Here is a 60,948-nt window from a genome sequence, read left to right on the forward strand (position 1 = left end):
TTTAATAAGTCGGAAAAGAAGAGAACGTACGTATATGTAACTGATGTGACTAGTTGGGCAAAAGAAGTGAAATAGTTTTTAGTTCGTCACAATTAGAGTTTTTGGATTATCACACACTTTTCTCGTGACGTTCTGAGATTAATTTACAGTTAATTTAATAAGTGGTAAAAGAAGAGAACGTACGTATATGTAACTAATGTGACTAGTTGGGCAAAAGAAGTAAAATAGTTTTTAGGTCGTCACAGTTAGAGTTTTTGGATTATCACACACTTTTCTCGTGACGTTCTGAGATTAATTTACAGTTAATTTAATAAGTCGGAAAAGAAGAGAACGTACGTATATGTAACTGATGTGACTAGTTGGGCAAAAGAAGTAAAATAGTTTTTGGATCGTCACAGTTAGAGTTTTTGGATTATCACAGGTTACAGGGTATAAACGTCCCTCTTCTATAAATTTGTAATTTTACATTTACAATAAGATACTTTGACGATTTCTAGTTTATAAAATTTCAGTCTTTCATTAAGACTAAACATCTAAGAAAATTAAAATTTCACTAGTAATATTAGTTCAAGCGTGCAAAAATGTCGCATAATTTTGTAATATATTCAAGAAATTTTATCTTAATTTTAAAATTAAAATTAAAATTTGTTAGAGTTTTTGGATTATCACAGGTTACAAGGTATAAACGCCCCTTCCATAAATTTGTAATTTTACGTTTACAGTAAGATACTTTGACGATTTCTAGTTTATAAAATTTCAGTCGTTTCATTAAGACTAAACATCTAAGAAAATTAAAATTTCACTAGTAATATTGGTTCAAACGTGCAAGAGTGTCGCATAATTTTGTAATATATTCAAGAAATTTTATCTTAATTTTAAAATTAAAATTAAAATTTGTTAGAGTTTTTGGATTATCACAGGTTACAAGGTATAAACGTCTCTTCTATAAATTTGTAATTTTACATTTACAATAAGATACTTTGACGATTTCTAGTTTATAAAGTTTCAGTCGTTTCATTAAGACTAAACATCTAAGAAAATTAAAATTTCACTAGTAATATTAGTTCAAGCGTGCAAAAATGTCGCATAATTTTGTAATATATTCAAGAAATTTTATCTTAATTTTAAAATTAAAATTAAAATTTGTTAGAGTTTTTGGATTATCACAGGTTACAAGGTATAAACGCCCCTTCCATAAATTTGTAATTTTACGTTTACAGTAAGATACTTTGACGATTTCTAGTTTATAAAATTTCAGTCGTTTCATTAAGACTAAACATCTAAGAAAATTAAAATTTCACTAGTAATATTGGTTCAAACGTGCAAGAGTGTCGCATAATTTTGTAATATATTCAAGAAATTTTATCTTAATTTTAAAATTAAAATTAAAATTTGTTAGAGTTTTTGGATTATCACAGGTTACAAGGTATAAACGTCTCTTCTATAAATTTGTAATTTTACATTTACAATAAGATACTTTGACGATTTCTAGTTTATAAAGTTTCAGTCGTTTCATTAAGACTAAACATCTAAGAAAATTAAAATTTCACTAGTAATATGGGTTCAAACGTGCAAGAGTGTCGCATAATTTTGTAATATATTCAAAAAATTTTATCTGATTTTTAAAATGTTAGAAGGAAATTCATCTCTATTTCTAATATCCTTTGGGAAAATAGCTTCATAACGCTTTATGTGACGCATCTTCTATTTTTTCATTATTTGGCTTGGTGCAAAATAAACGGCCATTTGGCGGTATTTGAATAACATTGAACGTCAACCGGATAGTTATATCGAAGTCGCGCTGTTAAACGCATAACCAGCCATTCGTAGCTGATAAATGTCTATCTTATCCTTTTATGGCATCCCGGCAATAACCGAGTTTATGGGTATCGTTTCACCGATATCAAGCAAATGACAAGTATAAATAACAATGGAGACACGTTAGAAGGACAATTAAAACGTCCATTTTTCATTAGATAATGCTAGTTACAGTAGCGTAACTAATTTAAGATCGTAGAATAATATCGACAGAAATAGATCTCACTTTTGAAAACGTCTCAAATTTCAATATCTTAAAAATATCGAATATCGCAATATGTAATATTTACTTATATTTATCTATCTTATTTATTTATCTGTCGATGCAATAAAGTTTTATTTTTAGAACGCGTAATTATCGCAATGCACCATCTTTGATTTTAGATCGTAAGCTCAATTTTCTACCTGATCGTTTCTTTCTTCCTATTAGATACGATTAAGGTGAATCGTTTTGACGAAAGATTCGTGTTTTGTTAAATTAATTACCTAAAATTGATTGCTCGGAATAAGCGGCAATAGCTCCGAAGCATCCGTCGCGGATTAGAAGCTACGAACACGTTTTATAAAGATTATCTTATAAGGACAGTGTACAGAACCAACTTCTCAAGGCATCTTTCTAAATCATCCTCTCAAACGATACTTGTTAGTAAAATTAGAATTAACATCTCTTAATTCTCGATAGAGAAAAATCTGCCGTTGTTATTTACCAAAAATGAAAAGCTGACTTACTTCGAGAATAATAAGATCGGTAAAAATATACCATAAATTGATTAATTACACGCACGGTTTGAGAAATACAGTTGGCCGATTCGCTTCTACCATTTCTACCGATATTTTTCTATAAACATGTAATAACGTAACGGCACGCAGAAAAATTGGATAACGAGAGGTAATTAATTTCCTCCTCGAAATTTCTGTTAATTTCATAATCGTACGATTTGATTCTGCTATATAACCACGTATCATGAAAGCAATTATGAATAGTCGGTGACTGTGCGGTAGTTACATGTTCGGGTCAGCCGCAAAGCCCCTGTGTCGATCGACTGCATCCGCAGATAATCTATAATCCTTCAATTGCTACCGCATTACAATAAATAGGAATATTGTACATATTCATATATTTCCCCCGTATTTCATTTCGCATAAGCGAACCAATATCACACTCAAACTCCGATCCACGATCGACGATTTGCCTCGTTACAAATTACCATCACCGAAACGACATCAAATTCCTTCTTCTCTACGTTTCGTCTTATGGATTATGACTTTTGCCGAATCTTCCAAAAAAAAAAAAAAAAAAAAAAGGAAAAGAAAACGATACGACACTGTCGAGAATATACAACGTATCTAAAAAATTCTGTTTAACTTTGCAACGTTATTATAAGAATCTAGATAAGGATCGAAGAAGGAAACTTTTTCTTGTGTACGTCTTATTTTCTTACGAGTTACGACTTTAATCGACGATTCAAAAAAATAAAATACAATACAAAAATTGTCAGTGACTATAAAATAAAGAACAGAGTCGAATTCCGAACCTTTGCTTCCGTAGATACCTATGTTTTGTCTTCTTAAGAAGCGATTCTTCGTCGGAAATAACACAACGTCTAAAACATTTTGATTACACTACGACCTATATATATTCATATATATATCTACAAACGTATTTATACAGAAGAAGAATAAAAAAAGGGAATTTACTTCCAAATTCCTTCTTTTCAATATTATATATACTTTTCTGGCTCACGACACGCACTACGATCGTCGACCGACGATGCAGCACTTGATGTTATGAAATGGAAACGCACGTAGAACGTATCGAAAAGAATATTAATTATTCCTACAAACCTGGAATCCAAAAATTGGAGATTAAAAAACCGAATACGATTGCGTTATTCCGTTATGAACTGCGATTTCCATCGAAACTTGTCACAAACCATACGACACTTTTTCGAAGGAAGAAACACTTTTTCAAAAAGACTCCTACTCCCTGTTCCAAAATCCTTCTTCTCCGTACTTTATCTTCCTGTGTATCGTGACTCGCGTCAAAAGTTTTCAAAGAACGTTACGACACTCTGTCGAGAATATACAACGTGTTGAGATAATAAAACAAAAAAAGGACAAATCTAACTACATCTGATTTTCTTCCACCACAACCTGCACGACATTCGCAGTGAACAATTTCCAACACTTTGATCGAAAACCTACAACGCACTAGAAGGAATTTAATCGGTCCTAAAAGACGTAGAGGAACCTAAACAAAGAATCGAGAAGCAGGGAAGGAAGGAGAAGGCAGAAGGTAGAAAAGGGAAATCGACTGGTGTCGATCAATCGGGGAAGAGACGTCGTCGAGCGACTGAAAGCGGCTGCCCATTTGCGGTCGCATTCTTAACAGACATCGACCATTAATTCTCGGCAGACGGGAGCCGAGCAGGGACGTCCATAACTCGGTCGGCCGCTTCAAAAATCAGGAAACACTCTGGACGGTTACCCCTTCGTCCCTCGGATATCACGAATCCCACCAGCGCCGGCGTCTCTCCCACTACGTTCTATCGAAGTCACACTCACACAAGCATACCCGACGCCCACGCCGCGACGCGGTAGGCGTGGCCACCTTGTCATTTGTCTCTTCTACTTTTGCCGAGGCGTTAGGGGGATCCCGGGGATGGCGGTCTCTGTTCGTACCTTGACGTATGTACTGCCGCTACACCAGCCTCCACCCGCTTTTCGTATCGTCGTCGTGTTCCTGTTCGTTTTCTGCGTGCCCGTCTTCCTACGACTGGCCTCTCTCATCCTCGTCGTTCCGCGGATCCTCGCTCCACTTCGAACCTCGTCTCCGAGACTTTCTCCCTTTTTCGACCACCGAATCATCCGCTTTGTCATTCGCCGCCTTTATCTTTCTCCTCGTGCCCTTCGCGATCTTCCGCTTCTCCTTCGTTGCTCGCCGTCGATCGCCCATTCGACGTCACCGCTGATCGCGCATTGCGCACCTATCACCCAATGCTTTCAGACTCTATCGAACTTTATGTGCTTGTTCCTGTGGTCTGTCGTTTCGTTCATTTGAATCCTCGGTTTTACGTTCGTCTTTACGGTGTACTGGATAAGTACTCATTTGAAATTTTGCGAACGTTCGCAAGAGGAATTTTCGTACGGCGGACAGTTGTAGCTTTTTCCAGGGTTGTTTGGTATTACGAGGTTTGGATATTTCCTTCCTTTTGTTAGACATATGCTTATTTTCCAGCGAAGCGTTTTTTTTGGAGGATTCTATGTAAGTACGTATATTTCATTTTCACAGTAGGTATCCATTGTTCGTAGTAGTGCGAAAGTAGGTACCGATAAATAACACGAAATTTAATCAATTAGTAATCAATTAGTATACAAAAGCTTAGAATAGATACAATTGCGTATAAATATCTTCCGTAGTCGCTGTACATTTTAGCTGTTGTATTTGATCCAATCGTAGATGTGACATTTTTACTTAAAATCGAACCGTTTGCAAAATTTTTTATTAATTTTCATCCTTAAAACTTGCAGATAGAGTTTCAATTACCACGATTAATATTTTCTCCGTTGAATGTAACTCGCGACTAATATTAGACTAACATTAGATTTTACGTAACTTGTAACGCAAAAATAGATATACTTTCCAATTGTTGTAAGTATTGTAAATTAGATACCTTGATCGTTTTCGTGTTTGGATGACGTTCGTATTAATTTTGAAGGAATTATTTCGACAGTAATGAAATATACCGATGATAAAACAAATAATATCATCGAGCGATACACATTATGTAATAAAGAGTGAAAGATAGCGGAATAAAAGTCGAAATATTTTCCATTGATTTCGCGTGTAATTTTAATGAAATAATTTTCCGCTACAAGTGTATCCAATAAAATTATCAGATACATTTTGTTCCACCAAAATATCTTTCTCTCGTTTCCTTCTGATATCGATTTACCAGTCGTATTAATTAATTAGTAATACCAGAATACGTACGTGATTAATTAATTCCACGCCTTTCAATCGAGGCTTAAGTTATTTTTACGCGCAAGTTAGACGACATGGTCACTCGGCGTTCTCGAAATACGATAAGACAAACGTAGATAAAATATTGTTTGTAAATGGCCGATTCGAACGGTGTATTTCGCTTCTGGAATTTTTCGTAATCTGATTAGATTCTAGACTATTGCAAGGACGACGATTGCTGCTTTTAATCGTGTCAAAGTAATTAATCATCGTCTAGTCCGTATGAAATTTAAAAATTTGTCTTGTAATTAACTCTAAACCGTATAGAGATATTATTTACGCTCGTGTAGTTTCCCGTATCTGTCGATTTAAAGAAATTAAAACGTCATAGTACGCCTACCCGAGATTGAAACAGAACGAATCTGTACGGAAAATTTCGCAGAATGAAAGAGATTGTATGGAAAATTTCGAAATTGTAGTTGCCAAAGTAACAAAGTAGAAAATTTGTTCTGCCCTTTATATGGGACATGGTGGTGATTTTTTCAATGAAATTTGCAGCCAATGTACGACACACCTCCCCGTTTCGCTTGAAACGCCCAGTACAGAGGCAGCCTGAGTCTACGAAGATAGGTATTTGCTTCGACAGATAAGACGACCGATAACTGCATACGCTCGACTCGAATCACGGTATCTCGGCAAAGATTTTCTACGTTATATCTGAATTTTACATCGCGTAAGAGTTAAAGATGGCGGAGGCGGCGAATCAAACGCGATCGTAAGGCCAACGTTATCAATCTCGTGCAAACTATTAAAATCGTATCACCGTACTAAAGAGGGAAATTTTTTTCCTTCGATAGAGAGAAACGATACACGCACGTGTTTTTTCCCTTTCGAGGAAAAGAGCAACTATACGTGCGCATCGTAGAACGTCGGGTTGAGCGTGTCGTTAGAGATTAAAGCAACTCATGACGATCCAAGGCGACAAACGTCAACGGAAAGAAACAAATGATAATCAGAAGGTACGCGAGGTTCGTGAAGCGCGGAAAAGAGGAAAAGAGGGAAAGAGGGAAAGGAAGAGGAGAGAAAGGAATAGAGAAAGGAATAGAGAAATGAATAGAGAAAGGTAGAGGGAAGGACAGAGGGTGCGTGGTGTGCGTGCTGGATCGAGGGAGAGACGAGAGATCGGTGTTCACGTAGGAGGGGCGCACTTGGATGTTGTTGGAGGGGCGCCGTTTGCAAGTGGGGGTAGATGAAGAGAGGTGCGTCGACGATACCGAACATAGGCGAACCGGTGACTGTTTCGGACACGACTCGGACGGAAAAGAGAGGCACAGGCGTGAGAGATCGTGGCAACGAGGAAACGAGACGAAACGTGGCACGATATCGGGTAGGGGTAGCGCGAGCGAGAGAGAAGGCCGTGGGGTCGTCCAATCGAGCAGTGTCGGGGACGAGGTGACAGATACAGGCGTGAGAGATCGTGTAACGAGGCGTGAGAGAGAGAGAAAGAGAGAGAGAAAATACGAAGGAAGATAGCGTTCGACGAGATGGAGAAAGCGAGAAAGGACGAAAACGACGCGGACCAAAGTGGGGAGCGATAGGACGAGGGAGAAAGACGGTGGCCACGGTAACCAGAGGGATGAAACGGGGCACGAAGACACGAGAGATCGTAGCGGTGCGAGCGAGATAGACTTTTGAGGGAGATAACGAAAGCAGAGTGGGAGAGCTGAAGAGAGAAGGAACGGATGGAGGGGAGTAAGAGCGAGCGAGCCAGGGCGAGGCGCAGTCAGACAGTCAGGCAAGCCGCCCGGCAAGCAAGGAAGGCAGACAGGCTAGCAGGCAGCCAGTGCACCAGCCAAGACCACTAGATCCGCTCGGCTTACCGACTTAGAGACTTAAGCCGGCAGGCAGTCCGAAAGGCTCAACCGGCTAAGCCTGGCGGACCCACCTACTACCGACGCGCGGCCACTACACGTTCCATCTACTACGAAAACCGGCTATACTACCGCGACCTGCAGCACCACTCACGCTTTCTTACGCTTCCTTCGTCCGTCTTCCTCCCTCTCTCTTTCTATTACACGCTGTGTCTGTCTGTTGTTCCTTAACGCGTGCCCCGTTAAGGTGAGAAGACCGAGGTAGACGAGCGAGACGAGAGCGTAGCCGGCGCGCCACGTTCAACTCGAGCTGAAAGGTTCCGGTCGTCGATCGTCGCGATGTCACGGCGCGGATCCCGCGCTCAATTTTCCACGCCATCATCGGCGCGAGCTACCGAGTGAACCGCGTGGGTGGAAATCTCTGGTGCGAGTCCCGCTGGCGCGTCAACGATCGCGAGTCCAGTGACCGGTATCGAGATACGTGTTGTCCAAGGTGTTGCTCTGTCCGGCGTTGCCGGTGTCGCGATACTCGGTGGTGATCCTTCCACGACTGGATATACGTACGTACACCAAAGTTCTCCGCTGTGATCGGTTCGAACACGCGGCTGGAAACAGTGCAGTGACGCGGAATTTGTCGTGAGAGTCAGTTTCGCGAGGATTCCTTCTTCGGGCCTGTAAACGTCGAGCTGTCGCTGTTGTTTCATCAAAGTTTCAGTGTCGAGTAAGAGAACAGAGAACAGAGAACCGTGGCCTTTGTACCTGACCAGAGTTGGATTCGCGATTTAGCTGTCGATCGGAAAAGGTAGAATTTATCGAAGATCAGTGACTGTCCACGTTCCTGCGAATCCAACACGCGTTGGCAAGTACCCGCTTAAGGATTTGAACGATCGATGATCGAGCGAACGCTACGCGACACAACAATACGATCACCTGTCAGAGGAATACCCAAGAATCACAGTGCGTGCAATCTATGACGATCGTAGTGCGACCTCTTTAACCTACTTTTCTATTTCGCTATTTCAATCGCGTTTCTCCATCCTTACGTAACTCGTCGTCCATCCGTTGTTGTCCGATCCATCGGTCGCTTCTACCAACTTCTAGCGTCGCAGCACGTGCGTTAACCTGGCTCTTTCTCGTTTTAAACGCAAGATACGATCCATGAGAACGAGCACCTTCTACCGTCGTCCGGCTCCGACATCGTCCTCGACGTTGTTAACCACAGAAACGCGGAAACTTGCTCGTCCAATTCTATCCGACGCGTAGCGACGGAACGCGGATAACGTTCGGACGTCTCCATCTGATCCGCGACGAGCTGTTCAACCGAACCATATGACGAAAACTACCAAGATTAGTCACCAAGCGTTCTCTGTGCAAGCACGATCACTACTCGCGTCACCGATAACCACCATAAATCGCCAAATTGGAATCGAATTCGATTCGTTGGAGCTCTGACGCAGAGGGAGAAATCGTTGGTGCAAACGGATGCCTCCAGCCGACGGCCGTCGCCAGTAAAAGCGTGCACCGAGTGGAATCCATCGCGCGTTCGACTCGAATGCCTGGTTCCTGAGGGCAAATTGGAAACACGAGCCGACTCGACGTGATTTCGCGCGACAAACGGCCTCGCGAGGGCTCGGTTGATCTTGCGTTGCGTTGTACAGATCAGTCAACACGACGTTAACCTTCTACAGCATGGAGCGGGGCAGCGGGGGCGGGGGGAGCCTCGAGCTAGCCGGAGGCGGAGGAGGAGGCGGCGGGAACACGGATCTGTGTCTTCAAGATCTCGTGACGGGATCGACGACCGGCCTGTCGGTCCAGCACCATCAGCACTCTGCCGCCGCCGGTTCCATGGCTGGCCTTCACGGCGATCATCTTCAAGCAACGATGCACCATCACGATCTTCACGGAAACTCGCACCACGACGCCTCCATGTTGCACAATTCCAACCATCAACTGCACGAACCGCTGGAGAAGCTGAAACGTGGTGAGTCGGTCACAATATCGAGGGTCCTTCCGACCCGCGTTCTTCCTTCGCGACGATGAATCTAAGAATCCGATTGGAGGAAATCGGAGAACGAGGGAAATGAGCGATTGTACGGTGTTTTCAAAGTTTTCCAAGTAGACGAAGCTTGGTTCGAGTCTCGAAGGAGGAAAGATTCGATGGAGGTTAATCCAACGTGATACGTGTGATGAAAAAGTGTTGCGAGTGGTGGGATATAGATCGGGCATGTTTATGCGAATTCGTGTTCTCGCCGATAGAAATGGCATCCAAAGAAAGATTCGTTTTACTTACTAAACATCGTAACGAGAACTTTGCACATTTTACGCGTGTTTATATTTCTCGTTTTACTTTGAATATTTTATATATTTCGATATAGGTACTTTTACTTTCGATTTATTTTACGCGTTTAGATACATTTTCTTTTTTTTTTCTCTCTTCGCCTTAAATATTTTATACGTCGTGTATATTCCGTTTATTTTATTCAAACGTAGAAATGTCGTTTTTGTAGGTCTAAATTTCTTAAGAATGCATAAACATCCGCAATCTAGCGATAAGGAAATGTTCTTTATATAGCTGCGAGGATAGCCAGCGGTAATGAGTATTTTTAGATGAAAATTAATTAGGTTATATTACACGATTCAAGTGAAACTAGATCTTGATAGATTTTATTAATTGTTTGATCGATACTGTGCTGTTCTGTGAGTGTTACTGTTGTAAGAGGTTTGGTAACAATGCTTCAAAGTACTCCAATGTTACTTATCGTTCCACTTGAGTGTCTTACAGCTGTATATATTGGTTGATTTCTTCTTTAATTGTACGAAAAATATATCGTGCAAAGACGTTCAGTTTAGAATATCTGAATGAAACATAGAAATTAAAACGTTAACTGTACGATAGTCTCTCGATTGTTGGATGGACAACTGTTTAATTATTCGAAACGAAGGAAGTTCAAACGTGGCAAAAGTTTTATCGCGACATGAAACTTTAATTTCAATCTTCCTGGTAGCAGAGTTTTATTTAAATACTTTAAACTTAAAACTTGCTTATCACGATCCTGGAAATGAATTTTATTTCGTTGGGATTGGAATAATTTTTAGACGTTTATTTTTCGATAAAATATTTAGATATAAAGCGTCTTTGTTCGGGGTTTACACGACATAAAGATAAAATAATAGTTACATTTCTATTCAAATACCTATATCTTTTTGTCTAACAACGGAATTACATTGTCGTACTTTCTGCTCGCTTGAAGTCAAAGATATTCGCAATTATTACAACTGTATTTATTATCAAATATTTATTTGCACCTTGAACCTAAAAAACAAATATCGCTTATCGCGTGACTCGATAACTATACAAAATAATAGTTGTAGCGTGCATCTGAAATTCATCTACCGTACTTATCAATGCGTAGAAAGTAGCAACGTTTACTCGAGGTTGTTGTCCCATTTGTAGGAAAATATTTTTATAACCTGCTTCGTGTAAACTATCTCGATCGCTAATCGCCGGGAAAAGCTTGCTCTTACGCTATACAAGAATTTCCAAATCACACTGTGATAAAAATGTTGTCTTCGCTTATGAAAAAAGAAATTCCAATTGATCGCGTCGAGTTGTTAATAAATAACATAAATACATGCAAATAATTGGATATTAAATGCAGCAATTGCCAAGGAAAATTCGGCCTCGATTAATTAAAATGATGTCGTTTTTAAAATTAGACACAGCAGATAAAATATTGTTAATCTTATCCGTCTTATTCATATATCATCAAATTATCGTTTGCTCCGATTTTTGTAAAACTACTTTTTATAATAAAAGATTAATCTTTCTAGGAATTTGTATAAACTATCTCAAAAAATTTATCTTTTATTTGAAAAGAAGAAGTTCTTCGAAAGAACGATCACGAAGTTATTCGACGAACAGCAAAGAGCAACGCAGTTATAGATCGGCAAACTTAGAAGAATCAAAAGACATAGTCATACGAATATAGAATGTCCAAATCACATGGCACATAACTAATAACCGGATCCTTCGTCGTCCTTTTATCAAACCGAATGACAATTGTATCGATCGAATTGAAATCGTCGTTCTATTTCAACATCAGCGTAGGTCGTTTTAAACACAATTCGTCATTTTTGAACGCGTCAGATTTTCTCTTCAACTCGTTTCAACCGAACGCGTTGTATCTTAAATCGAAGTGGCGTAAATCAAAGAGAGAAGAATCGCAAGGATTAACAGTACGGATTAAATTTGAGTGCAGTGTTCGAGATATATTTTGTACCTACATTTTGTAAGACTCGTCAGAAGTACCTATGTACAATAGCCTTCTTTCGCGTGTCTTGATCGAAGCACCGATACGACGGAAGAACATAGCTTTTTTCTTCGTCGGCTGGTAATATCGGCGATAATCGCTTGTAGCGGGAACTTGACAACTCACGTGATTTTATTATTTGCGATATCATCGACGTTCGAGCGCGAGAAATATAGTCGAGCACCTCCCTGCTCTTAAATCGTCTCACTGCGTCGTTAGCGTTATCGCGTATCTTTTCAGAAAATCGTTTGTCGTAGAAAGTTTGCACGTGCGTTGTAAAGTAAGATTAACGCGTTCACGTTGCTTCGTTTCTGCTTTTCGTCGTTGCATCAGTTCGTTACATCGACGTAACGAGCGAACGTAAAAGCGTGCCGTTAATTTAAAAAATTAGAGAAACGGAATTTGATAGGAGAAACGACAGGATTGATCGACTCGCCGAACGAATTTTATCGATTATATTTGTGACTTTGATGTTTATTTTACGCAACGATAAATTCCCAATTTGTAGGCGAATCACGCGTATAAACGTATCGGACGATTTTTCGACGGTTCCAAGTACCAATACGATTTAAGTCATGTTCCTATGGTAGAAATATCGAGTACACGCTATAAACAATATATGACGTTTCTGTTGCAATCTCGGTGAACATTTTCGAGCGATAAAGCAACATTGTACGTTGATTTTTGTCAAGTGCCAGCGGAGCACAGATAAAATATTAGTACGAATAGCTTTGATAAGCACCGCACCCATCGTGTTATTCCAGCTTTGATACGACATGACGAATGAAATTTCGGCTTCGTTCCTGTGTTAATGCAATGGCCAGAAATTGCCATCGCCTAAAATAGTGTAAAATATCGAAATATACATGGGCCGTTGGGCATACCGTCACCTTCCAAGGGCGTCGTTAATTATTTAAACATCCAGAGATAAACCTTCTTATGTGTACATATCTTATAGAGATAAGAAATTTTAAATTACCATTACTGGATGTCATTAACGCGTTTCAGTGGGTGTTGCTTTGGCTTCTTTTATTAACATCAAAAATATACGATTTTCAAAGAAAACGCTACTACATCGTGCAATACGATCGTTATAGCAGCATACCGTTACATCAGATCGATAGCTACACGCATTCTCCAAATACAGCAGCAAAATTTCTTCTCTACTCGACTTTCGAAACAACGTATCAGGTAAAATCGTATTTCTCGTGATACTTTTCGTAAATCTACGAACACAAAGTTCCCTTCTTATCTTCGTCTCTCAGCCGAGGAAGCTTTCCTTAGGTGGTTCCAAATCATCTAAGCATACGTGGCGTCCTAATTTTTCATAGCGAGAAAAATGAAACACACGAACGATAGTTTGGAGGCCGAGATAAAGAGCGGAGACAAGGGACGCGTGAACAAACATCGAAGACCAAATTCTACCGAGTATATCAGTTGGTATAATCCCTTATAAGCTGTAAGATCCTCGAAAGGGAAGATAATCCAAAACGGAAGAACAATTAAACAAAGAATAGGGAAAAGGGAAAAGAGCGTCACCGTTTTGTCAATCTTGCAAGAATTCAAGCTGCACATAGCAACGAGTCGAGGACGAAGACGATCTCTCAGTGGCGCCACCACCTGTTTTGTGATTCATTAACTCACCGGCTTATCGGGATAAGGCAGACTTATCCGGGGCTCGAACCCGACACTGCGGCTAAACCCGATCTTATTCCAATGGCATCCCACCTATCCCCGTTTCAGTTTCACTCCCAGAGCCGGCAGTTCCCACTTCCAGACCGCAGGTGCTCTCCGTTCCATTCGTTTGCGGAATCGCGATCTTTCCTACGTTTCGCGTACTACTCTCTATCCGTCCGATTGATTTGACGAGAATTCGATACGTTAGAAGGTTGAACGGTCCAGGATCTTCGGATCCGAACGAGCCAAGAGGAGTTATTTTTAAGAGAATTGTTTCGCTTAGTTCATCGAGCTGCTTCGGACGATCGCTCGCTTCGAGGTGGATCGTTGATTCGACGAAGCGCCTTTCGTTTTCGATTTCAGTTAGAAATTTCTTTATCGTCGAGTACAGGTTTACGAAACTGAATGATACCTTGGGTGTAGATTCTACTTGTTCATTGAGTCTCGCATGAAAAATTGCAACTTCGTGAAAATGTTCTTCTCGCGATATTAAATAAGAAATTAGTGGTTGTGAAAGGATTCTTCAATTCCGTTTAATCTGCAGGAATATTATTGGGAAGGTTTTAGTTTCCAAAAAATAATTTCAGTTATTTGATGTCGGAGTCTCGGATGAAAAATTGCAACTTCGTGAAAATGTTCTTCTCGCGATATTAAATAAGAAATTAGTGGTTGTGAAAGGATTCTTCAATTCCGTTTAATCTGCAGGAATATTATTGGGAAGGTTTTAGTTTCCAAAAAATAATTTCAGTTATTTGATGTCGGAGTCTCGGATGAAAAATTGCAACTTCGTGAAAATGTTCTTCTCGCGATATTAAATAAGAAATTAGTGGTTGTGAAAGGATTCTTCAATTCCGTTTAATCTGCAGGAATATTATTGGGAAGGTTTCAGTTTCCAAAAAATAATTTCAGTTATTTGATGTCGGAGTCTCGGATGAAAAATTGCAACTTCGTGAAAATGTTCTTCTCGCGATATTAAATAAGAAATTAGTGGTTGTGAAAGGATTCTTCAATTCCGTTTAATCTGCAGGAATATTATTGGGAAGGTTTCAGTTTCCAAAAAATAATTTCAGTTATTTGATGTCGGAGATAGTGGTATTGTTTAAATGGATAAATGAACTTCATCTTCTACCAGCTTTCGTTATCTCTAACGTTTTCTTCTTTCAAATATCGAACAAACGTGAATCATCTGTCGTTCGATTTATTTTCCAATATCGTCACCCCCGAAAGTAAAGCCGCATTTACATTTCGCTTTCGCCGAAATTCTTATTAACGTGCCATTAATGCAAAACAACGTCAAAGAAGAAAAATCGAATCGACAACCGTCCATACGTGTCCAGCTTGAAAATACGATTTCTTCACGGGCAATTCATAGAAAAAGGACCCTTTTGACAAATCTGTTATCCCTTTCGGTCAATGGCAATATCCCGATATTTTGTCAACAGGCTGGCATACGGTCTGTACCGGGTTTTCGATCGGAATACCCCCGATAGTCATTAACTACCCCTTTGTTGTGGCGATGGCTGCGCGAGATCCGCTGGCAGATGCGCCGAAGTCAACCCTTGTTGCCATCGTCTAATGGTGTTGACAAATTGCTCGGCTAGCCGCTAGGTTTCCCTAGGGAAGCCACGGTAGAACTCTTCCGACCGCAGACTCATTGGCATTTAGACGTGCAATCTTTCAGATCGCTGTGCCACCCGAATAAGACGTATCGTCCACCCTTTAGCCTCCATCACGCACCCTATGAATTGTAACGTGCGCGGAATAATCGCAGAGAATGTTATCGATTAATAACGTGGTTAACTGGTACTACGTTGTCGTTTATCTTTGTACAAAAAAAAACAAAAAAATCGTTTTCTCGAGAAAAACCGACAGATAGTTAATTTCCCAGAAGATACTGTGTACGTACTCGCCTTTCGATATTGAATTGATATTTTGAATTTTTCTATCGATAAACCTACCATACCGTTTCTCCGATTGAAACTCGGTTTTCTCGCGAAGGACAAACGATCAGTCACTTTGGTAAGAAAAACCTCGGTGCCTCGATAAATCGTCGATTTTATAGACGACCGTCTGCGAGAGTAGGAACATTATAGACTCGGCAGAAACAGTTAAGTCGGTCGATGAGCCGAGCTATCAAGCTGATTTTCTGCCTCGATTTTCTCGATCACCGAGGCAATCGTGGCGCTCTTCTAAGCGCGACAGGAACCAAGCCCGTGGGATCAACATAGAAATGAACTGATTTCCTTCCCATTATCTCAGCTGGCGCTGGTGGCACGGTCGGAGGACGCCTACCTCGGAAACAAGGTTTGTATACTCAGTGGGTTTCGATTGAAGTGGGCTGGCTCGGTGTCGGGGATCGTTTCGCCGAGGAAATTTTCTGTGCGTGCCGATGTGTGAGAACCGGGGGAACCCCGAAGCCATCAAACCGCCGCGAAACTTGCGGTCTTTAAGGGTGTAATCCTAGAAGCACCTCAAAATATAGCAGGTCTTTCTACGAAGTTAATTCTAGCCTCTACAAACTGCACCAACGAATGGGATATCTTGCTCTTATTTTGTTATAGAGCTCTGGAGATGCTGTCAAATTAATCGTAGGATACGTGGTCAGGACTGTGATAGGGAGGTTTCGAGAAAGACGAATCTCGGTTTTTAAAAACGTGCCGCATTTATAAAATATTCTGATAACGCTACGTTTTATAAACCAGTATCGTTATATCGGTTTAGGATATTACTACGATCGTATATCGTTTTGTATTTCTGAATTATCTTCTCTAGAATATACGTATAATTATCACGATGTTTTCATAAATAGCTACGAAAGCGAGTAAATAGAACATCGGATTATAACGTATCTCTCTCTCGCTGTTACGCATATGATGAACTACTTTTAATTATATCTTAAAAATCACTACCTTCGTCATTATAGCTATGTATCATTTTATGAGAATATTAATTTGCTTTATGATAATGATATAGACATCCCTTCGAATAAAATTGCTATTTTCGCTAGAAATTAAAATATAAATTTGAATACATCCCTTCTTTATTACGTATATATTTAATACATTCTTTTATATAATTTAATTTTAATTTAATCCTCTCGAGACTATATTTCGTAAGAAGAAATGTCCATCGCTTATATTCCAATTTATTCTTTATCCTAGATAATTTCTTGCATAGAAAAATGAGCTAAGAAGAGAGGAAACGAGCGGATTAGATTCCAATTAATTTTCATGGGAGCTATAGGGGGTTTCCCTCGGTAGCGCCAGGCCGTCTGAAAGGTCTCCCGAAGACATTCTATCCATGAACTTTTCCGAAACGCTTGTGACACGCGTGTTAAACTCGAAAGACACACTGCCTCTCAGATTACTTATCGGTTCCATGTGCTCTCGCTCTTGTGTCAAGTTGAAACTAAACAAATTGCTTGACAAGAGCTACCGAACCCTATCCACGGAATCGCTCGTCCTCGATGCGTCCACCTCCGAACAAACAAACGCGACATTTTCCTTGACACTCGCGCATTCCCGTCACCGCTTTGTTCTCCGAAAGATACGAGTTTCTTCGAAGGACTTGCAAATTAATTTGCAAACAATCGTGCTTTATCCTGGCTCGAGAAGATGCGTTTAGGCACACTAACTCTCTTCGAAGACGTTGTCTTTGTAACGTTAGTTCTTTAATAGTTTAGAATATTTGCTTGACGTCTGTATCTCGCGTTTGCGCCATTGGATTAATACGCTCTGTGGGAAATTAAACAAAGAATAACGAAAAAACATATTGTGATCGATCGTTTGAAAAATACGTACTTTCGACTCTCAATCTATCGTCTTTTTAATAGATCGCTTTTAGAAAATTGTTGGAATTTAATCTTAAAGTTAAGATTAATAATCTGTGCGAGACACAGTGTTTATGTTGAAATAATATTCAGTGTTGTTTATTAAACAGAACTACAGAACCAAATGTATACGAGCGATACAATTAACAACGTATACAACAATTGTTGATTGTTGGCCAGTTACTCTCGGACTAGACTTAGGTAGTGACCCATGATCCCTTACTTTGAACCCCACTCTCTATACAGTAACGAGTATGACCTGTGTAAGTGTCCTGTTCAAATTCCTGTGCAGATAGGTGTTTGTTTAAGGGTACTTATGCCTATGCGTGAAATATCGTTGTATTCCAACAATTAAGAAAGGTAGTACGAAGGTACAATGTTCGAAATGAGTGTTCTTTTTATGGAATATGGTCCATTAACGTTAATAAAAGATTATTTCCATCAATGAGACTTTAGAGTAAAATTAGTAAATTAGTAAAATTCTGTTTACACGAACCTCGTTTGTCGTATGTAGCTGAGCGAGGGTAAAAGAAGTAGCAAATAGCACTATAATATAATCAAGCAACAATTGGCTGTTAATCTCAGAAACAGCGTTGTAAATTCCGTTTTACAACTTTGAAAGACGAAATCCACCACGATATATCGACCAAAATATTACCCATATAAAATCAAACAAAACCCGCAACCACGGATTCAAGACGGTACCTATAACAAAGACGAACATACGAACCGTCATCTCAACGACTTTCTCTAACAGTTGCTTTAAAATAAACAACTCCACCCTAAGGACGACTTATTATACCTAGAGCACCATCATTATCCCCAGTCATTTTTCACACATATGCCGACAAATTTTACACAGAGGTCCCTTCGAAATCTTCGAAAAAGAAAAGGAAAGAAAGAAAAAAAAAAGAAACGAAGCTCCTTAACAACTCACGGGCCAAAAATATCATCGATCGATGTGCGTTTTCGAATATTTATAAACGTGGAGCAGGACTTTAAGGCTCGTACGAGATACTTCGTCCCGGTCGTTGTCCCAATGACGAGCGTACCGGTCGGCTTGACTAATAAACGACTTCCTAAGGAAGCCAAGGATTACGAGATTAGGAGCGAAGACCGTAACGGCAGACTGCGACTTTCTGCCGGAGATGGTGAGGAGCCTGTGGCTCACAGGTGTTCCCGCCACGCTGTCGTACTTCAACCTCCCGACGTTTTTCCACGTCCGAGGGATAGCTGTCTCGGTAATTATCGGCCATGCGACCGTGCTCGTACGTCACTCTAAAATCGCCGCCACACATCTCGCTACGTGACACACTTTGGTTTTTCTCGGCCGTGTTCCCGAGCAGGGACAGGAAATACGTGCGGTCAACTTCTCGGGGAAACGTGTGAACGTCACCGGGTACTTTTGCGAGATACATACCGAAAAATAACGAGTTATAGTTTGTTTATCGCGATATAAAAGCTCCATGGTGCCATAGAAATAACATTTAGATTCTATACAGATTGAAAATGGGGCAGGGGGAGGATTAAAGGGTAATCTGGGGTAGAATTATCGACGAGTTTTTATCAATGAGAGTTATTAATTTTGAGAAATAGAAACGACCGTGTCTTTCATTCTCGATCTTGCTAACGAAATCTACGTTATATTCGTAAGAATGATACTCAAAGGCCAGTGCAAGAATTTCGTGCGAATGACTAATTTCGTGTGACTTTCAAAGGATCCCACAGCTGCACGCTACGGATATTTTAGCGACCCTTGTAACCCTCTTTGTCGCTGAGTTACACCACGACACGGTCCACTAAACACCTACAATTTTTACAGCACATGCCATTTTATTTATGTTCGCGCATTACCTTCTCATTGGCTGATGATTATCCATAAAGTTTGGCGAATCATAAAAATACTTTCGTAACGCGTACTATTCTTCTTGCTTGCCGTTAATCGTAATCGTGGAATTCTTTCGTGGAAAGTTCATTTGAAAATAGTTTATTATCCTATACAGCGAAAGATTCATAATTTATTCTTCAATTCATTCTGCACGCAGAAAATGATCAAAAAGTTGCTAAGAAATGTCGACCAAAATTTAAATTCCGATCGAATCGTTATATAATTATCACTGTTAGCATCGACGAAAGATCGTTCGTCGTTTTGCAAAAGATATTCAATTCAATGAAGATTACTCGTGTTTTTATCAAAAATAGAGAAGTATATTGAATAGGTTTAATCGCACATTTAAGATAACGAAACGATGTACGAGTAGATACAATAGCGATCTAATCGGCGATAAATAGATTTTAGAATGACAAGTGATATAAAGTTTATCTAAATAAATAATTTTTAAACGGTAACCTATGAATAAATTTCTTTCCAATTTCTATCTTCCACGAATAATTATACCACCGAAGCAAAAAAAAAAGAAAAATTAAAGTGCTTTAAGTGATTTAGAAGTTCAAAAAATGCTGAAAACGAAATATAAAAATGATCGTTTAGTTTCCCTTTATCGAGGAAAAAGCCTTGTGAATACCTTTTAACTGGTTGGCTATTAAAACCATTAGATGAATGTGTTAGGAAAGAAAATATTACTGTAATAGTAAATCAACAAGCGGCAAATGTCAGTCCTCGCCAAATATCTCTTGATCGATGCCACGGATATTGGTACAAGCTTTATTGCCGCGCGAGTAAAATTTCCGGGTAATGAAAGCAGCGCTGAAATAACTCTCCATCGATAATTTTATATCGGAGATTACGATGCACCGCCGGAGATTATAATCCCCCGGGTTTTATAACTTCCATGGACTACGTTCGTCGCCAGTGCTGTGTTATGAAATTGAAAAAAAAAACGAAAATTATTTCTGGCACATTTTAGGCGGTTAATTCTATAAGTAAATCTATCCGATAAGAGGAAACATTGATTGCATTATCAGCGAATAAAAGGTAATATTTCATTTCGAATAAAAGAACCAATGCATATATATGTATATGTAAGCTATGGTTTTAACGATATTAAACTCTTCATAGAATTGTTTGATTAATCAAGGAGGTGTAAAATTGGAATAGAAAATTACGCGTACCTATCGACATATGTTAGAATTTAATCTTAAAGCTAAGATTAATATTTTGTGGAAGACACAATGTTTATGTTGAAATAATATTTAGCGATATTTATGAAACAGAACTGCAGAACCAAACGTATATAAGCGAGTGATATGGTATAATTTACAACGTATGCAGATTGTTGACAGTTGGCCAGTTACTCTCAGGCTAGACGTAGGTAGTGACCCATGATCCCTTAAATATTTTGAACCCCACTCTCTATACAGTAACGAGTATGACCTGTGTAAGTGTCCTGTTCAAATGCCTGTGTCGGTGTCTGTGTAAGAGCATTTGTGCCTATGCGTGTAATATCGTTGTATTCCAACGATATAACAAACAAACTTCTTAACGTTAGAAAAGAATACAACTCTATCAAAAATGGCTGAAAGGATGCAACAGGGTTGAAGAATAACCCACATAAAAATATTACAATTTCGATACTTTATTAACTTATCGACTTACACTTATCATCGTGTAAATTATTATTAATTTAATGAAATCAACAAACAGAACTTTGAGCAAATTCTTTCGATATGAAACGAAATCAATGGAGTTTATTCGAGTCGAGAACGTGGCGGTATCACGGGGACGCTGTCTTCTTCGTCGACGCCGACGTCGACGGTCGCATGCACAGTCGTCCCGTAAAATCCGTGCGGATTAGCGATCCACTAATATATCCCGCGGGCGTAAAAACGCGACGAAGCAGCTGAGATATTCGTTTTCGTCGTTCCTCGGCACTTCGCGTTCGTCGCGCCGAGCCAGCCGGTTTGTCTTTGGCATAAAATAACTCGAAGTCACGGGGAAAGTAATAAATTTGTGAGTTACAACTTGTCCACGCAGACCCCTGGTTACCTCTCCTCGTTCGCCTCTCTTGCATTTCTTTATTTCTTGCTCGTCCACCACGATATCTCACCCTCCTCCCATCGACGCGCGATTTTTTCTCCGTGTGAAAACACGTGCGAACCAGGACACGCAACGGGACACCACACTACGAAGCCTTCTTTCTCAGAAAGAAAATTACCGAAAATTTGGGTAAGGTCGAAGGCTCCAGGCTACGTGAATTATCGTGTGAAAATTGAGAAAATTATCGCTCGTTGGTTACGCGTGGAAAAGTTTGGGCAGAAAATCGATCGAAGATCGGCTTGGTTCTAAGTTCAGAAATTGTTGTAGCATTGGAATATAAAGGCGAACGAGTTGATTATCGTTCGGAAATTAAGTCGAATAAACGTTTCTCCTTGGTTGAATTTCAGTTTGGAAATTTTTAGAATTTTAGAGCAAGTGTCTGAATTATCGTACGAAAGCTTGTCGCTTATAGATTTTACTTCGTTGTGGAAATTTTTCTCTCTCGTTGTTTGTGAAAATCTTTGTCCAGGGCTGGGTCGAGTTCGAGTTTGGAAATTTTTGCAATATCGGAACGTGGAAGAATCGGCAAGTGTGTAAATTACAGTATGAAAATTGAAACAATCGTCACTTTTCGCTGGATTGTGGAAATTTCACTTCTTCGTTCTGCGTTTGTGGGATATCGTGGCATAAAATTGTTTCGACATCCCATTGAATCCAAGTTTAGAAATTTTCGAAATATTGGAATATAGAATTATTGTGTGAAAATTACGAAAATTGTAAGAATTATCACGTATCAAAAATTGAGAGAATAAGGAAAATCATCGGGTGAAAATTGCGTGTATTTGTTGTTTATGAGGTATTAAAATTTACTGAAAAGAGGAAAAAAGGTAGTATCGCAAACTGATAAGCCACTGAATATAAATTCCTTTGTTTCGAGTGAATATTTCTTTGGTAACTACATTATAGTGTCATAAATTTGAATATTTTATAGTAGCACGTTCGAAAGAAGAAAAGAAGTTTTCGTACTCCATAAAGTTTTATGGATAGGGTTCACCGAACGAAAAATTGAAGATAGAAATAAATGTTTCCAAATTTTAAGGCGTATAGTACATAATAATATTTAAAGGAACGAAACTTTTTAAATTTATTATTATCGCAAAAACAGTAAACAGATATAACGTTTAATAAGTATCGAATAAAACCGATTATAAAACACAGAAATATCCTAATTATGATTTTTACTACTTTATTTTCCTTCCATTCAGAGATATTTATATTTTATAAGAAGAAGAAAGTTGACAAGAATATTTATTTTGTTGTTCAGAACGATTATATCATTAATCGTAAATTAAACGATATTTGAACGATATTTCTCTAGATTAGGTACAAGATATTTTTAATTTCAATATAAAAGTTTCACGGGAATATCACTTTCCTTGTCGCGTTAAATATAACTTGTAATTTAATATATATCGCAATATTTCGTTAAACTATATTTTCAAATTAAAACCGAAACATTCGCATTTAATATTTTTCATTTCTATATTCTTCTTGAAATTCGCGAGAATCCAGGATCAATATACGATCTTCTTGGTAAACGGACAGAACGAAATATCTACGAGCCACTGACCAATATAGATGTCGATTGTTTGACAGGAAAGGGTAGGATAGTTTTTGGCCACATTTCGCCCTTCGAGGATCTTCCGTTTTCACGTCTCGTGTAACTCTGCCACGAATCCATAGCAACGAACAGTAGAACCGTCAAACGATACGACATGTTAAGCCTCCAAGAACTCTGCAGGAGATCTCGTGGGAACTATATTGGAGAATATATCGAGCAAAATATATAGGAAGGAGTCATAATAGCTCTTTGTCTTGGAACGTCATACGTGACCAAACCGAACATTCTCAACCTTTGTTCGTAACGAACATTCTATCCTACACCGAGTTTGCATCGAAAAAATTCGTTTCTAATTTGACTTTATTTTCCAATTTTCACAACGTAGTACACGCATTTGCCAATCCTATAATACCCTTTGATACTTTAGTTTAATACGCGTTTGAAATATTTGCGTATCTTAGTTCCATCATCTTACGTTAATAGTAGAAAATGGTATAATTAGCGAAACGTACGAAAGAAAGAATTATTCGCGACAGTTGGTTCAAAGAAAAATTGAAATTGAATAGAAAGGAATAAAACCGTAATCGTAAAATTTTCCTATTGCCGGAGAAGAAGCTAACGATTCGTTGAGGACAAAATTAATTTTTGATACGACAAATGTATTACGTTTATACATGTTACATAATCTAGTACTTTATCATCCTTGTGTTGTCATATCTTCTTCGATCTTGAAGAAGATACATATATAATACACATACTACGTACATATAAATACGGCGAATAAATTCTTCACGCATAATACCTTATAAACGAACGAAGAGAAAATTCTTGAAAGAGATATACAACGAATTTCATATTGTCACGACCTTTTCAAATTTTCAAAAATTGTCAAAAACAACGTTTTCAAACTAAATGTACGATTTACGAATATTACAAACACGCCTTTCGACGTGCATACGTTCCATTCTTCGATTTGTACGTATCGTTGGTACATTTTACGATTCTTATTGCAACAATTTCTTTAATACGATATCGTTTCTCGGAAAAGAAGAACCTTATGCACAAAATAGATCGTGCTACACCATCGAGCGGCAAGGTATTGAAACGTGAAAAATGGAGGCCCTATAAATTTCAGCGGGTTGAGTAGGCCGTTTGAATAGCGTGTGTCGGATCAGGATGTAGATTATAAGATTAACTCTAATCTTGAAATAATATACAAACTTCGGAACGAGGAAGTTTCAGTGGTATACACTGGTTTTATCAAAACAGCAACGAAAAATACATTTTTAGTGGGTGAACCGACGTAACGTTATGTATTCTTCGTCAATTTCGAAATTTCTCGCTGTTACCCGATATGCACAGGATTATTCAGATGTTTACGATCACACAACAAGCGCGAAGAATAGAATCTACACGAGGTAATTGTGACAGAAAACCCCGTGTGTCGTGTGTTTATTATTTTAAGAACCGAAATCTCGAATCTAAAGAATTTAAGAAAGAAAAAGAAAGAAAAAAATAAATATCGTCTTCTTTTTTGATTGCAATATTTTGAGTGTATTTTAGGATTTAACGCGTCCAATAATATCGTCGAAAATCTTTAACAGCATAGAATTTTTCCAACTTCCAGATCTTTCATTTTTTCAAATAAATACTCCAGAAGAAAAAATTAATTCGCATTACTTACCTACGATATGTTAATTTTTTCTCTCCAATTTCTTTATCTCTTTATAAATCGTCTTCCATTTCTTTTTTTTCAAACTTTCATTTATCTCTCGAAAGATTTATTTGTTTATCCTACTATTGTTCTAAATTTATTTACTCTATATTTTATTTATTTATAAATTGTCGCTCGCTATTCTTTCAAGCTGCTCTTTTCGAATCTAACAAATTTCTTCCAATTTGTTATTTATATTATCTCCTTTCGCTTTACGTTAATTACATTTTCTAATCGCTAAAGTCTTAACTCACGTCTCCGTGATTTTCGACTCGTCGTATAGAACTTATAAAGTTCTATAAAGCGTTATCTTTTCAGAAAAATACGTCGACGTATCGAAATCAGCTGCTAGTTGTTTTCGAACTCACGACGAGTCATCATCGTGTCCCTTCGCCTGTTAGCCGTTTATTTACAACGTGTTACATCGTTTGCATTCTTCTGTTACGTGGATCGTGATAAGTAGCACGGAATCCATGTTTCGAGCTCTCAGATGCTGTTTGCCGAGGAGGCATCACCGATAACGGCGACATCACTGCGGTACGACCGCTTCTCTTAGGGGACTGGCCTTGACAAACAAACCACCTAACCATCGCATCAGCAAGATGAAGCTTATCCTCGTATGGCCATTCGTAGCACTTTACACGTGTTCTCCGCGTTAGCCGATCAAACAGACAACCGATCTATTTGCGGACTTGTAAATTAAAAGAAACTATTTCGTGCAGTTTATTTAACAGGCAACTTTATCGGCCAATTTCACGGAATTGTTCATTTGCAAGAAAAAAATGACGGAGAAAACGTTCCTGATACATAGAAAACGCTTCAAAATGATAACAATGTTATCGACCGTTGCATCGATTCAACGACTCAACATCGTTAACGTTGTGTCGTGAATACAACGTTGGAAGAACGTGAGTCAGTTTAATGAAGGCAGAGAGCGTTGTGCAACGATGATCGTGAAAAATATGAATCGACTGCGCTTTCGTTCGATCGTGCTTATCGATCGCGAATCGCGATAAGGAATGTTGTAAAATTATTGTTTCACACGTACAACGTTAACTGCGTATTTTCTAGCAGAAACAGTGTTTTCGAGAAACACCGAATAATTGGAGATGGACAAGATGACGATGCTTTGTAGATGTTGGAAATAACGTATATATCTATAGTAACTGGTAGAAGAAAGTCTTTTTTACTCCTCGAAGATGAATTTCGTTGGATATTTATATTATATCTATTTATCGTAGGTGTTGTTATTTCTATATTCAGAGGTAGGATCACAATAGTTATTGTTATATTGTATTGATAAATCTATCGCATCGTTCTGAGCCGAAAAACCTTTACTGCACACACGTACATGGACTAAGGGGAAAAAACAAAAGAACATCCTAAAACAATTAACGAAAACAACAAAAGAACAATCTTCTAGTTACTGTTTTTTGTAACCAGCGCATCTGCATATGGAGGGCGAGCGCGAACTCACGTTGTCATTTTCAACAGTAGGACTCGGATTTAATAATTTAAGGACGAGTGAAATTGATAGATCTTCTTCCCAAATTCCTTCTTTATTTTCCTCCATCTATCTCCTGTTCCATTTTCACTTTCTTTTTAAACGTGCTTACGTCAGCCAGCGTTTGAATCCACGTATTGTTCGAATTTACAGTGTGGGACGTTGTAATGATTTATAAACGTATTTAATCGTTTTTTGTATCTAAGTTCATGATAAAACGTATTTATATTTAAACAATTAAATTTGTCTTACGAGTTATAATAGTTTCTTCGACAATTATTATAACTACTAACGTTATGAGTAAATTCTAAACTTGAGAATAATTGTCAAGGATTAATCGACAGATACGTTTAATCTTCTTTCATGTTTAAGCTTCTAAGAAAATTTAGTTGTATTTAAATAATCGTAATCCACTTTATAAAGTATATTCTCGCTTCTTTTTAAACGAAGCAACTTTTCTCGGATTATATTAACAACGCGGCATTTGTGAACCAGACATGGCTACACTCGTAACTTCTCAATTATGCTCATTCTCAAAAATTAACGATTATCCTTTTTAATCAACCAAACCAGCTGTGCAATGTTTACTATAAAATGCAACTCTATTTAGCGGAATAATTTGGACAAATTGATAATTCGTATGTATAACGAGATTGCGTTTATTGATCTAATTAATTAAATCGTATTCAGATAATCGGATACGTGCATTTACTCGCTCCTTTGTTAAGTTTTAACGCATTCTCTATCTGTATCTCGAACCCCACTCGATACGTAATATTTATATTTTTAGAACATACGTACAATATCGACATAGATACAAATCGCAAATTGAAACTCAGGAAATTTTAAAAACTAGTTACGTAATAACCCGCGTGGATACGTAGCTATAAATAAAAAACACTTTGTACGATAGTGAATTTGTAATTGAATTTCTGAACTGAGTAAACGTTAAGGAGATTATACGAAATATTAAATTAACGAAATAATAAATTAGAGTTATACATTTATTTCTCTGCGAAGCTTATTTTCCATATGTTTTCATCGCTCTGTTAAAGATATAAAATATAAAAGCAAATATAAAAACAGAGTCTTCCTAGAAAATGTAGAAAATGTACTATTAAAGGGGTAACACGTAGGAGATACTAACTCGCACAAACGATAAATCTTCTTCGAGTCAAACGTATTAATCAAAATTGCAAACGTCCGTATAAATCAAACGCGGTAACAACTGAAACGGCGAAACCTCGGCGAAAGTTCGACAAATGCAACATCGACGGACGTTTCTTCCCTGTGGATGCGTTTGAACTATACTCGAAGCGTTTAGAGAGACAAACTGTTGAAATTGCCAAATTGTTTCGAGTATTTAACGTGGCATCTCGCGGATGCAAGCAGTCTGCGCCTGTTTTTACGTTTCAAACGTTGGTGAATAATATCCTTGTTGGTCCATACGGTACATGCGTCTCTCACTGGGACTGCGTCTCGAAGACAGCCAACACGCGCAGTAGCTCGTAACACGGTTGGCAATATCCTGGAAGAGTGACACGCGCGTTTTCGTGGTCCGTGGCTGGCTCGTGACACTAAATCAGAGCCCGAGTTACGCGCCGACTAATTGTGAACCGCCTCCCTCCTCCTTTGCCGCCCCCGTGGAAACCAAATATAACTAAACGGAGCGAAACTAAACGGCCTGGCCGATTAACTTCTCCGCTGGCTGGCTACCACCGACAGCTCACTCTCGCCAGCCCTATTCTCGACTACCGCTCGTTCGAGCCGAACCAACTTTTTCTTTTCTTTTCTTCTCTATCCTTTTCTCCTTTTTTTTTTTATTTTCCTGTGGCGGTGGAGCACCCAATGTGAATAAATAACGCGAGGGAAAAGTATGCTGCTGTTAATTACGAGACAAAATAGTGCTTCGTCGGGGTTCTCGGGCTGTGAAGTGCGTTTTTATACGCGCGATTTTTCACGTACGCTTGTTGGGAACGAAAACACGAGTCTGCCATTCGAAACGATGTTTTGTCAGCGTGAATCGAATATTTTTACGCCGGCTACGCCACCGTTTGTTGTCGTTGATCAGTTGCAAAGACTGGTAGGTGTTTCTGTGCTTGTTCGATAGTTTTGTGCCTTCGGAAGTTACAGTGTATGTAGTTTACTTGTAACGTTCGTTGCATTCTTTCTCGCGACACTAAACGAACGACCGATACCAGTTGAACGATTCTCGCTTTTTTACTAAAATTCTCGAACATCGAAGTGGTCGATAAATGTTATACGCCGTAGAATGGAAAAGAGTATTGAAGAATTTGGTAATCGTAACACCAGCACGTAAATAAATCAGGAAAGTCACAAAAATGAAATCGGATAAGACTGGCTCGTATTGACCCAACATTTATTCAGCAGGACAAAGATATGGAAGAGAAGGATATATAAGTATCAAAAAACAGAAAATTTGTTTGGATAAAACGAGAAGAAATAGGAGAAATTGTAAGAGGAAAGACGGAATTCCAAAAGATAGAATTTTCCTTTAAAATTCTACGTCCATTGGCAATCAGGATGTTCGATTAGATCTTGCGGTTAGATCTCTGGAAAATGAAATCAAATAAAATTACCTCGCGTTAATACATATCTCGGTATAAAAGATTTATTAAGAAACTAAAAGAGGCGAAGATAAGATAATCCGCTTGGATAAGAAAAATAGACAAAAGGGCAGGATCGTTTACATTTTTTCAAATATTCGACGAACCTTTGCCTCGTTACTCTTCTTTCCCACTTTGCCGCTCGAGGGAACACCTTTGTCGTCTTAGAAGGGCCGAAACTGACCCCACGGGATTCCGGATTAGTAACGAAATAAGTTAGTAAATAGCGAAGCTTGCGGAGAGCTTAGACGATGTTGCAAGAGGGTGTGATGCGTTTTGCAGTATGGGCACAGGGCGACTTCCGGGACGAGGTGACCGGGGGTTTGGCGAGGCTCGATTTGACGGGTCACGGAGCTCACACTCCCGGTGGCAGCAACCCCAGTACACCGGGTGCGACACCCACGACACCCTCCGGTGGATTTTCTACCGCACAGCCTAGGTCCCGCACGAACACGACACACAGGCCGGATATTCGAAAAGGTACGCCTCGCCACTTTACGAGCAACTTCTCTATCGCAACCCCTTCCTCCCTGTTTATTCGTTTCACTAAATCAATTCGTTTGACGTTTCTCCTTTTTTTTCCAGTTTGTTTTTTTTAACGTTAACCTTCGTCGACGTTGCGCTTCTTCGTGATAGAGTGGTTCCGCTTAGATTCGTTTGTCTTCGAGGTGATTTGCTTCCACTTAAGTCGAAATTCCGTAACAATAGAAATTCGATTAAAAATTGTTGGATTTCGATGTAGACTATGTATTTAGACAATAGATGCGGAGTAGTTAACGAGAATAGCTCGTAACCAAGAGTGGTATAGAGGAGATAGATAGTTTAGCTCGCTTCTGCATGTTCTTTCCTCGTTTATGGTTATTTTCGACGAGTAAGGGGAATTCGTAGTTCGTGGAATTAGTATGCGTAGAATTAGTCGATGTACGTACGTGCAAGTTGTCGAAGAGACACGATTTAACAGTTTCACAGGTCTGTAGAATAATTCAACGAATGAAAACGTTTATCACAGAAAATATCACAGATGTACCGTTTTAAGATTTCGAAATAACTTTGAGCAAGTGTCGTTACTACGTGAGTTGGTGAAAGCAAGAACAAAAGATCTAGAATGAGAAACTATCGAATTTATCTTAAAGATAATTTGTCTTGAAAATATATTCGGTACTTTCGATCCACTTTTTCATGTATAACAGATTTTCCTGTATAACGTTACCGTATAACTTCGTCCTAACGATACTAACTAGCTTTTATCAACAAAAATGTGCTCGCGTGTTAAATCATCCAAAGCCAAGAAACTTTGTATTAATATCACGATCAAACACGTTCTTCTTAACAAAAATCTTGAAACAACACGCCTCTCTGATACGCTTACGTAACCCCGATCGATCAACTGAAAAGTTTATTTTAACACGATATTCTCAATCCATTAAACTGCTGTGCAAATAATACATACATAAATAATACAAATACATAGAGTCGCGTGTCATCTTTGCGCGAGGAAAGGCAAAGGTTCGCGCATCGATCAAGTAGGATAGCATGGAGATTCCAGCGGGAAACGATGCCGAGCTGCCGTCTCACGAACGACTGTGAAATCAAATGATAACAGAGAGTGCCGTTGTCGGGTGCAGCAGGAGAAAGACGAGGAAAATGCTGGCGTCGTTTGTTTGCAGGTTTGTTCGGCACTTAGCCGGCACTCTCGCAGCCGCCCCAAATCCCTGCAAATTGAAATATCTCCCGGAGTCTTACGGGCCTGGTTAACAACAAACCCCGGGGACGGATCTCACTTCACTCGTTGTAATCCCGAGACGAGGGCGAGGCCTCTCGTGCTCCTTCGACCGAGTCCACCACGTTCCTCTCATTCGCGTCAGTCAGCCGAGAAAGATGTTTGAATTCCACATACTTCGATGACTAACTCTCGTTTGGACGAATTAATTCCCTGAATTAATTGCATATAAATTGACCAGCTTCTCTTTTTTTTTCAATATCGCTTAAATTTGTTTTTAGTTTAGCCGATTATTTTGGGGATCGATCTTTATGAGAACTAGGATTATGATAACCGGAAGAAAGAATACGTTGTACTATGCATTGCTTTTACTGCTTTTATCATGGGGAAATTTCATTGTAAATTGCGGCCGAACTGAGGAAAAATTTGTGCGTCAAGGAGTCTGTATTTTGTAATATTGGCGAATGGAAAACGAGCCGAAATGAAATTGAAAGAAGAAAGGATTTGAAAGTTAAATTATTTCTTTGTTTAGACTTGGATTTAGCAGCTTGTAAGTATAACTAATCATTATATTAACTTTATTTCCTGACTATACTTCCTTTTTGCGGAATTCCCGTGTTTTCTTTTCTTCTTTCATAAATATTTAAAAGTTTTATATTCGTACGTTTTACTAATACGATTATATATCTTGTTTTTAGATATATTTTGACAATCATCTACTCCTTTTTTGAGAAAGTGTCGCAGCGCGTTGAAAATTCTTTGTCCGATAGTCTTTGTTTGGCGGAATCGAACTTACTGAAATCGTTCGTTTCTCCTACGAATTTAAATTCATCTTGAATAAAACACGAAGCAAATATTTTTCAACGATAACATCGGTGTTAAGGCAATTAACGATACAAAATGGCCTAAGAAGTATATCATTCCTTCAATCCCTGGTAACGTGTACTCTTTGTCATGCGACTAAAATATCTTGTTCCACGAGAACAGTAAAACTTCATGTACGACATTACAAACCTTGGTAGATTAGGATGATACTGAATAAATTGAAACACGGTGATAAAAAAAAGTCGAACGTTCTTCGTGACGCGACTTAGTTGGTATCGGAGCGACCTCGTGTTGGGTTGCCACCTCTGTAAATAGAAATGGTCGTCTTAGTTAGAAGATAGTTAGCGGCATCATCAGACGCAGTGATAGCGGTGCTCTTTGAAAAAAGAGGCAATCGATCACACGGTTGTCAATACGAGTAAGGGAAGCTGGCGATTTGCTGCCTGCGGAGTCAGGGGTGAAATACCCTCACCTGTCACTGTCACGGTCATGACAAACACATTCGTGTTATTCTCGAACGGCAGGGTCTAGCCATGGCAGAGATTACCGATCAAACGGTCTAATCGATCCATGATCGTCACGTCGTATAGTATTACACACATGTAGTATAATCTACCTATGTATCTCGATATCTAACGAGTTAGGCTATTAAATATTTTGTTGATGGATTTTGCCGAAATTAAGATTCAACAAGGTAATGTTCTTTCGCGAGTCGGTTCGCGTTTAGGTGGTCCCTTAATTAATTACGATTAATTACGAAAGCCTTTAAATATCGTAATGGGAAAAATGGGGTAAAGAGACAAACGACAGATATTTCGCTATGCTACGAGTGACTCACATTTTGTTGTTTCACGCGAGAAAGATCATTTCCCTCGTTACAACATCGAATGTGCGATTTATTCAGAATATGAGACTCGATTTATTAATCGTAATGGTACATCGAATTCTCGTAGTATAAGTGGCATGGTTTTCTGGAGAATGTGATATTTTAACACATTTCAGATGTTGCAACACCAACAGAGGTGAAACACGAATTGGGCGCCGGTGGAGGAGTGGTCTCTCCGGATGGCGTAGTTGGGGTAAATAACGCGGACGATAAGGATGGAAAGAAGAACAAACGTCAAAGGCGGCAGAGGACGCATTTCACGTCCCAACAACTTCAGGAGCTGGAGGCCTTGTTCATGAGGAATCGGTATCCGGATATGTCGACCAGGGAAGAAATAGGTCTGTTCACGAAGCTTCCCGAACCACGAGTCAGGGTGAGTGACGATTATTCCTGATTAATAGACCGCGATTTACTTTTATGCAGATTTATATTTTCACGAATATAAGTACAAGAAAAGAACTTAAACGGAATTTTGTTTCATCTGTGAAAAATTATAACGTTTACTCTTCTTTGAATATTTTATAGATCTCTGCATATTACATGCATTCTGTACACTTTTTCAAATTTTGTACAAATGCATAAAAATTCGCGGTCTACGAATTGCTTACGTTTCTCTGCGATATTGCTGAGAAATCCATTTCTGCGCTTTGCTGGAAGAAAAATATTCTCTATCGGTCTTCGATTAAATTCTTATTTTCAATAATATTTTTATGATAATCGAATGTTTTTAATTTCGTTTATTACGATTTTTGCAGAGAGAAGGATAAATATTTTTTCGAATCGTTTTAATTTTTCTAAATTAAAGAAGTATATTAATTTACCGAATTTTGGCTGCGAAGAAAGGAACGTTTATTTTTGCTAATTGTTCAACCGGTACTTAGAGTACGACTGTTGTTTCGATTGATTTACAATACATCACTAGAATACTCGGGGACTAAGCGAGTTTATCTTGCTTACAGCGCTACTAATAAAAAATTAATCTTACATTGCGAAACATGGTGCAGTTTGATAGCAAACGACTATTACGCAGTGTTCATATGTATACTTATATTAAATAACCATTACGAGAGTTAAAAGTTAAGACGCGATATTTCCATAATTTACTATACGTAATATAAAATTCTATTCTTATCAAAAAGTGACAGCTTTCTTATACTATAGAATGAAATTTGATCGTAACGAAAGATTGATAACTAGATGAAAAAACGTCATTTAGTATCACGATAAAAATATTCTTATGCAAAATGAGTCAATTCCAAATACAATATTTAAGTCAGTAATAAGTCAACTTGCATTGACAGCAAAATAATATTCGTATATTATCAGTAATAAAGAACAGTATAAGAAAGTATTCATTTAAATAATTAATATCGATAAATAATCGTGTTAAGCGCTATTTAATCGGTGAATCCAGACACTTTGCAAAAAATCTAATTTCATCGAGCACTAAATAATCGCGATTATTCGAATGATTTGCAAGATTTCTATTTGAATTAAACTTCCTATAAATTTCCATCAACGAGTCTATCGATTTCGTGACTAATTATTTTTTACGGAACGCACATAATCGTACAGATAATCGATAATTTTTGATGAATATTTCGTTATTGCGTGAAGGTAACGCATCGCTATCAGCGTTTTCTCGCGTTATCACCGGTTGAGCGAACGTCTATCGATCATGCGTCTAATTTCGGACAAACAAGTTTCGAAGAATGGAAATTCATCTATCTGCGTCGATGCATTGTTTTTCCTCGTTGTGAACGGAGTTGCTCGACTCATTCTGAAAGATCCGAGTCAGAGCTCGAACACGAATCAGGGTGACGTGAAATCGAGTTGATCGAAGTAGCAACAGAAACTTACAATGGGCGCATTGATGCGTTGAAGTATCGATTACAAAGGCAACAATTCATGCTCTTACTGGCCGATACCTCGAGGTCTCGCCAGTCTCGCGTCTGCAGACATGGCTCGTGACCGGAAAATGCCATTTCTTTGCCCACCGAACCTGATATTTTTGAGAAGTAGGCGGTCAATTTTTCTGCTTGTCTTACGCGTCTGATGTGTGAAGTTCAACAACGAGAATTTCAAACGTTAGTCAGTGAGAAATATGAATATCAAGGAAAATCTTAAACTAATGGAATCGAATACGCGACCAGCTGCTTATTAAAACTAATATACATTCTACTTTTCTATTTGTAGATTTCTGGAAGGTGATTTAATTTCAGTTAATACAAATATGTCTCTCGATTTTATTCATTCCGTACGACTGAACCAAGCTACAGTTTTGGTTAACTACATATATATAACAAAATATATATAACAAAAGCGACTAAACTTACGTATTATATCGTATCAATATTAAAATCGATAATTATTGGAAAAATATTTTGCAAGTAATTAAGAAGAAAACTTCGCACGTTTAATAGTCGCGGAGATAAAAATTCTTCTGTGAAAGTAATTTTCGTAAGGATCGTCAGAGTCTGTAAGCTTTAAAAGTCTATACTTTTTAACCAATTTGCCGTAGCTACACAAGTCCGATAAAACTCTTTCACTACTCCGTAACACATTATAAAACGTTCTTCCGTTATCTAACTCATCGCATCGCGCTCTAAAAAAATAAAAAAAAAGCACGACACCGAGCAAATAAATTCATAAACTTAAATATCGAAAGTTACGAGAAATCCTGAAAGGAAAAATAATATCGAAAGGACCGGCAAAGTAAGCCTTCTGTATCGTGAACGAAGAAAAAATTCATCGCCAGTCGTTTCGGGGTAAAACGCGAGCAAACGAGACGAATCCACGTCTCGTTGCACAATTTGAGTTGGATCAAGCGACCGGGACATGCTTCTCGACTTGACAATCCTCGCGGTTTCGTGCGTTTCAGCAAGGCTTTTAGGAACGGTCATATCAGTGGATGAGAGCTCGGACGAGAAACATAGGGATCGAAAGAGAAACAGGGATGGAAGTGGGCAGGTATGAGGTCACGTGAGGTTGCGCAGCTCACAAGGGAAGCTTTGCGCCGGTAAGCCCTTCTGGATTTATAGAACCACACAGAGCATGGCACGGTATTCCCGCCACGCCGCTATACGCCATGTACCAAAATTCTGCGGATCCCAACTATCGTGCAACCACCGATGCGTTCGCGAATTTTAACGTTTTCATCGAGGCACCGCTTTGCTCGCTTTCTTTCGTTTGGCTTTGACGCACGGTTAACGGTAGTCGAAGTTGATCATCGAATAAGGAATTACGGGAAAACGTTACAGGAGAACTGATATCAGAGCATAGTGCGTACCATATCCTACTCGTGATGGGTTATTACATTTCAAAATTCGGAAAAGAAGAAAAACGAAGTATAAGAATTTTATGCGGTCTTTTAATATGGTCTTTCGATACTTCAAACTCTTCGAAGGAAAAATAATTCATAACGAGCGGTAGTTTGTGAATGTTCTTCAGAATATCGTTTAGAGGTTTCGAAAATACCGAGAATATATTTCACTCTTGCAAACACGTAATTATATATAATGAAATCAAGAGGGCAAGTAGAAAATGGTTAATTTGTACTGCAATTTGCGCTAGCTGTTTTGTAATAAATTATATTTGTTACTAGTGTTTACATATTGATCGATCAAATTCCAAGTACATTACATTTCGTATCGTTTGGCGGTACTTTCATACTCGCGACACGTATTTGTTACTATGAAGATAAAACTTAGAACCCGATAAACACATACTTTATAGCATAAAATATAGATATATGCATATACTTTCTGTAATCACCGCATATACATAAAAATTTCCTACGATAAACTGTTCAAATACTTTCGCAAGTTCGGCAAGTACAAAAAGCCTGAAATCTTCGCGTTAACCTTATGGATAGACTACTCTCAAAATTTTCAATTTATCACACGAATCGCGTGTGGCAAAGCACGGTACGTGTTCCCGTCAGTTCAGCGTGGAACGCGAGGCGAAATCGCGCCTACGGTACGAACCGCGATCCTTGTCGGATCCATTCAACCGTGCTTTCGCGCTGTTGTGTCGTCCTTCGGTGGAAAGTTCTACGTGACACAAACCTGCAAACGGCGGAATTTACGCGAATCGATTCCGACGCATTTAGTCAATTCTAGCCGCGGCATTACGCTTAATTAATCCCGACGCAACATTTAATGCTTGCCGATAAATGCGCGAAAGCTTATCTATTTTGTCCACGGATTTGCCGGTATTTCAACCGATATCTGAATGGGGTGGTTCACGACCTGAGGCGAAATCGTTCGAAAGAACAGGCTGATTCGATTCGTTTGATAGGATATTTCCTGATAATGCTTCGTTTGAATTGGTCAAGTTTAAGTCGTTTGAATTTAAGTAGAATTGGTCAGGTGTGCCACGACGAAGGTAATAGCGTTTTTTATAGCGATTGTTTACTATAAAATAGATGAAACCGCTCGTTCGTAAAATTACATTCTCCCTTGCTTTATAGTTTTTCTTTTGTATCACAAATTACGTTGGGATTATAAACAATACAACGATTATTTTCTGTAAAACGAATAATAATATACGTTCGTAAAAAGCGTATAACAGTCTACATATACGAAGGTTATATTCGCATATAATAGCAAACAATTTGCATTATAAAAATTCATAGAACTGGGCTGGTTCTTTGTTATTTTATGCTATTTGTTTTATCGCTGCGTAATTTATATCACAACAACGGAAATTTATTATCGGTGCTTTCACATTTTTTCTCGGTGATTTATATGTTTCTCATATACCCAGGTAGCTTTAAAACTAGATAATCCAATTTTTAAATGAAATCTCAGCACGCGTTAAAATATATGTAGGTTTATATTTAAAGGGAATCTATTCCAAGACGATCGGTTACGTTTATTATAAGAAATTTGGCAGCCGAGAATAATATCGTGACTCGGGTAATTATTAAACTAAAGGTATAATAACTTTGAGCGTTGAAATACGCGAGTAGATTCAAAGTCTCAAAATCTTGATTTACTTAACTATAGGATTATGAACATTATGAACTAACTAACGGATCGCTGATTCGTAGATTCACGCTCGACTCGGTAGAATCGCAAATTTCGGCCGCGAGATGTTCCGCAATAAAGCAGTTTCACAAATTACCTGACCGTCGTCAGTTCGCAGAAACCAAGGAATAAGAAATGCCACAAATTTCATCCTATTCGACGGATTCGATTTTCACCTTGCCGTCGCTTCGGCGCCACTCCGACGATTCACAGTCCTCGATTACAGCAGTCTATTCCGGCGCGTAAAAGATCCAGATGCAGACGTTGTGTCTGCAGAACGAGTCGCAAGAAGTATAGAAAAAGGACGACACGGTGCAAGCAGGGTGCAAGGCGTGCAAGGTTGCAGAGAAAGAAAGAGAGGATGAGAGAGGAGAGAAAGCGCGAGAGGATAGAGAGAGCTGGGTAGAGTTATCTGCAAAGAGGCAGGCGTATGTTTCGGTCGGTGGCAGCAGAGCGCGGCTGTCCGAGATAATCCGCCGGTGATTAAGACCATAAATCCATCGGCGGATTAGTATGGTTGCACCGCACACCGCGTGGCGGCGTCGTTGCACGGGACTCTCTGTATGCTGCAGCCTCCGCTATAGTACTGCGAACGTGCATCTCTCCCTTTCTTCCTCCCTCTCTATCTCACCCTCGTTGCAGCCCCTTCCTCTCGCTGCCCTTCCACTCTCTCGGTGCATTCCCACTGTTCCTATCTACCTCTATCGGTTCGGTATCGTTCTCGCTTCTTTCACCACCCTCGCGACGGACACACGTCGCCGATTCGTGTGTTGGTACACCTGCTGGAGGAACAGAGGAAGCGTACAGCAGACCGACAGAGTTAAAGCGAGGTAGAAAACGCACACGCGTAATGTACAAAGAGAGATAGAGAGAGAGAAGGGTTAGAGAAAGGCAGATAGACGAGTAGAGGGAACGAGAGGGGCCGAGCTTACACGCCATGGGAATGGGAAATGGGACGCCACGGAATATAGGTGGACACTAACCGGTATGAGAGTGAGGATTACCGGGTGTCATCCGTATTCGGCCGGGTTAGCGGCTGTCAGCGGCCAATGCCATCGCTATATATCAATTATTACCTTTGCCATTGCAACGGCCGGTTGCATTCCGATGCACGCGTTGCGCCGTACTGCACTGCGGTCGTCCGGTTGCATATCTCTTCCGTAGACCGATTTGCATCCGGTATGCGAACGCTTTGACCCTCCCCTCTCTCTCGCCGCCCCTGGATGAACCGCGACTCGCCTTCGTTTCACCATTTACCTCTCTGTCTCGCTCTCTTTTTCGCGCCAAGGCACACTGTACGACTGTCGCGCTCCAACGCGAATTCCGGTTATACGCCGGGGTTTAACGTCTAACCAGCTGTTGGCAGGCCGAGCCCGCCACTTGCCAGCTCGTAAGTTCTCGTGTGCACAAAGGCTCAACGCCGGCTGTCTTCGGGATTTCGCGGCGAACGCCGCCTGATTCCAGCGCACCGCTCTCGCGTTATGAAGCCTTTGCTGCGGCCGAGCAAAGATCTCCAGATTAACGGACCAGTGATTGAGCCTGTAATGGCGCGGATATCTGTTACGGTGATACGCGGGATTTAGGGATAAGCAAGACGAGCTTTTCGACCGCTTCGTTTGATTCAGGGACAGCTCTCACCGCAACAGACACACTTTTTCAGGAAAAAACAATTTTTAGCGACCGAGGCCAGTCTGCTTTCGGGATTTCCTTGGATACTTTTTCCGTCCGAATGCGTCGAGGCTTTTCAAGTTGCAGGAAAATAAAAGTTTAGTATTCGTGTAGAATTTAGGGTATATTCGTACATTTTTTAAATACCTGTTAGATATATATATATAATATATGTACCTATGTTCATTAATGATTATGTTCATTTAATTATGTTCATTTAATAATTTGTTACAAAGTGTTTATTCAATTATATGTATAATATTATATGAATGACGCATTCGTTTAAATATTTCATTAATGAGGTCGAAGTACTTTATTTCGTAAATACAAAAAGTAAATATTACTTATAACTGAATTAAAAGCGTCAAGTAAAATAGTCTGAAATATATTGAAACAATATGTTGAAATATCTTACTCTTCTTATCGAGATTTCCTGCTATTCTGTATAGCATTAAAATTTTCACGAACCACGGATACCTTAAAATAATCGTAGTATGTATATTAACATTTGTAAATTCTGAAATTTGTTCATTGTATTCCATGACTTAATAACATACACACAAACACCTTCGATCACCGCTTAAAACGAAACGTATCTTCCCAAAAATTGTTTATAGCATCCACATAATCTCGAATTTGTAGAGCGTAAAATCTAATGATTCGGTACAAAAGAAACACTTTTGTCCGACAATCATTTAAAAACGGAGGTATTGTTCTAAAAACGTTGTATAGGTAATACTTTTATATAATATTGATTATCTCTTTTAAAGTCGGATTTGCCGCGCAGTGATCCGCGAAACCGAAAGTTCTCGCGTTGTGAATGCAACTTCGTGAATTCGGGCGAACGTATTCTTTGATGAGACGATATGATGGTTGTATCGGAGATTTCGAGGCACGGTAAATCGATTGCGAGCTGGTACGCTGTAAATCGCGCGCGAAGTTAATACCGTTGCGGACGGGGTTGGAAAACGTCGAAGGCCGCCATGCGTGATCTGCGATATTCCGTTGGTGGATTACCAGCGTGAATATTAACCTTTTACGGTGAATTGTAGTCCCGAAGTAACGTTATCGAATTTCCGGATTTATTTTCCGCGGCTGCTCCACGGAATATCGTCCGATATTAAAACCAACGTTGGCCGTATATATAGAGGACCGATTAAATTTGCACGATTTCTTGATATGGATTTTAGCGTTGTCGGCTGGTATACATGGATAGTTAATATAATAGACAGTATTATGATTATGATATTGGTATCTTTAGTCGATAAGATTCGTGTTACAATATTTGATTTGTGGTCGAAGTAAAATATAATAACTGAGAATCTATTGTACTAATATAGCGTGTTTCTAAAATGAGGAGAAAGAGAAGAAACTGAAAGTACATGATGTATAGCTATAGTGGTAAAGGACGAATCAATAATTGAATGGTAAAACGTGCTATTATCGAATAAATTCAAAGTTTCTAAAATTCTATTATCAGATGATTTAAGGATTAAAAATATCTGCCGGAAAATGAATTAAAAATAAAAGATTCTATTATTGACGCATCAAGGATCGAGTAAGTAAGAAACAGGAGTGAAATAACGCGCAAAAGATATGGAAATGCAAACATAATTGTACGATAACAAATTTTTGGAGAATTTACAAATTCGACTAAGGGGTATTATTTCCACGATCGTTTCGAACGAGCATAAACGTTTAAAACATAAAGTAATAAATTTCTCGATAGGAAACATTAACACGAAAGATAACAAACGTGACGAGAAATTTTTCTCAAATATATTTAATCAGTTACACGCGCTTGTACTCTGAGAGATAGCGATCTAATGAATCTAATTAGATTATCATTCTGTGGAATAATTTACAATTGATAAACTAGAAAGGAACACATCATTCATTACATTACACAATTAAAGATCATATTCTGCGCCAGATATTTCATATCTTCCATTTATAAAATTCAAAGTTCAAAATGGCACAGATGTAACGATAATTGCAACTAATCAATCCACCTTCCGGTGATAAGTGTTTCACGGAATTCTTTCTTATCGCGAAAATATGTAGACATAATCGCTAATCAGTGACGTTGAAAATCCTTGCACGAACCACAAAAGCATTATTTACAAACATTAATATATACGTACAAAAGTTGATATAGAAAGGAGTGGGATAAGTCCAAAGGCGTTATTTTACTAATTTATAAAGTACGAGTATTGATCAATTTTTCCGTAAGCATAGCAAGTAACTTGGCTAATAAACGTCACAACCAAATTTTACAAATTACAATCATTCGATACGACTTACAATTTGACGATATATTGTGACATTAAAAGTAATGTTTTATAATTTTGATGTGAACAAAATATAAATGTATAGATACATGAATTAATAATAAGGTAACCAAATACGATTGATCTTTTATATGAATTAATTGCACGCATTTATAGTGAGAACGACAAAGAACAAAATATTTCAATAACTACTCTTCGAGTAACAAATCTTAAAACGGTCCTCGAACGATTTTTGAAGAAAGAAAAATACGAAAAGGAGACCACAGCAATTTGAATCTACCTGGAATTTATTACTTTGCTTCGTAGATAGAGTCTGTAACGTCTGTTCGTAGTTTGTAACATTGAAATTCGTCCAATTGTTACTGGAAATCGGTTTGGCCCGGATCGAATAATGGTCGAACTCCTCCGGAACAACGTGCAAGCCAAAAAAGAAACAGAACCATCGTAAACCCTTTCGTCGCGGAAACAGGTTCCAGACAATCTTCGAAGCGATCGCGTTAACGACAGATACGGTTTCTGACTGTTGGGACGCGGAACGAAAGAAAACAGAGACTAAAAAGAGGAAAAAGAACGGAAGAGAAAAAAAGGGGGTGGATGCATTGAATTCGACGCGAATCGATAGCGCGCGTAACGCAATGAGCCGTAACTATTTATAAATTACAAAGGAATGGAGGAAGCACGAGAGCTAGCTGGGACACGGCATTAAAAATCACGTGTTCCGCTTGAGCTCATAATCTCGTATAATCTTTTGCAAAGTTGTTAATACTCGCGGCTTACGGGTGTTAATTTAATATCCATACAGGTACGCCAACATTGAATATCCGAATCCCACTGGCTGCAGCTGTACAGTCCACTACCACAACGATAAAAAAAATCCATAAAACTGCTCACACCAAGAGAGAGCTAGCTGGCTTCCCATTCCATGTCGTACGCCGGCTCATATGCCGTTTGTATCGTTCAGTGTTGCCCTCCGGACCACTTTAATACAAACGATAATACTCGCTTCCGTCGCTTTCCCTTCTTTTCTTTTTTTTTTTTTTTTTTTACCCAATCCTTTCCCCTTGGTCGCAACCGTCAAGAATTCGTCCGATAACGCTGACTAATTTCAATCTTTTTTTTTTATTTTTATCGACGCATGAAGAGTGCTATCAATTATGGGTAATATAATTGTAATGGCATCTTTTATATCGTGTCGATCGTGTATCTTTGATTTTTAAATTCTCCATGGGTGAGTGGAGAAATTATTGGTTTCGTCTCATCCATTCTTTTCTTTCCTTCGATTCGCTAAAAATTCGTAAACAATCGAACACAAGGGAATATTGATACGTCAACTGTAAATGTCAAATGGTAAATTGTAATAGCAGAATTGTATTGTATTTTATTAAGTTATATGCGATGCTTCTTTGATTTTTTTCCGTTCTAGTTCGTTGAAAGTTTGCAAATAATCAGTAATAATTTGTAAAATACATTATACATTACTATATATATATTTATATTTCTATTTAAGCAATATATATATATGCTTATGTACGATGATGTAGACAAACATAAAACATATTATACGGTTCATGTATATTTTTTTAATAATAGTATTGCATAATGCGTAGTTCATAACACAATTGCTCTTTTAGTATGTCTTTTACGTCTGAATAATAAAAAATTTACTTATGAACTCGTTGGTCCATATCAACTTTTAATTTAGGATCATTTTGTTAAACGTTACCAATCTTAGATATTTAAAACGATAATGACCCGACAGCACGGCGCTTCATTAATTAATAGATCTAGTAGATTAGATATGTATGATAATATCTATTTCTATCTTTCCTTTTCTATTTTCTATCTCTAGTACTCTTTCGCTCTAGTACTTGTCTAGCTCTAGCACGAAAACAATTTGAAAGATTGAAAATACATTTTGTTTCGTACTATCAATTTCTCTTACATTCAACTTATATTTCGTTTTATTATTTTCGCTTTATTTATTTTTTTATTATTTTTATTTATTTTATTATTCAATTATTAGAAAGTTACTATTTAATTATTTTATTGCTATTTACATTTTAAATTTCTACTTTATTCGATGAAATCGATCGAATCGTATGAACTTTACGATAGTCATCTTAAAATCGTACGTCTATGTTATTGTGGAAGATCAGATATTTACGACAAAAACCAAAGTATTTTATCAAAAACACAAGATAACTATCATAGTCTCCTTTAAGTCTTTAAAAAGATCGTAATATGTTGCAGTTGCGTTCGATATAGTCTCGATAGTTGCGAGTATTCTCAATTACGTGAAAATGCTTTCAAACTATTCGCTAAACCAGATCTTGCGCTGTCGTCTTTCGGAAGATTGTTTCGTCGTCTTGGCTACGATCCAACAAAGTTGTCTCGTTGTCCGCGGGATTTTGAAACTTTTGGAACTGTCACGCGATTTCATGATAGATATTCTCATTTAAATCTAATTAATTAAGTTTCCCTTCAGTCCTAGAGACACTTCATCGATCCAAGTTATTCCGTAAACATTTTAACAAAGTCTACAAAGATCTATCGGACCCTTAACATCATATAGGAAAACCATTCTTTCATACTATATTTATGTAATACTTTATATATCAAATCACTATGTAAGTGATATACGTAGCCAAAAATTTATAAGCTATACTACCTCTCCCGCCAATCGTGTTAATCATTCGATGTTAATCAATCAGTGCTGCGAATACGATAGCGATTTCTATTCTTTCGCAATGGATTCTTAAGTACGAAGTACTCCATTATTAAAAATTTAATTAAACAGCCAATATGATTAAACCTGAAAATCGAAACCTCGAACAATTGTTCGCTCAATCCTAGCTCCACTTTGATCGAAATGTGCTATAGACCTTTATTTCCATGCAATTATCAACAATCAAATATTCTCCAGATACAGCCAATATTCACACATGACAAATCTCTTCTGTAATAAGATTTTTCATAATGACAAAGTTGAACGATGACCAAAGGCGATCCTCCCTCGTATCCAGTCCTGACAACGCGATTTCGCCGCACGCAGCCGCATATTCATAGCAATTCTTGTGGATATACGCGCGCGTGCGCGACCAACCGTGCACACATATTCACGTGAACACGATACAAGTACGAACTGGCTCCCTCTACGTAGGATGTAGCCATTCCGGCTGATCCATCTCGCCGTTATAGTGAGATTTATGGAGACGGTACCGTTGGAAACTGAGACTGCCTGTTCTGGAGGTGGGAGGGACGAAAAGGGGTGAGAAGAGGAATAGCGAAAATATGAGAAGAAAAGGGAAGGAAGGAGCGTACGAGGGTGGTATAAGCACGCGTGAATGCATGAAAGCGGCCAGGATGGCGGACAGTGTCGAAAAAAAGACGATCGCAGAATTGGAGGATGAGACGAAGGATAAAAAGAATTTGTGCTAGGAGCCATGATGCTTCTTTGCCGTATCCTAGTGGATACGGTTCTTCGTTCGAGAATATTTGGCCATGAAGATATACTTGGATAGGGTGCAGTTACTCCTATTGAGTTATATCTCCTATTTTTCTACTATTCTCTTTTTAGAATTAGCGAAACAGACGGATTTCTTGATAAATATTTCAAAGTTTGAGATATACAAACAAACAACTCTGGGAGAGTTAAAAAGTAATTCTTTCAAGTTCAACCGAGGTGCGAGTAAATATTTCAGTCTGATATGTAATCGTTATATTTATTAAACGTTTACGTTCCACCTTTATCATCCATTTTTCACGTCTTTTTCAATTAATAACACCAACAATTTGAAAAATAGGATACAAGAGCCAATATCTTCGTAAATGCCCGACAAGCAAGCTGTCTCTAAAAACTGCCACGGCAATCGTCCAAAGCGATGTCCCTTCGAGCTCGTCAAAGATGTATAGAACTGAAAAAGTGGCGGCATCGGGCGAATAAGTAGCGGACAGATTTTCACGGCCCTAAAATCCTCTCGGAGTTCCCCGTTATCCAACGAGATTTCTTCGCGAAATTTATTTTTAACGAAGTGCTGTCTCCAGACGTCTTTGGCCGTCGTGAAATAACCATATTCGTTAACGTGTTTCTGCTACCATTACGAAACGTAAAGAACGAGACGTAAGAAACAGCCAGTCGAAATCGGATAAAGCCGAAGGCAATTATATTTTCAAACGTTTCAAAGTTTCTGACGTTGTCGTATTTACATATTTTCGCCGCAAAAAGATATGCGTTCAACGACAAAAACCAAATCACTCTACACGTATACCTACTTAATTCTGCTCTGATTTTCGAACACCTTATATCTCAATTTCCCTTTAGTCTCTCAGTTCTTTGGCATACGGTTGAAGCGAGAAATCACACATAAAAATAATTATTCTTTCGCGTTCGTCTGTCCACAGACAGACGTATCTACTTCCCTCTGGTACACGGTACAATAGCTCACGCGCTACACTGCTAATGAAATTTCTGAAAGTTTCGTACAACACACGCAGTAAAAAATCATAGGAATTTCCTATAAATTTTTGAATACTTTCGTCAGCTACTGTACCTATTATCTATGGGATATAAGTAGATATGTCCGTTCTCGGACAGTCAAACTTTATTACGTTAATAAAGAAGACGCTGGAAAGTGGTACATACGAAGGTATCCTCTGAGACCTATATAAAGGAAGAAACCAATTTTTAAACGAATACATGCATGAAATAACGCCTTAGCCGCGACTAGAAACATCCACAACTTACGCGAACCACCGTACGTCAGCAAAGTATTTAGATCTTTCAATTTCACCATATTACTACGAAGGCTACATTTACAAAACCATATACTGCGCTATAGCCGCTCGAAATAAAATTGCGCGATACTGGATTTTGAGGCAAAGCTATACTCTATCAACTCTGACTCTACTTCCGATACACAAATACCGTTACTCTGGTGAAAAGATGCGTCTTGGAAGGAAAGAGCAACGCGTAGTCGTGCATGGACCAGGGGTCCCGTAGATTTCGAGGTCGTAGGTGTGCGCATATGTCGAGTAGACGGAGGGATGGTGGATAATATAATGATGGCGTCGGCTGGGCAAGGAGGGGCGGGGCTACGAGGGGATCAATATTATCCTCCTCCACCTCCACCTCCGCATTTTCCTCTGCCGTTCCCCTCTCTTCACCGACGACCAACCTTCCCTCTGTGTTCCCCTCGTTCCCTTCTCGTTCCTCCTGTTCTCCACCACCATCGTCGTCTCCACCCTACAACCGTCGACCTTCTCTCCCTTCTACCGACGTTCCTCCTTCGCCTCCTCGTCCTTCTCTCCGACCGCGACGTCTCCCGTCTTACGAATCGAATTGCTGGGCCGACGCGACGCGACGCCTCGCTACGTTCCGACTCGCGCGTATGTATGTATGTATGTGTGTGAACGTGCGCGCGCGCACTTGTGTGTATGGAAGTAAGTACTTACATACATGCGCACGTTGTACACACGTGTTTGTAACTGTGGCTTCGAACGCAGATTGTTTATCACGATAGGAGGCACAAGCGATTCGTTGATCGCGAGCAACGACTTTTCAATGCTCGGCTAGTTTTTTGAGTATCGCTGGATCAACGCTGATTTCGAGTAACTGCAGAGCTTTCTGAACGAGGCTGTGAATGGCTCGCAGTGGGTTTTCTGGTATTATGGTTTCATAAAGGCAAAATTCTCTGCAAAAGTCGGAGGGAACTCGAGATTTTAGAAATATGTAGGAGTTTGCGCGCCTGCGAGGAGAGGAGTTTTAATTGCTTATATTTGTTGGTATTTGATAGTTGAGAATTAATAATTCGTTGCAACGATACGACACCGACGCGGAGGTATAGTAACGTATGCGATATAATGATATAGCGACGAATAAATAAGACACAGATTTAAAAGATTCAAGTAACATGTAAATTCTGAGCGACACGATGCTTTGATACTAAGAAAAACTTTTGGGAATCGTGTCGAAAATTTATTTTTCCGTAAAACGTACTCTGACAGTAAATTAATTAGGTCGTCAAATTTTTACAACGTTTTCGATTATTGACTCTGTGTGATTAGGTTCGAATGTAATCTTAAATTAAATTGTAACGTAACTTTGATATTAAATAATTTAACTTTTTTCTATTGTATCGATTAAGAAGATGTATTCGATTTAATAAATCGAATGCCGTATTTTTATTTTCAGTTCTGTTCGTTTATCTAATTTTCTTTCGTATAACAGGTATTTGTACGTAATACTTGAAGTTATTTTCTAAATAACCGAAACAGTTTGCGATAAATATCGTTTTATTCCTACTTTGAAAAACGTGTAGATATTTTTTGTATTGTTTTCAGGTAGTAATACGAATCACATCGATATTTGTGTTTCAAACGCATTCTCTCGACTAAATATATTTGGTTTTAAATTTTAAAAATACAATCTCCCGCGTCGTTTGTTCGGAATTACAAGCATATTCGTTTTACATAACGTTTATGTAGCACGAAGGCGAATGTAAAATTTAAAAAGAGGATTTTCCGCTTGTTCCGTTTTATTTTTATTATATCCCGCAAAAGTTTCTACCAACAATCTGCTCTTTTATCCATAAATCTATAATATTAATCAATGAATTGCATGTGTATGAAATCTTCTCACCAATAATTAACTTTAGTTTATTAGAGAAATGATTACTACTAACACATTCGTATACACGATGTATATTATTTGTTTTAGAAAAAGAACGAACGATTGCTTTTCTCTGAATAAATTCGTCTATCGAGCTGTTAAACTCGTCTTTAGAAATACGTTTCACCCACCTGTATCTCAAACAGCAACAAGATTGACGTATTGAAAGAAAAAAAATAGGCTAACAGCGTGGCCACCTCGTACGAAACGAATCGCGCTTATCCGATTGTTCAGTGGCCGTTGCTAAGTCGTGGGATTACCTCGTATGGGGCAGCATTTTCGGGGGTGTCTATATAATGCTGAAACGTATATGTGGCACAGAAAAGACGATCAAGGGTGGCCAATGCGAGGTTGGGGAGGTAAAAGCTGGTCGGTTGGTGGGGGCTTGATTGATGAGCTAGCCCCGGTCACGGTCTCATTACATTTATATAAGCTTTCGTAGATTGAGCCGTGCACGGAAGCTTACGCGGTGGCGAGGGGTCGTGATTTGATGAGGTTTTATTGCTTGGATGACGTGACGGGAGCCATTGTTCAAGCGGTTGTCGAGTGGAAAACATTGGATTCGATTTATCGCGTCTACCAACTTGCTTCTCGAATTACCTATACTTCCATTAAGCAAAAATCCAACGACCGACAAATCGCACAGACAATTAGAGCGTGTACTGTCGCTGATTTATTAGGGTTGGAAGAACGTACGAAAGAAAAGTTATTTCTTAGTGGAAATTGATGTCTTAAAATTTACGACGATTTACTTGGAAAAATTCTTCGTGTAGTTTCATTGTTGACGATCGTTTGATAGGATCGTCGTGAATTTTTGATATATTTTATGGTTTAAAAGAAGTCGATCGATTAGGACGAATTTATTCTTATTTTTCTACATCTTCTCGCGGTTTTAATATAAAATATTTTAACGGGTCAATGTATCTATCCAAATCTTCTTCCCTGCAGCTTTATAATACAAATGGCCGCTACGGTTGCGGTTAACGCCGGTCAAGATCGTTTTTCGAAAATTATCAGCACGTTGGTTAATCCGTCGACTTCTATCGTGACTGGCGCGATTCGAAAGTTCATTCATCAAGCTTATGAGCCAGCAGAGTCGACTCGAATTCTGGGATGCTGTTAAAGTTTATGGGCGCGGTCTTGTGTGTGTATACGAAACGACTCGCGCGCGCCTTCCGAGAGTTTATTGATTCTCGAGCCACGGCATCTTTCGGCCGCTGTTCTGTCCTATCGAGTTTACTCCCCCTCTTTTGGCTTACCGTCGCCCCGTGTCATGTCTACGGGGTTGCTTCGTGAAATCCAATGATGTTCCTGCTCAGGAAGGAAAGTTTGCTCATACGCCGCCCGTACGAAGGGGAAATATTTTTCTCGCGCCACGAGATACTCTGCTCTTTCGTGAAATTCATAGGGGAGGAAAGTCGTATGGTCTTTGGATTTCGATGTTGTTCGCGGAGTTCCATTATCGTTGACGAGATGTTTAACGATTGGGGATACCGCAAGATTTGGTAAATCTTTGCTACCTATGAAATAATAAACAATAAGTTTTATAACATATAATAACATGGCATACGTTCCAACTTATCTCGGCAAATTTTTCTTTAACCTCGCGTTACAAACTTTCATAACGTTATAACGTAATCATATTCAACGTGCTCATCTTAACTAATCAACGTTGTTGGGGTTATTAGATGTATGCGAATACAAAGGAATGCGTGAATAAATTGTAAGGTAGAAAATATATTTTTTAAAATACTAAAGTGTAAATACAAATCGAATATAGTATAAGCTGATCCAGATCCGCACGCTAGCAGTGTTACCCTATGACTGAAAACCCTGAAGCCAACGTCGCCTATCTACCGTTTATGGTTTGCCAGTCTTTTGTCTATACGCTGTCGACGGCTTCGGTGCTTGAGAAAACTAAAGACCAGATGTAGAGTTTTCTTAGAAGCGATGACCACTTCAACAAACATTAAAAGTATTATAATAGCCATCCAATTTTTGAAGTTCGATAATTTCAATATATTACAATTTCATCCTCCTCCAAAGTGTCTTCGCAGCCTACACTCACAGACAAATACACGAAGCTCAAAATCATTCCAAAGTAATCCGGAGGAACTTGGCTTCTATTTCCTGCCAGCTTAAAAAGCTCGAACAAAGATCTCCATTAAAACCGCATCGGTAATCCTTTCGATCCGACGCATCATAACGTCGCTTCTTGACCTCGCGCGATTACATGCTGCGTTCTGAGAATAATCGGCAAAAGGCAGGGCATTATTCTTCATTAGCCAGTCTTCTTCCCCTCTTTCAATGACTCGTCGCGCCTCTTAGCGTTTTCACGGCGTGATCGTGCGACCATCCATCTTGCGAAGGATCCTCCAACCTTCTTCGTTGTTTCTCTCCCTCGATATCTTCCTTCCTTCCTGTCGTCCTTTTTCGCTCAAAACTTCACCTCGCCAACTGGAAGCAGATACAGTGTCTCGCAAAAGTATTCGAACGCTCGCCATGGGAAATCTTTATTGTTGTATATTGCACGTGTTATACAAAACATTTTGAAATTTCATTAGCATTATAACGAGATTTTCATGATCAAATTGGGGAAGCTTGGAAGCAACTCGAAAATGTATATAGAAGATTTAGTAAATTTAAATTAAAAATTTAGTAAAAAAAATTAGCATACAGCGCGAGTAGTCATTTTGAACATATAAAATGTGTTAAAGATCCCATTAAATATTTCGACTTATCGATATAATGGGCAATTGACTGTTTAAATTCTTTGTGAGAGATCTCTGCGAAATATAAATTTGTGTCAAATATCTTGCAAGTCTTACACACATTTTTAGATTTGTTTCGATCTTTATGAATACGACGACGACGGTCGAGCTCGCTATAAGTGGCCAGATAGTCTCTGGACAGACGAATACCGTCTCTTCGACAAAGAGTATACTCGAAGGATGTACATATCATGTTATCACCTAACGTTTCATTGCGATATATGAAAGGGAAGAGATCATTTTTTAAATGAATGTACAATCATGAATACAAACAAATACACATATCATGCTGTATATTATTTTTCATTCAACGTCTACTAAATATATTTTACAAATTTTTGACTAAATATATCCACCAAATATCTTGCAGCTTCTATGTACGTTTCCAAATTGATTTAGAATTATACCAATATAATCACAACAATCTGATCTCGCAGCAACGCCAACGAAATTTCAAGATGTTTCCAATAATAAGCATAATATATTCGTAAAAGGTTTCCACAAGTGTTCGAATACTTTCGCCAACTACTGTACCTTCTCGCTGGCCGAATCCTCGCCTCAGTACCAAACGTTCTAACGTTGGTTGCCTTACAGTTACGCGAGTATCTGAGTGCAACCACCCGTATAATTGTCGGGAGCAAGCTGGTTGGGCGTCGTGGAAAAAGCAACACGAAGGAACGAGCCGAAGGCGAAGGGATGGCGTCGAGGTTGAAGGGCGAATGGGAAAGGAAAGAGGGTGGAAACGGCTGACGAGCGGCTCGCCCTCGCAGTATCGAACGCGAGAGAGGGCCGCCTTGAATTAACGCCATCATATTTCAGGATGGAGAAGCTCGCCGGGGTTTTCTTGCCATTTGTCTCGGGACTCGGCCGTTTACCGAGTGTGAACCTCGCCTTCGTCCCGCTACATGAGTAATACCTGGCTCGAGCGAGTCCTCCGCGCGAAATCTGGCGAAAAACCAGAAACGCGAGCCCCGCGCGTTTCGTCCGTTTTTCAACGAGAACTGCGAAGCATAATAGAACCGGTATTCGTTAACCGATGAAATTTATATAGTTAGGGAAAAAGGGGAAGGATTTCGCGTGGATTTTTTGTGGGCGTGGGTTACACCGTCGAGGTGTAGGGTGTTTAGATTAGTTTGGACGAGTGAGAAATGACGTTGGAGGTTGGCCGGGGAGAGGGACTCCGGTAGGCGCGGTTTAGATACGGGAATTTTTTGGACCACGATTGCAATTGCTTTTTCAACGAGACATAATTGTTTCACGGTGATAAGATAAGATAATTTCCTGGTAATTGTTGTATTTAGAAGTGTTTTCCTCGGTTTGATGCGTGTCGCGGCCGTACTTGGCTGAGATACGGCTCGGTTCGTGTTCTGTTTGAAAATATTGAAATTTCTGTTTGATATGATTAAATAGAGGCTTTTATTTAAAAAGTATCATTACGTTATTTACATTAGCATTAGTTTAGTTCCATTTGAGTAGGCATAACATATGCACCTGAAAGAAGTATTATGAAATTAATATAGACTTTGATAGATGCATAATGTCCATACCACTGCAACCTCGTTTTGAAAATTTTCTTATACAAAATGTTCGACTTAATACAAAATATTAAAACTATTAATTATTAACATTTTTACTGATAATTCGTTGCATACGTTAATTGTTTAGATCGAATGCTGCCGCCACTGTTGCGCCTTTTTGTTTTAATTAAATATTCATCGGTTAAAAGAAGAATATTGTATCAAAGTGATAGGTATCTGGTATAGCAGCTCATTGATTTTTGACAATCCAAATAGGCGTTGACAACAAAGTTAGATGCAAAGAGACTTCCGACGAAAGAAGGAAAAGCAAAAGATGAAATTTTCGTAGCAATGAAAATATTAACTTATTATCATCAATGGACGACTAATGAGTCGTGGCTAAAAAGAAGGCCACCAGAAAAATGCAGGTCTCGTCGGTTTGATCTAACAGGACCCTTCTTCATACGAGCTTAAAAACAGAGCACGCGTATTGTACAATTTTATCGTTTACATTTACAAAGCATCACTTTTGCTTGGCCAAACACTACATCTCTAATCTTCGTATTTCTAACCACGACCAACACAATTAATTATTTCTACCACAAACTGTTATATTTAACGCAAGAATTTGTTCTGTCAACGCAGGTATGGTTCAAAAACAGGCGGGCGAAATGGCGGAAACAGACGCGCAACGCGAACACCGCAGCTGACGCGGTAGACTTCAAGCCCGGCTTCGGCGCTAGCCTGAACAGCTTCATCGGCCAGCCTTTCACTGACCCAGACGCGCTCTACAGTTCGTACAGCACGTACAACAACTGGGCCGCCAAAGTACCATCGCCTTTGAGCGGCAAAGGCTTTCCTTGGGTCAATACCTTGGGTTCCGTGGTACCAACCGCGTCGCACCATCATCATCACACCCAAGTCAGTCCCGTAAACTGCTTCAACGCCGCGGCGACGTCCGTGGCGGGCAACCACATGGGTGGAATGTCCGTGTCCGTGGGTCAAGCAGCCACGTCGATGTTACCGGGCATGGGATCGGGCTTAGGAGTTGCCGGTTCACCCGTGGCGGCGACAGGAGCTGCGTGTCCTTACGCGGCACCAGCGGCACCCCATCATCCCTACGGACCACCAGTATACGCGTCACACCATAGAACAGCGGCAGCTCCGGAAAGCTGTACCGCGATGACATCCAGCATCGCCTCGTTACGATTGAAGGCCAGGCAACACAGCAGCGGCTACAGCAGCCTAAGCGGCAACTCGTTCAGTATGGACAGCACGCCAGTCTCAGCAGCTGGGAGTCCAGTAGGTTCAAGAGCTCCTTCGGTCGGCGGTGGACCGCTGAGCGCGTGCCAATACGCCTTAACAACCACAGGCGAGGCGAATCCTCACTCGCCAAGCAGCGCAGAAGCTCACGTGAACGCTACAGCCAGAGCCCAAGTCTGAGGTGAAGCGGGGGCTACATCTAGCCCCCATCACCACACTGTAACCGCGAATTCTAGAAGCTCCCTGGCCGGTTCCGGGAGCTCTTTGGGAGGTGGCAGTCAAGTGGTACCGGTGGGAGCTGCAGCCAACGTGTCCGCCGGTCAGCAAAGCGACAATCAACTGAGAACGCAAGAGTGACCCAGGCCTAGGTCCGCCGCCTCGCCGACATTGTCGTCGACCCCTTCGTCGACCACTTCTCATCCCCCTTACCTGATGTACGACGAAGACGGGACCACGGCGGACCAGAAGATAGAGGATGACAGAAGCGTGATCGAGGCAGGAGGCATAAGCGGCGAACGTGTTATCGCGACAGCTGGAGGTATCGGAGTAGGCGTTGGCATCGGAATTGGTGGCTCTGGTGCGGGTCCTGCAGGAAGCACAGGATTAGCCAGCTATTGGCAACACGCTACCACTGCTACCGGATACTGGCCCTCGTTACTGGACTGTTGGACCACGCCGTCCATCGCTTCCACCTCGCAGACACTCTCTCTGCCACGAGACGAGAACTGAGAACAGCGCACGCTATCGCGATGCCAGCGATGTCTTCGCAAGTAATTCTTACATTAGTATCTTGGACCTGGGGATGCTAAGTATCTTTTATTGCATTTTTAATTTCTATCGTTACACTTTTAGAGGTTATGAAACTTGTGTTTTGTTAAGCTTCAACTGGTGTGACGTGGATCAAATTGGCGATCGGTAACGAACAGACAATTAATCGGTAAATAGCTCGCCTCGCAACTGATCTTATACCGTATTGGTACCAAAGGCAGATAATAAGAAGCGCAATATTAGAAAAAAAAAAATACAAAATGTGAGAAATACACGTTACATCTGTCATTGTCTTTATCTATGTCACGCTAGTTGAGAGTCAATTCTTTCTTTCTTTCCTTTTGTTCTGTTTTTCCTTTTTTATTTTCTTCTTTGTGGATAGGATTTTGCGAGGACTCGTGGCATTTATGACGATGTTGAATTGTTACTAAATTGCGGATATTTATGCGAATTCATATTTTTGTGGATATAGTTAAAGTAATAGAACGTAGGCAGAGAATTGTTTACTTAAATATTATACTTTGAATAATTTATATATTACTGCATTTTCTATACATTTTTTCACATTCAAATTTTCTATAAGCGCATAAAAATCCGCAGTATTACCATTACATTCAGTCGTACGCTGTTCTTCATCGAAATTTATAGATCGAGCGTTTAACGGTTATTTACACGATTTAACGACATTCTTCCCAGTGCAAGTAAACGGAAGAAAACTGTACATAGGATTGTAAATGCACGAACGATGGAACGATTATATTGGTATATAATATTTAATGTTTCGAGGTGCATGTTTCATCCGTAAAAAAATGAACGGAATCGCAGAGAGCGTAGGGCGAATTTTAAGTTTCCTAAAGATTAATTGAGCTTAATTAGAATTTTTACTTTCTTCGCATTTGCAAAAATGCGACCTGTTTAACAAATACTCGAGCCAAAGTGCAATATTTTCGACTTGATGGTCGTTCTTCTCGAAAAAGGAAAAGAAAAATAGTCGCTGAAAGTGTGATCTATCGAGCAACGAGCTTTATACTTTCGTAAAGATTTATTTTTACTTGCGATTAGTTTCTTGTTCGCGCGTTTGTCACGGGATATCGTGCGTTTCGAAACAGAATTCACGAGCAACGTCGTTGCGGAACTTCGTTGTGTACAGTCTTTCAAGACTCCAAACGAGAAGACGAGTAAATTTAATCGCAAATTAGAGGAATAACGAGATGGAAAAAAAGTAATGGGATGAATAATAAAAGATCCGTCGCGGATCCAGATGTACTCATTATTCTGTAGATATATGTATAGTAGACGCTGATTTTACGCGGTTCGTAAATATCTTTCAGAATTGTTATATTGTAATGATGATAATAATAACATTATCCAGCAGAATACCAAAAAAAAAAAGAATAAAAGAAAAGAAAAGAGAAACCATACACAGGCTGTAAGTAAATGAAATGGCCACCGTTGCGATTGCAAACGGTGCTTTGTACAGTGTACGAGGAAAGAAATCACTTTATCGACTATGCGTACGTTATAAATATTATTAATATTATTGAATAATTATAAAAAAAAAACTGTATTCGATACCCTTGCAGGGCACGTGTAACTGGACTTTTGAAGTCCATCGATTCATTCTCTTCGTATTTCGTTATTTCATTACGTTCTCGACCATACCTTCAATAATACCACTTTTCATCAACGCATGTACATTGTAAAATTGCCAAATTATACAATCGTTCGATGAAATGGAATCTGGAATACACAGTTAAAAAGAAAAACATAGACTAGGCTTTATAAATTAAAAAAAATGGCATATCACCATCGATAAAACGTGAATGTAGAGAGAAAAACGATGTGAATCGATCAACTTCGAAAGTCGATGCAGGCATAACGCTATAGAACAAATAGTGACGTAAGCTAGATTTAAGAAACGACCGCTATTTTGTATGAATCCCAATGTCGTACAAATGTTCGTCGTAATCACATATCCCAGTTCCCGCGGTGAGTGATTGCAAATGCCCGCAGAAGAATGTTCTCATTCCCGTCGTCGCGTCGTTTCACTCACTACATGTAAACGTTCCTACTGGGCGATATTGAGCGCCGAAAGGCCCCGTTTGTAATCTAGTCACAATAAAAACCAATTCTACTCTAAGCGAAGTCACTGCTTCACCGTCACCTGTCTCGTCCGTCGTTTTAGTTCAATTGTTCTACGCGAACTTTTATTTGATTTAACAACGAGCAAATATATTTCATACTTTCGCCAAGAAATCTTTCTCTTTTTTTCTTTTTAAATAATATTACGATGAAAATGTACAATAGAATTTTTTTTCAAATTAGATACACCGTTAGCCATAAATTACCAAACACTTTGTACAGTTAGAATAGGGATAAACGAACATTGTGATTACAAAATGAAGTTAATGCCAAAGTTAGTCGTTATTTAAATAAAATATTTTAAGAACGATTATTTAAATAATATATCACCTTATTTGCTATAAATAGATTTTTTCTGAACTATGCCATCATCTATGTAGCTAAAAGAACACGAATAATATTTTCTTTTATTTTATCTTTTGTTCGAATAAATGCTTTTTAACGATAATTTCTCAAGTAATTTTCAATTCTGTTGCGATAACTGCATGGGAAATACGTACTTACTGACTTTCGCACAGTACCTGACACATACAAGTTCGGACTTATTAGTCAATTTTATAGAATCAAGTATAACTCATGGACGAGAGTGTATCGTTAACGATAACGTTATAAAACGTCCTACAGACGCTTCGAAATATATAGTCAAATTACTTCAATTATTTCTGTACAGTTACATAGATAATTTTCGAAGAAGGATAGTCTTTAAACTACGGTTCTGTTTTTATTGGTTATCTCTAGCTAAGTTTACTTAACAAAAGATGCGTACAAAGTTCTATCGTCAGAACAGGTTATCATGATTTATACTTGTCAAAAGTATCTTTTCATATAGAGTTGCGTATGCTGCGGCCGCGAAACCTATTTTCTAACTTCGTGATGACATTAACAAGTTGGATACGATAGTATTCCATTCGAATGGAAAAGGCAGAACAATTTATCCCAGATATTCCGCTTTTCTTCTCAAACACTCTTTTGTTTATATTTTAATACGATTGAATATCGAGTGAATTAATATTTAACATTGATATTTCATTAATCGCTTGTTAAAATAGATAATTCTCTGTTCCTTCTTCCTGTGTACTAAATTTTTCTTAGGTGATTTTATTCAAAAAAATAACACGCAATATTAGATATATCATACATCGGCATAGTTCGGACTTTGATTAATTCATCGGGTCGAGAGACAGGTAATTCTCAGTTCGATTATATTATGAAAAAAGTAGTAAAAATAAGAAGAAATATCGATAAGATCTGCGGAATTTTTATCAAATTCCGCCCTTGCTCAAAAAGTGACATAAACAATGGATGTAATAATAATAGTACGAACTATAATGCAATATATTGAAAAAAGACAAGGAGCTTGTCAAATAATCAAATAGTAAAGTAGTCCAACAAAGTTTGACGATTACAAATATCCGTTTTGTTATTACGCATTATCTTCAAATAATTATTATAACAATTATTATAAAAAATAAAATCGTTTTAGTTGAATTTATCCGTAATTTTACATGTACTTAAAATACCAATAATAAACGAGTATCTAGATATTTTTCAATAGCAGCATACATTTGATCAACGAGGTAATATATCGTTACGTTCAAATATAACGTTTCTTCGTTTCTTTAAATAACGCAATATCGTGAAATCGTATGATTTTCGAAGCAAAGGTACGACGTAATCGAGGCACTTTCGACATTTCAGAGTAAAATTCCGAGTAATTTTTCTTCGCCAATTTGGAACGGTTTAATAATTACGCGCTTCCTATTGAATTAAGACAGAAGCCAGGGCAATGAATTCCGATCGATGATTAGACTATTTATCGGTAGTTAGGCCTTCCATATTACACCCTCTCGGACATTGAAGGAGCATCGATAACCTACGGAATCTACATGCATACCGAGCGTGTAACGTGTTGCATTATGGTGGTCGGGGAAAAGCGATAAATTATGCACCCTCCTTGGTGGCGCGCGAAGGGTCGCTCCATGCCTGGCAACCCCTCGTCCCGCTAAACTAAACTAAACGTATATTACGATGATCGTTGTGCCGTTAATGGCACGACACGGTCATAAGATATTGCAGTCCGTATGTTCCTAATTATATACGACAGCGGTGCAGTTCTCGCTTTATGCATTTAACTGCGACAATCGAGACGATATGACGCGGGGGATAGCCATAGAAATTGCGAGAATTTTGAAAGTATGGCATCGAGTTACAGGAAGAATTTTTATCCGAATGGACAAGAACTTTCGAAGCTTCTTGCACGATAATTTATTACGTAATAATTTTAGTGAATTTACAAATGACAAGACCATAGACTTTTGTTACAGAAATAATTTCTTGTAACTTGACGATTTTACGTTGAATAGGACAAGTTGTATAATTGTAAATCTTGTCGTTTCCATTGTCAAACTTGTAAAGTGTCGTACATAAATCTTTGTTCCCATTACCAAACTTGTTGTACGAAGAGCATTTATTAACTCTGACAACTTGTAACTCGTGTGTATAACTGAAGTTTTGGTAATAATATTAGTTCAATTATGTAAGAGGGTCCTGCAATGCGTCGTTATAGAAAATAATTTATTTTCAAAATTAATTATTATCTTGCCTGTTTTATTTAAATTGAAACTTGTGGAATTTTTATTCTATCGTGTGTATAATAGGAATAATCTGTAGGAGTAAATTATTCCAAGTATTTTCTGCTCTTTTGAAATGTATCTTTTGTCGATATTTATGTTTGAAGAATACTGTATTTATGATTTATTTTGTTATCGCTATTACTTTCGATAGAATTGTTAATAAATATGATTTATTAAAGTATCGATTATCAAGTGTGCAATTTATTACGACATGAATCTTTTCTAAATGTACAGAATTTGTTTATTATTCTTGTAATCCTTGCTTAATATGCCAAAAGTGGTAAAGTAAAGTGGTTAAGTCTGTTTAACACCACAAAACGGTTACATAATCGGTCTAGGTATAATATCTGAAATTCTCAACGTCTTTGTAAAATCCTACTGACGGTTTAATCGATTTGATCAAATTTTACAAGTGTTAATTATTCATGTAATTATTCGTGTAATTTTCAAGTATGTGGTGTAATTAAAAAAGGAACGGAGATAAAGAAAGTTGTAATGGTCCGCAATTAAAGTACTAATTTCACCGAGACTCTGTCTGTCTGACAGACACTTTTGAAACATCTATTAATTATAGGTCCAATGTACAAAGAGTATTTTATCTCTCTGCAACTTATCTTTGTTCGTAATCTTATCGTTTAACTGGCGCGCGACACACTTATACCAAAAATCTCCGCACAGAGTAAAGATTCTTGCAAACTTTGTTGCATTTTCTTTCTATTTTCTAACATATATTACACTAGGTTCTTCTATTTGCACTTCCCAGAAAGAAAACAAGATAGAAAATGAAACAAGACTTCGTCTAATTACCTTAAAAACGTTTCAAAGTATAATATATGTTAAAACGTTAGATCAATGAAATAATGCATTTATATTTGACAATTAAAACAAAATTTGCAGAGCATTATGACGTACGATAATTGATCGAGAAATAATGTCTTTCGAATAAATAGAATAAACGACACGTATGCATAAATATTATTGAAAATTGGGCGAAAAGTATAGGTGAAAATATTATATCATTGAAAACACAAGGAACAAAATCTTGCTATGTAACGCAGTGTTACTAATGCTCCGTTTACGATCCTCAAATTACAAACAGATAAATCTCAAAGTATCTAAAAATGTCAAATTCACTGTAAATCACGGAATACGTTGTCACTCTTTCAGAAGACTTCTTTGAAATTACTTTTCCGCGTTTTTCAACGTGTTCTTAAACCTGTTTTATTTCACAACCGGAAAGGAGCGCCAGTTAACTGGAGTCCGTCTTGACAAAGGGAATTTTACGCGCGGAAAAAGATGGAATCCCCACCGATTCTACTTTTTCTTCACGAGATTCGACTCTCCAACAAGTAAGACTTTCTTCCCCCTTCGGGATCATACCCAAGTACCGTAAAAAAGGGGAACTTTGACAAGTTTTCACAATATATTACCTAACGCGCAACATGAAAATTAAAATATTTCCATTTCTGTTAAATACCTAATTACGAAGTTGCAAGTATAAATATGTATAAAATTGTTGTCCTTTTTTTTGATACTATTTTCTGTACGTTCTATTTATTAATAATTATATAACGATATAATATTATCCAATTATTATATACATTATATAATTATTATACGTACATCGTTATGTAGCTATTAAATATCGTTGATGATCATTTCGTTCATCAACGATAAACTCACTCACTCCATTCCTTCCTTCGGTAGCTTCCCGCACCAACAATTGCTTCTTCTGAAATTAGTTTTCCTCCTCGTTTCTTTTCTCCTCATCGTCTTCAATCTCAATCTCGATCATCAAAACTCTTGACAATGCTATATCATATATATAATACTTACGCCTGTCGATATTAACTGCTCCTTCGGTTTGCGGTAATAAATAAATAATTGAGTTTTAT

The 60,948-nt window shown here is 38.7% G+C and overlaps 1 protein-coding gene across 5 annotated transcripts; it reads left to right on the top strand.

The window, feature by feature from the left end:
* The first annotated feature begins 7,369 nt into the window (after positions 1 to 7,369).
* Positions 7,370 to 53,937, top strand: LOC132909898 (pituitary homeobox x). Of its 5 annotated transcripts, none has more exons than XM_060965111.1 (4): positions 7,370 to 9,631; positions 29,155 to 29,352; positions 32,420 to 32,676; positions 52,893 to 53,937. In XM_060965111.1, the coding sequence occupies exons 1-4, from the start codon at positions 9,343 to 9,345 to the stop codon at positions 53,688 to 53,690; spliced, it is 1,542 nt and encodes a 513-aa protein (XP_060821094.1). In that variant the 5' UTR covers positions 7,370 to 9,342; the 3' UTR covers positions 53,691 to 53,937. The 5 variants fall into 5 exon arrangements, with proteins under 5 accessions (XP_060821094.1, XP_060821095.1, XP_060821097.1 ...); XM_060965112.1 differs by having other exon boundaries at positions 32,438 to 32,676; XM_060965114.1 differs by lacking the exon at positions 29,155 to 29,352 and having other exon boundaries at positions 7,371 to 9,634; positions 32,438 to 32,676.
* Positions 53,938 to 60,948: the final 7,011 nt, after the last annotated feature.

This window comes from Bombus pascuorum, chromosome 8 (genome assembly GCF_905332965.1).
Source record: "Bombus pascuorum chromosome 8, iyBomPasc1.1, whole genome shotgun sequence".
Lineage (NCBI taxonomy): Eukaryota > Metazoa > Arthropoda > Insecta > Hymenoptera > Apidae > Bombus > Bombus pascuorum.

Excerpts from the sequence above, each read along its gene's own strand:
- LOC132909898 (XM_060965111.1), top strand. The coding sequence starts at position 9,343 with ATGGAGCGGGGCAGCGGGGGCGGGGGGAGCCTCGAGCTAGCCGGAGGC. Across the intron at positions 9,632-29,154 it reads ACCGCTGGAGAAGCTGAAAC|TATGGGCACAGGGCGACTTC; the intron begins GTGGTGAGTCGG and ends TGCGTTTTGCAG. Across the intron at positions 29,353-32,419 it reads CAGGCCGGATATTCGAAAAG|ATGTTGCAACACCAACAGAG; the intron begins GTACGCCTCGCC and ends AACACATTTCAG.